Source organism: Akebia trifoliata, chromosome 5, assembly GCF_017979445.1.
Source record: "Akebia trifoliata isolate Shusen 1 chromosome 5, ASM1797944v1, whole genome shotgun sequence".
Lineage (NCBI taxonomy): Eukaryota > Viridiplantae > Streptophyta > Magnoliopsida > Ranunculales > Lardizabalaceae > Akebia > Akebia trifoliata.
In genome coordinates this window covers 24,449,775-24,521,863 of record NC_141379.1, presented here as the reverse complement: position 1 = coordinate 24,521,863, position 72,089 = coordinate 24,449,775, and the positions used below count along the sequence as shown (strand labels likewise).

Here is a 72,089-nt window from a genome sequence, read left to right as displayed (position 1 = left end):
CGGGGTTGGTGCCTAACACCTTCCAACCCCGTAACATGATCCCCGAATTCAGATTTTTTGTGGTAGATTAGTTCTTTTTATCCATGTTAGAGTCAGTTTGGTTCCTAGACCACAATAACTAGGTGGCGACTCCCAAACCTCAAGAGTCAAAAGCGGATCCGCGCACCCCACGGATCGAGGGCGCTTTCAACTTGTACCATAAGTTCTGGATCAAAGGTGAAGACACCGACAAACTCAAAGATATCATTCAATTCAGATCAGACTCTAGTGAGTCATACACCTGCGGGACATGGTCCAATAGAAAAACTTAAGGACCGTTTTTCTTCACCTTAAATAAAAAGAAGAGGCGGTGCTTTGAAAGTTCATGACACAATTTTAAAATCCAAACCCATGAGTTAGTCAAGTTCGTAAGTTATAACTTTTTTGCCGTTTCAACAACAAAGTATTTTGAGATTTACCTTAACTAGACATGAAACATTGATTTGAGGCCTCAAGTCTCAACAGTGTCATAGGGTGTATGTTATCATTGACAGATCAAACAACTTGAAACTAAAGGCTATCCATGACATTTAATATGAAGGCTGGATCGTTTGTTAAAGCTATCATGGATTAGACTCTGCACCTTCTATTGAGTATCAGTGGTCAGTATAGACCTAGGAATAATTTGTGATGAGGTTAATCTTTTAGAGGTCCTTTGTTCAAATAGGATATAATTTGTGATGCATGAGAGTGTCGTAATCTATTGCTTTCTTGTTCTTGAAATCTTGGTGGATGGCCTCCCTTTTTCTCTCTTTTAATAAAATATTTATCTATATATCAAATGAGAAAAACAAAAGGCCCTTTTTAATCATACTAGAAAGGAAAATTTTTTCCATATACCATAAGTTCATTCAACAACTTAATGAGCAGATTCACACCAGCCTCTTTCAAAAATCATTTTTCATACAAAACAATATAATAAGGGTTACGCTGCTGTAGGTTACAAGATGTGTGCTTGGACGCGTTGATTACCACCTAATGACATATGTGTACTAAACCATAGGTATTACTTTAATGTATAACTGGAAAAAAAAGGTAAAAAAAATCCAAGAAAACTGATCATGGTTGAAAGCTATCAAGCAATGGACAAAAAAACTAAAACCAAAACAAAAACAGACAAACAAAAAGTTCAAATAAAATCTTACTCGCAAGAGAAACAAAACCCAAATGGACAGATAATATGGTAAGAGAATGAAAGACAACGCTTCTAGAATACCTCATTATCTATGAAGAAACACTCACTATGCTGTTTGAAGATCTGGGCCACAGGAGTTCCACCCACTGCCTACTCCTCCAGTTTGTCACTGGGGCATTCACAAGCATAATACACAATCATTAGCTAACATTTGAGCAATCATAAGTCTCACTTATTAGGAACATTGACTTGAGGCCTCAAGTCTCAACAGTGTCACAGGGTGTATGTTATCATTGACAGATCAAACAACTTGAAACTAAGGGCCATCCATGACATTTAATATGAAGAATCTGAACCCATAAACCTTTCTCAGAATGGATTCTCCAACAAAGTTTGATCATCCCAGCATTGTGGACTTTCTCCACCTTTTTAATACCCAAACCTTATTCCTTTTTCAATTTACAAACCTTCTCCCAATAGACTAAGTGGTGCTTATGAACTCCATTATCCCTCTTCTCCCACCCACCCCCAAAAAAGAAAAAAAGGAAAATAACCCCACCCAAAATAAAAGTTGGAGAAACAAGACTCCAAAAAAGTAGAAACCGACTTCAGAATAGGTAAGATGGATATGACATAAATGCGAATAGAAACACACATGAGAGAGGAGTGGTAATCTACCACCTTTTGATAAAAGTCTAGCCTTCCAACCCTCCAATTTTTGAGAGATCTTAGAGACCAAATTGGCACACATATCTTTTGTAACTTTATCCATGGAAAAGTGGTACACCCAGATAGTTCGAAGGAAGATATCCTTTAGAGAAACCAAGAATTTATCTAATAACATTGATTTTCCTCAAGTCTACTCCTCTAGGTAGGAAAAATCTACTACTTTCCACATTAACTTGTTGTCCTAATGCCCTTTCATAATCTTTAAGAAAAGTTTTGAAATTTGAGAGAGATTTTTTAGTAGCTTTGGTGAAGACAATCAAGTCATCCGCGAAAATAAGATGAGATGGGATAAGCTAATTCAAGGTAAACAAATAAATACAAAACTAACAATAAAGTAAAACATTAGCATTTCAGCAAATATAGCAGTTAACCGATGTCAAAACTGAATCTTTAGACTTTGAAAGTTCCAATCTTTGCACAACCCTGCAAATGAAAAATAAATAGGTAAACATAATTCAATCACAACATATAAACAATTACATAGATATTATAAAATAAACCATAGCAATATATTATATAATAATGTCAAGCTAACTAAAAAGCTAAAATTTTGACATACGGGAGTTTTGCATGTGACAAATAAACTCACAGTAATGAATCAATGGTATACCTTCTCCCTCCTCCTTTATCTGGGCTTGGGACCGGTAATGTAAAACGTTAATTTTACATTGACGGAGTTAAAAAGATTTTACTTAATACATGTAAAGTTAAAAAAAGTTTTACCTAATACATGCAAAGAGTGAGAAAGGTTTTACCTAATACATGCAAAGAGTTAAAAAAGTTTTACCTAATGAGTGTTAGATATCAATCCATATATATAAGAAACGATACACATATTCAAGACCAAGTTTTTTGTCTAATTTTTATCTTTATATGGAACTGAACAATTGTAACATCTTCAACTATCACAATGAAAGTTACAATACAAAAAGTTGATCATTCCTACCTGATAAACAAAAGTGTGTGGATCCAACTATTGTTATTAACAAAACTTGGAAAACAAAAAATTGATCATTGATATATACTTAACAAAAAGTTGTGGATCGCTGTCATTGGAAGTCTACAAACAATATTATTTTAACTATTAGTACAAGAAAATACAATTAAATTTTTTTTGTTTAAGAAGGCAGAATAACAAGTTATTACCTGTGTACCTCGAAGTATTTCAGTTATATGTACGATACGGCCAAATTGTTGACTCATAAATGACATCAGTGCTTCTAATTGCATCGACATGTTTGTCTGAAAGTCAATCATCTCTTGGCGTGTTGCAGCGGCTTCTCGGCATGCCTCATCAGCACGACGATTTGCCTCAACGGCCTGTGAGATACACTCTTGATGGGTCGGTTGGGGTCTGAAAAACGCTGAAGGTCTCACTCTCATTCCCATCTACTTGACACGACCATGACCATCTTTTCCCATGACTTAGGAAAAGATGTCGTTCCTACCTGTGTTACTTTGGGAACCACCTGACAATTGGGACTCATTCTCTTTTTGTCTCATCTCATCCTAAAATAAATTAAATACAATCAATACATATATGATTTAGAAGAAAAAAAAATGTCAAAAAATTATTGTAACTTACAAAATTTTTTATAAAATAAATAATTTGGATACATAAGTTTTTCTAATAGAATAGGTTGAAAATATATACTTACAATAACTTTTGCTGTCTTTGCATCTATAAAAGTCTGATCATTTCTTGTGTGGGTTACTATGAACATTTGCATCCAGGATAGTTTCACCCCATTATTCTTTTCTGTCTATTAACATGTGGCGTCCCGCCGAACGCTAACACAAATCCCCATGTCAGATCTCGAGGTACTAAGTGGCACCTCGAAATTTCGGCATGGTCTCCTCTGTTTATGTTAGCATTCCAAGGCGTTCAACCTGCACCTGATAAACGACATACAATCCTGCATACATATACAAAATATAATACTAGCGGAAGCTTATACACGTCTAATAACGTACGAATTATCAGAGTGCGGAAGAAGAAAATTTACGGGATTATACAAAATTTTCTCACTCTAACAAGAGTCCTAACGCTCAATACAAATCTATAATACTCCTAGACAAATGGAGTATAACTCCAATACTTACCAGGTGACGGACTCTGGCTGTCTATCTGACCCACCAGATGATTCTCACTCATGTTCTACTCCTGCCTCGCTAAGCTTCGGATCTGAAACTAAAAAAATGGAGGATGAAAGGGTGAGTAACAATGGTTACCCAGTAAGGAAGCAACAATTTCTGCCAATAACCTCTCCTAACATTAACGAATAAACATACTGAATCATTTTAAAATAAACAAAATTTTACAGAAGAAAACTACGATTAACTGGTACATATAACCAGGGATGAGCAACTAAACATTTTAAAACTCACATTACATCGATCAGCAGTACTCACTATAACATTCTCTTTTCATACAAATCTAATTGATCAAATGGAAACAATAAACATGCATTTCATTTTATATATCAAAATAAGCAACAGATACATAATACACGATGGTGGAGTATTGGAATTAGAGAGTTGGGATTCACGACTGGATCGCTCCCAGTCGGGACATGATGTTACAATTTCTTTCTGGCTTTTAGTTCCTGATTTTGTGGCCGGTCGCTGCCCTTACCACGTTTGGTTGACCATTTATCCGGCTCAAGCTGGCCGTTTGACGTGACCGTAAGCAATGGGTCTCTTTTCGATGTGTCAGAACGTTCGACTACTATAGATTGTTAGTGATCACTGACCAATCATCTTCGTCTATGCCTATCAGGCGTACATGTGATTCCCAAATATACAAACCATTCGTATACGACCACCTTTACATTACAAGTTCACTGGTAAAGATAGAGAGGAATAAACCCGGATTCCAGTTGTGACTCCACTCTCATACGCGTCCCATACCACGTATGAGTTTGGTGGTCCCTACCGTACATCCCAGGATAGTACACCACTCCGGATGATATGACGCACTATCCCTTCAGGCATTCACAAACTCTTTAACAGGTCACAAAATAGCTACATATATATATTATTTTCATTTGAAAACAAAAGAGAAATTTACAATACAAGGTTGAGAATAGATATCCAGTTTCCTACCATGCAAGTGTGGCCACCCGGCCTAAAATAAATAACATAACAGAGCGCCTCGCGCTAACAGAAAGTAAATAAACATGCAACCAGTAACATTATCCCTGGATATCCATTCACCAACCTGCATACAACACAACAACGTAAAATGCAGATATCACCCCTCGGGTGTGACTCTGACATTTTACCGTTTCATACCCTTTTTCCCTTTTTTCGACTTTTACAGTTTTCAATCTCTTCATAAAATATCTATTTTCTGATATTCATCAACTCAATATGAGTTCATTGAATATTAAATCACATTTTTCAACTATAGAATTTATTTCTATCAATAATATTGAAAAAAAGATACAAATTTCATATCAAAACGGGGTCCGAGCAGTGCACAAGACCCAATTTATGGCAATAACCCGTTAAAATACTCTACCCACGTATAATTTGTTAAAAATACAATTAAACATATCAAACATGCAATTTCTGGCGTGAATTTTGAAATAACAAAGAATTCTATATTTCGGAAATACATCCAAATTTTTCCAAATAAAATCCTAAATGCAATTTTCACAATCTATGATTACTAATAGAAATTGAGAGTTCCTTACAATCACTAGGCGACGGAATTGAAGCACGTGCGCGGAAATCGAGGCGATTGGCGTGGTAATCGAGATGGATCGAACTTCGAAGCGGCTGATTTTCGAAACTGGCTTGGTGATTTCGAAGATCTCGATGTGCTCGTCTCTTCTCCCTTCTACGGCGAAAGACGGTTTGACCCCGAAATCGATGAAAACCGAGGTCGAAGTTACGAAAATCTCCGTATAAAAATACGACTGATTTTTGACTATACGGGGTGAAAAAGACGAGAAAACGAAAGGAACTTGGTTGGGTTATGTAGAGAATGAGGCTGCGGACGTTTCTCCCTTCTGCGTCGGAAAGCGATTTGACCCCGAAACGGACGAAATCCGAGGTCAAAGTTTCAAAATTTCCGTATCCAAATACGGCTGATTTTTGACGATATCGGGTGAAATAGAAAGTGAAATGAAGATAGGTTGGGTGGGTTTTGTAGAGAACGAAGCTGCGGACCTTTTTCTCTTCTGCGGCGATCGTCGAAAGTGGACCGTTTGCGAGAGATCTGAAGTGGAAAAATCAGAGGAAAAACAAATTTCTTTTTTTTTTTTTGTTTTTTTTTTCGCACTGTTTGGACGAGTGGGGAAGATGAGATTAAAAAAAAATTTAATACTATTTATATAATATTTGGGACGAATTCGGTATTTCACCTATTATTTTGATCGACGATAACTTGGTCATTCGGTCTCCAAAACTGACAAACGAATACTCTATTTCGCCTAATTTTTCATTCCGGATCTAATGGTATAGTCAATTTCTACAAATTATGTCTCCATCAAAAATTTACATTTTTGGCCTGACATGACCCATAAACTTGATGTCGTTTTCGTTTTTGGCGATAATTCAACTTCCTGATCTCCAAAAATGACAAATAAATAGTCTATGTTGAATAATTTTTCGTTATGGACCCAACGGTATGATCAAATGTTAAAAATTATTGATCCAACAAAAAGTCACTGTTTTAGCCTGATCCGACCTGGTAATCGAGGATTTTGTAACTTTTATATTCGGACTCGCATTTGAGCGTGCTTACAGGCTAAACTATGTTTTTTGATCATTTTGAATCTAACGGTGAGGTCAGATTCCATTAAAAATGATCAAAACAAGGTCCTACAATTTTACCCTAAGTCCCACTTTCAAGATTTTCTTAAAATTCCACTATTTATTTTCCTCGAGATACGAATTAAAAATTCGGGGTGTTACAAACAAGTAAAGCATAATAAGACAATACATATTATTACAATCATGTACTAAATAAGCTCAATGGATAATTGATTTTACCTCCTTATCGAATTTTCTTGCAAAGCACTTTGTGCCAGATGTGTGGTGCATTTTTTGGTTCTTACGATTGGCTTTGTTTGTCATTTCATCCGTTTACAAAGTAAACTATAAAAAATTAGATAATATTCAAATCTTACCAATAGTTAATTAAATGAATTTATATGTAACTATGGTTGTTACTTATACCTTAGCAACTTTGCTTTCCCAAAATTGAACAAGTCAATCCCACTCCACTTGATCCATAAAAGGTGGGAGGTTCTTTTTTGCCTCATCTGGAGCACCCACAAAGTCTAAATAGTATTTTGTTTTCAAGAGGGATTTGCGGTCTTTCAATTTTTTATTGAAGGATTCAAGAACCTAACTTTTCAAGTCGGTATCGATATCAAAAATCCCCTACATCACATTTAAAAAAGCTTTAGGAGTAAAATTTCTAGATTAATATAAACAATCGGGTAGTTTAATTGATTTATTTTTCAGATTACCTGAATTGTTTGCCAAATATTCTCTTTAGCTTCAATCGGCACTCACCTCCAATCTGAATACATAAAAGATATGAACCATGGCTTCCGTACCACGGTGCCTAAGAACTACCCAAGTAATTTAACCCCATTGCCAATAGGTTGCTTGTAGTTATTTTTCTGAACACATGTTTTTAAATCCCGTGGGCCAATGTTCCAAAGTGATTCAAGATGTGTATTGCCCTGCACACGTTTTCTATGCGTCTTGCTAGCCCCTGTAGAAAATCATGTACAAAAAATTGATTATCATTCAATTATCTTACATATACATATATGAATGCAAAATCTTAAAAGCAATTACTCCATCTTACTAGATGTTGAATCAGATGCCTGATTAGAATGGGCAGTCATGTCAATCTACGTGGGCCCCAAATGTACCGTCTCATCCCCATGTTAGGGAAGTGGTGAATTATGACGATGCATCCTATAATAAAAATCAAGAAAATGATTAGTTATTTTCAAAACTTCTAAGAAATGTTATTAAGTTAATGATAATGGAGGTTAATTCAAAGATTTACCAATGAGTTTTATTAAATTATTAATTACCAAATCTATGTCAAATGATATATTGAGCTTGTAATTGCATAATTGTACATGAATAATTTCAAACAGCATCACTGGACTCAACTCTTCCCCATCAATACTATTGAAATCTGACTCGTCAATGTCATCCTCCCTAATTTCATCTGTGGCAGTTAAAGGTGTCGTGATAATTAGAGGTGCATTGATCGTTATTCCTGACATATTTGACCTATCCCATGTTATGTTATCATCAGAGACGACCAAAATATCCATCATATTTTGATCATTACAAGGCAAACTTTGCAACTAATCATCGGTATCCTCTATTGTACCATTTCCTCCTATTTCAAACAAGTCTCTTGGTTTTGATTGTATAGTAATATACCCGTTTGAATCTATGGAGTCCTTGACGTAGAATACTTGTGTGGCTTGAGATGCTAGTACAAATGGTTCATCATAAACATTTGCTCAAGTATTGGATAAGTATGTGAAATTCACGAGCGTAAATCCCAAGTTATCTTTTTTTATTCCTCTTCTAACATCAACTCACTCATACTTATACAATACAACACGCTTCCATCCATAATAATTGAGCTCTATGATATCAGTCAATACACCATAATAGGTAATGTCTCATTGAATTGGGTTTCTATCTCTAATACTTGTGAAACTTGATGTATTTGCAATCACGATAACTCCGTTGTTTTGAGTTTTTCTCTTACTTTCACTACCTTTTGTGCGAAACCTGAACCCATTAATGATGTATGTGTTGAATCTTTTTGCAACACGATCAAGACCCTTTGTTAATTTCCTAACTTCATCTGAAAATGCAAAATTCTCTGAATGGGAGGACATTTTGAAAAGCCAATCATCAAATTCTTTAGCATGAAGCCTATCAATTTCAAAACGACTGACCCGACGATGCTGCTGTTTAAGTTCATTCTTGTGTTTTCTGTATATGTTTGAGTTCAAGAAATATGATTATCTATGGATATATTACATTCAACATGCATGGAAAAATTTAAAATAAATATGCATTCTTACTCAAAATATGGGACAAGCGTCTCAGAGTTGAAAAGCATGTATCTATTTGATTGTCTTCATGATATTTCATCTAGAGTAAACACGTGTTCTTTCCCCAACGATCGACCTGAGATAGTGTTACCAAAGTTATCATTTCTTATTAGCCGATTAAACCTTGTCTCCACAATATCAAAGTACCTTGAGCAAAATGTTAAGCATTCTTCTGTGATGGAACCTTTTGGTCGACTTCGATTACGCACATACGATTTAAGTGTGACAAGGTACCTATGACCATGCATTGAGATAATTTGACTATGAGATTGAATAGTGTGGTGCATGTGAAACTAAAAGAAAAAGAAGATAAAAATTAATGCATACCTTTCAATAGGGTACATTTATCGATAATGTATTAGTTCAACAATTCGTGCCTCGGCAGTCAAATGAATAGGTAAATGCACCATAACATCAAAGAATACTAGGGGAAAAATCCTCTCTAAGTAGCATAATGTTAACACAATCCGAGACTGCAACCTTTCAAAGTCATCTACCCGTGGAACCTTAGAACACAACTCCCTAAAGAATGTGCACAACTCAATTAGGTTTACGCTCACATGCTTAACCAATGTACCTCGCAAGACTATGGGGAGTAGTTGTTGTATCAACACATGACAATCATGAATCTTGATCCTGAAATCTTATGTTTTTTAGGGTGTACACATCGTGAAATATTCGCTGCATAACCATCTAGAACCTTAACATTCTTCAACACATTACAAAATTTCTCTTTTTCAATATTGCTCATTGTAAAACAAGCGGGGAGATAATATGTCTTATTTCCCATACTAATTGGATGAAGTTTATTTCGTATTTTCATTTCTTACAAGTCTAGACGAATCTTCAAATTATCCTTTGTCTTTCCTTCGATGTTCAATAAAGTCTCAGTGACATTATCACACACATTTTTTTCAATGTGCATGACATCCAAACTATGCTGCAACAAATTATATTTCCAATAAGGTAAGTCAAAGAAAATGCTTTTCTTCTTCCAATTGTAAAAATCTCTCGCATCATCTTCTCGCCCTTTCTTACGACATTTTGTAACTTTAAAAATCTTTTCGAATGCGATGTTCATGCCCTCTACTTGTTCCAATACCTCATAACCAGATGGCAGGATTGGCATAATTAGATGTTTTTTTTCTGCATCGAAACATCTCTTGTCAAATATAAACCTATGGTCAGTCGATAGAAATCGACGGTGACCTAGGTAACAAAATTTTCTACCATGCTTCAAACGTCGAGAGTAAGTTTCCTTATTGCAACAAGGACAAGCAAGACGCCCTTTGATGCTCCATCCAAATAACATAGCGTATCCTGGAAAGTCGCTAATCATCCATAATAATACAACTTTCATTTGAAATGTTTAATTGCTATGTGCATCATATGTGTCTACGCCAAACTCCCACGATTGTCTCAAATCATCTATCAATGGTTGCAAATACACGTCGATATCATTGCCAGATCCACAATGACCTAGAATCAATAATGATAACATGAGATAAGGCTGCTTCATGCACATCCATTGTGGCAAGTTGTATACTGCTAGAATGACAAGCCATGTACCATGAGAAATACTCATCGTCCTAAATGAATTAAAGTCATCGGTTACCAACCCAAGTCTAACATTGCGATTGTCTAAAGAGAATGATCGATGTTTAATGTCAAAATCTTTCCAGGCAAAAGAGTCGACTGGATGCCTCAAAGACCCATCTTTGGTCCGACTCTCATCATGCCATCGCATGAATGATGTGGTCTTCGTTGAAATGAATAACCTTTGAAGCCTTGGAACCAATGTAAAATAACGCAATATTTTAGTAGGAATCTTTTTTTCTTTCGTCCTTGGAGAAATATTCTAATAAGTCTCTTTATGTTCAACTTGCTGCCATCTCGAAGTATCGCGTACCTTGCATAATTGATCATTGGTTGTGTCCTTCCAATATAACATACAGTCATTGGGGCACGCATCAATTTTATTGTAATTAAGTCCCAAGTCCCTAATAATCTTCTTCGCATCATAAAAAGACTTTGGCAACAACTCTCCCTCGGGGAATGCCTCCTTCAAAAGGGTAAGCAACATGTCGAAGGATTTGTTGCTCCATCCAGACAAATACTGTATATGATATAGTCGAACAATGAAAGAGAGCTTTGTGAATTTGGTACATCCAGGATACAACTCTCTATCTGCATCGTGAAGCAATTTGAAGAAGTTTTCTGCTTCGGCATTGCGTCCTTGTAACACTTACTCCATCAGGTACATCATTGTCCACACCCGACATACCAAAAGCATCGTGTAACATTTCATTCATATCAACACCACCTAGAGCATCATCACATGGAATAGTGGGTGCGGATGTGGAAGAAGTTTTCCCGTGATATTTCCATGGTGTGTAATGCTCCATAATTCCATAAATGATGAGATGCTCCTGAACAACATCTCGTTTCAAGAGCTTAAAGTTGACACATTTCTTACATGCACATGGGATGAGGTCGGTTGATGTATTGGCAAATGTGAAGTCGAGGAATTTATTAACACCATTTATATATTCGCTACTCACCCTACATTAGAAAATAATGTAGGAGAATTTTTAAAAACAAATCCCATTGAGTTATAAACATTGACAATGAATCATAACTAGATGAGTTTACCTCGACTTTTTCATCAAACTTTTATCCATCACTTCCTTCAACACCTAAATTCAAAAATTACTATAAAAAATAATATTATAAAGACTGTAACAAATGTGAGGTTTTCAATACAATCCATTTAGATTGGGAGAAGATAAGAGAAGATAAGAGAAAATATGCAATTTTATCTTCCTTTCTCCTATTTGGATTGTTAAGTGGGAGAGAGAAGAGAAGAAAAGTAGAGGGGAAGAAAAGGGAAAAAATGTCAAATTTGGTTATCTCCAAAAGTGGAGATACGAGAAGGGAAGATAAGAGAATGATGTTTTTCATTCAAAGTTTGTCCCAATTATTTTAAAATTTTCTAAAAATAGGTAATATTGGTAGGCCAGCTATTACTACTTACACCCCAAGTAAACAAACATCCTGCAAGCCATCCGACAGGCTATCCAACAAGCCATTGGGCAGGTCATCCAACAAGCCATTGGACAAGTCATCCGATAAGCCATTGGATAGGCTACCCAACAGGCCATCTGACAGGCCATCCAACAAGCCATTGGGTAGACCATCCAACAGGCCATTTGACAAGCCATTGGGTTAATTTTGATGGCATAACCTATCCAACCCATAAATCTTTTCATGGTTAATTTTACTTCGCTAATCCAAAGCATATACAATAGAAACCTAAGTAATAGCTCATAATAATCACAAAATATGTATATTTGACACAATTCAATCTTTTTTTATTATAAGATATACATATGTCACTATTGCAATATGCAGAGCTTTGAGAGTCCCATTGACCGAGCAACAGGAGTGGGTGAAGTGGGTAGCACCCTTTCCCAAGGGTACGGGGGTAGAGCCATTGGTCCAAATATTATAAGGGGTAAGGAAAATAATTTTCAAATTTATTTTCTAAACAACCATATAAGATTAATAATCATTTAAATCAAATCCAAGGTAAATTTTGTCCTAATGAAAATAAATGCATGAGGAAGGAAACAAAAATAATAAGCGAATGTTATACCTAGTTTGCGGTGAATCGATCTTCAATGGAATGCCACTGGGACTCCAACCCGTTTTCTAAATTTTTTTTCTATTTTTTAATGATTTTCAACCCCTTTTCTTACTGCAACTACTGATCTTTCTTTGAGTGTTCAAAATTCTTGCTTTAGATGAATCTCCTCAGCTCACCATAGTTCCTAAGATTCAAAAGAGACAACAAAAACTCCTTCATCTATTCTACTTCAAATGAAACTATTTGTAAAGAAATTAAAATAAAAAATAGAGATTTGAAAAACCCCATTTCTACAGAAAAATAAGGATTTTTTATATATTTTTTGCTTTGAACCTATTTATGAAGGGGAAAAAAAAAATCAAAATCAATAAAATAGGGTTCTTCTTCAAATCTCTGTGATGCATATATTGATTAAAAAAAACATATGGCATCTCTTCAAGTAATCAAAGATTAAAACACGAGACACGACCTTCTCCTTTTAGCCTTAAATGATGATAGAGTCATTAATGGATTAAAGTTTCATTTGGAAAACACATCATATAAATCCCATTATATAGACCTTGCAAGATCTTTGAAATAATTCTTAAGTTGTATATAAGTATCCTTCATATTCTTGTCAACTTCTTATATTTTCTTAAGAAATTTGTAAAAACTTTGGGCCAATGATTAATAGGAACATCTAATCATGACATTGTTAATTGATTCAAATCGTTACTATTCCTCTAAACAGAAGTTAAGAAATGAGCGCTTGTTTTCTTTTAACATCTAAGCCCCTCGAAATAATCAATAACATGTGTTACCTTACCTCTCCCTACTAAAAGTTGAATATAATAGAACAATTTTCCTCAGTTTTTCCCCTCCCATGATTTTGTTTAGATGAAATCAAACAATGAGTTTTGATTTTCCAACCATACCCATTTTTCCATGGAAAGTCACTTTCCACGCAATCAAGCAAACCTTGAATTTTTATTTTCTTTTTCTTTTTTCAAAATACTTTAATAATGTAACATACAGTGACTATGTTACTGCAATAGCTTAAAATTGATTATTGGGTGGCTAAAAAGCAACCACTGCAGTAGGTTTTTCTGTGGTTGTGGTTCTTTTAATCTTCAATTCTCAACTCCATTTGCTTGTTTTTAAATGTTGTTATTTAAAGCATGCAGTTTAGAGTATTTTATAGACTAATTTATGTCTTTTTATGTGTATCCTCTTTCAGAAAAGCAAAATATGGTTGATGATATAAGAAACCGAAGACTCCTACATCTACAAGCGTGATGGCAAAAAAGAGATATTGCGGAACATTGAAATATTATTGTAGACTTTACCAAGAACTTGACAAAAAAAGTAAATGGTTGAGAATAACTTTTGCAATAGTACCTTTAGACAACAAAATTCTGTTTTGGTAATGCAATGATAAAAGTACTTAATGAATTAACAGTGTTTTAATTTAACCAATTACCTTAAATTAAAAGCATGCAAGATGTTAAAATTTCATTTGGATTCTACGCTAAGGATAATTTCACAAATCATAAACCAATTTTATATTGGATAATGCTGAAGTGACCTCAGGATCGAACCTCATATCGCATTTATTGATGTGAGTATATGAGAACCATAGATGCTTTCAATGAGATACAAGTGAAAAAACATCTTTGGTTCCTATCCACTTTCAAGTCGAGAAGTGTGATATGAGAAACCAGATTTAGGTCACTCCAGTACGACTCTTTTATATTTATGATGACTAAATTCTATGAACTTTAAAAAAAAAATCAAAACAAATTTATTTTTGACCATTGAATTCTAATTTTAAATTTGGAAGTTTGAAAGCCATCTATTCTCAAAAATTTGGATCGAGCCTTTTATTTATTTATTATTTTTCTTTGGGATCTGAGTTTTTTCACGAAACCTAGAGAATTGTGGTGTTGGATTGCCAATGTGATAATCTGATTGAGCTCAAAGACCATTAGCAAGATTTTAACTCAAACTAAGTTAGTAAGAAAAGTATTTTACTTATTACCCGTGTTCTCTTTTTCTTATACAGTTATACCGAGAAAATTTTACTTCCCGCTAAGTAAAAAGTAGAAGTCATCTTAATTTGACTTCTACTTTTAGTGTTTATTTTTGTTTTCATGTAGTAGGTACTGGACCAAGTTTAGAGCCTTCCTAGTAAATGGGTTCAAGGTAGAAACTCGGAAGAGAAAGTATTGATGCATGCAACACTCATGAGAAAATCAGAAACCAAGAAGAAAAATTAGATATTGCGTCATCTGGTTGTGATGAAAAGACAAAAGGCATTGACTTAATCTTTACTCTGTCTACATGTACACACAAGCAAATTAGGGAACTATATAAATTTGGGTTGGGCAGGGGACACATACCTTCAAAATCTAACATTCTCTGAACCCAATGCATCTCTCAACGCTGCATCACCATTTGCGAGACGAAATGCAGCAACACCAGGTTAATTATACCGATCAGACCTAAAACTCATCACAAACAAGCAAACAATTCAAAACATGACTAGCCCAGATGTCAAAAAGTGGTTTCCAACTGTGTTGGCAGAAATTTCTGGAGAGATAAGAAACAATTACTTACAGGATATAGCAGCCAGTGCCTTAGTTCAGACAATCGCATCAGGGTCTGAAGTGAAATTAGACAGGAGAGATTCTAGGCCATTTGCTTCCATTACAAGTTGGACTCCTGGGGTTGCTCTGAACAATGGTTGTTAGAATCGCTGCCGTCTTTGTTCCAATGCCAAAGTGCAAGTTTTTGAGGTAACCAAGAAGAGGTACCAAACCACCAATTGAGTGAAGGTCTACAGAAGGATTAAAACCTCTTTAATATCATCAACAGTTGGGCAAATCATAAACAATTACAGTACCTTGTTTCCTAATTGAGCAGAATCCCAACTCAAAATTAAATTTCATAATAGTTCAAATTAAATGGTTAGGCATATTTTTAATTTTGTAACGTTAAAGTGGATGAAATTGTTGTTTGAAGGCAATCCAAGGGAAGTAGTAGCAAGATTTGAAGGGTTTTGAAATAAAGCCCAGTTGTAAAAAAAAGGATCAGTCTATGACTTGATAATTTGTATCCCTATTGCAATCTAATGCATGTGATATAATATATAAATGAAAAAGATGTAATAAAAATAAAATAAAAAAAAACTACGTTCTGCCTTACGGATTTTGTACAACAATCACGCTCTACACCAAAATTATTCTTTTCTAGGATCATTTGTTTTCCTTTGTCAACATCCCCCTCTTTGCAAAATCAATTAGAAGGTGTGCCATAAACTATTATACTTTCCATAATTGCTTTTCTAACCATTGAACAAAATAAATCTCGAGATTTATCTAAAGGTCCCTTTTATAGAATACCCATTCACTAGTATTAACTATGATAGAATCAAAACCAATATCTTTCTTCTACATTTCAATCAATGTCACCTCGATCTTCTTCAAATCATTTCTAACAATAGAAATTTATAATCACATTGTACATGGAAGTGTTTCTCTCCTTTCCATCACACACACACACACACAAACACAATTGTGAGGCTATCTCCATAAATTTCAATTTCACAACCACATTGAGAATATCATTAAAAAATAAAAATATAAAATAATAATAAAAAGTTGTATTGCTTGTCAACCAACTATAAATTAGATTAAACATTGAAAAAAATAAAAGTTCCCACTACTGTACAACAAGAGTTCACTAACTTCTCCTCTCTAAGTTATCAATAATCAGTTCATTATTTAGAAAAATTGCGACTTTCCATTACAAATCTAGGTTTCTGCCTAATAGCTTCTAGAACATTCACATGTTGTGTGCTTGCTTGTTTTAAAAGACAATTTATAGACTGATCTTTAATGGGTATGTTCTCCGCACTATAAAAAGGGTTGCACCCCTCCTAATTTCACATACGTTTGAACTCTCAATTTCATTTCATTTTCTTTCACCTACTCTTACCCATTCCTTCGTTCTCTTGCCATTTTTGGAAGCCGCATCATCTCTCAACGAACCTCAAAAACTTGTCCACTTTCCCCGACCTTCCTAATTTCAAACCTCGAGCCACCAATAACCTACATAGTTGAACCCCCGCAAAAATTACCCAAGTTATTTCCTAGTTTTCCTTGATACCATCGAACCCTTGTCCAATTTACCCCTAACACTACCCCCTATTTATCCCAATGTAATAGAAGCTTTGCTTGCGCTACAACTCAGATATTGAGAGGACTACCGAAGTATTGCCCAATCTTCCATTGAGCTAACAAGCATAAAAATGTAAAAAAATAAAATATTTACATAGTATCTTTATATTGTTGGTAGAGTTATCAGTTTTAATTCTTACTCTTGCGGAGTAATTTGGAACACCTATTTGTACATTATGCACTTGGAAAGATCAGACGAAACAACCAAAGGTTGCCCCTTTCAAATCCACAACCAGAAATCTTCCATGAAACCTCGAACACTCATCAAACCCCTCAATTATACCCTCTTCAAACTCACTTCCACTACAAACCACACTCAATTATCTTTTGAATATCACACTATTACGCAATCAAAGATCAGATATTCTTCAAAGCAATGGTCTAGAATAGTTTTTTTAGAGGGACAAGGAGATTAGGATGCCTAACACCTTCCCCATTCTCAACCAAATCACTTACCTTGAACCGTTTATCACACACATTAAATTGGAGTCATCTCAATCAAACCTAAACATTGATTATTCCATAAAATCACGTAGTACCTCCACTAAAGTTCTCCCCCCAAAAGGGAAGAGATAAGTGAGGGTAGGCACTAAAATAGTAACACAAACTTGAACATGATATAAACATAAAACAATATGTAAATAAAATTGCAACTCCCCAAATAGATTTCACCCAACTCCTAACCCATCTAATTCTGAGAGCTTTGCTGGAGGGGCTAGGGTGTACTTGCCACAGACTTCCATCCAATACCCACAATAAAAATACTAAGTAGAAATGCTTTTTTTTTCTTATAATAATATTTAATCACAAAAAAGTAAGGAATAAATTTATTTTACCTGTTTTCCTAGCTAATTGCATCTAAACCTCTCCAAGGTTATACTTCTTGATTAATTTTCCTCTAAAACTCTAAGTTTTATTTTTAATAGTGGTAATTAAAGAAAACAAGGTGAAAAAGAAGTATATGTCGTAATTGAAAGATGAAAATGAAAAATGAGAGAGATCAAGATAAGTTCCACCCCCCCTTTTTTGTTTTTTTTTTTTTTCTATTCCCTAAGGTTTAAATGAGAAAAATTATTTATGAACACCCGTTTTGGTACCAACCAATTATTCTATACCCAAAAGAGTAGCTGAGATTTGAACTAGAAGTTAATTGTAAATTTTTGCATCGAAAAGCTAGGGTTTTTGCCCAAAACATGTAGAACAATCGTAGTTAAACATCAAAAGAGTACTTGAGATGCGAATCGAAATTAAAGATTGAGGAAAGTTTGTGGCAGCTGAGGTTGAGGGTTCAAGTCCCTCCTTCCGCTCCTAGCGATACAGGCCAGATATGGTGGCGAAACAATTCGGCATCAACCCTCACGACAGCGACCATGAAGCTGGTGCTACACGAAGCTGGTGCTACACGAAGTTGGCGCTACAAAAAATGATGAAATCAAGGGCCGAACCAAGCTTCTAAACAGAAGAATGGTCGACTGAAACTCTAATCAAGACTCAAACGGAAGAACAAAGGGATAAAACTCAAAGCAAAGAAATGGAGAGAATGAGAAGAGAAAATGGTAGAACAAAAATGATAGAGTTTTGAACCTTCATCCTCTAAAATTATCGCGAAAACTTTTGTGCCAAATTGGTCGGGCGTTTGGAGTATATAGTATAGCTGCAGACAAAACAATCCGCTCTTATAGGCAATTAAAAAAAATTCCCCAGCATAAACCCACTAAATGTATAAAAAACAACTATTTTTTTAGTGGTGGATCTACTCATCCATTGATATATTAATTTTTTTAAAAAAATTAATAAAGACGAATTCAATAACCGAATTTTTTACATTAAAAAAAATTAATTTTTTAGTAGCGGATATACTCATCCGCTACAATATTCAATTTTAAAAAAGACAAAATGAAATTAATTTTTTAACGACGGATAAATTCATCCGTTGCCATATTCAACTCATTAAAATAAAATATTTTATATTTAAAAAAATTCATTCTGTAACGGCGGAAATAATAATCCGCTATTATATTCAATTTAAAATAAATTGATAAAAAACAGCTCATCAACATAACCTTTTATACTAAAAAAAATAACAAAATAAAAATTGATTTTTTAGTGACAACTAAATTAATCCGCTGTTATATTCAATTTTCACTAAATATTTAAAAAATTCATTTTATAGTGGCGGATATACTAATCCGCCGCTATATTCAATTTAAAATAAATTGATAAAGAGCAACACATTAACATAACTTTTTATATTAAAAAATTGATTTTTTTACCGACGGATTTTCAAATCCGCTGCTATATTCAATTAAAAAAAAATTATAAGCAGAACTCACTAAATCGAACTTCTAATATAAAAGAAATTTTAGTTTTGTAGCGACGGATATATTGTTCCGCTGCTATAGGAATTGAATATACAGGGTTGGCGTTTGTTGGGGTATCTATCGCGGCATATATAATTATCCACTGCAACATGTATATATATAGAGACAAATAAAATGATCCACTGTGATAAAACGTCGTTGTAGTTCAAAAATGTTAGAGTGATTGAACATCTTATATAGAGGTGCACATGCACATTAAAGTAAAATAGTTTGTTGTCCTACTAGTTTCTTTATACATAAGTGATATGATACTTCTTCAAGATCTTCGATGAGATTATTAATGTTCCTCAAAACGTAATTGACAAACAATGGAGGGGATGAAGGCTTCTTAAGATATTAGATTGCATTCGTCGAGTCTAATGCAATTATATGTTGGTACAATCCTTTCTTATAACTAATTCTAAACTTACCTTAATTGCTAGAGGCTTCTGCATTATGATTGATTATCCTCTTGAACAATTGGCATGAATTGTTATAGGAGTCCCCAACCTATTTCTAATGATGGCTCATTGATTATCAATATCCCTTTTTAAAACATCCATTTGGATTTAAATAGTCTACTGAAATTTTTAAATACAAAATAGTTTAATTATTTTGAGTAATATTAAATATAAAGCGGTGCACTCTTAGCTTTTAACTATTTTGGTGTTATCAAATATAAAAATAATTTTTTTAAAACTATTTTGAGTAATTTCAAAACACAAGTGAAGAGTGTTTGATTTATTCTTTAAAATTTTAGTTTTAAAGTGACTACGAGAAAAACTGTCTATCTTTATAAATTATCTGTTTTCTTTGCGTAGTAAGGTTAGAAAGAATTGGTGGAGGCCCACCGCATACGAGGCCAACCAAAATTATATTAAACTATACGAGACGGTTCAGAAATAAGTTAATTAAGTGTGACACACAAAAACTTCGTGCACAGGGGGGTGCAAATCCTCGTTTTCTAACCTTGTATGTGTGCGCGAGATTAAATATGTTTTTGTTAGTTAAATAATTATTTTGAACTGTTGTATTTGATTAAATCTGATTTATTACCTACTTGTTTTAATTAATATAATCGTTGTGATTATAACGTCTTAATTGAAACATTGTCATAACATGTCTAATATAATTAATTAAATTAAAATGTTTAATTAAACAATCATAATTTTGGAGTCTATATAAACGGGTTTTTTCTAAATACAAAAACGCATAAATTATTTTTGTTCTTCCTTCTTATTGTTCTCATTTTTTTCAATAATATTTTTCTTCTTATTTTTCAATAAGGATTGATCTGTGCTATTTGATTCTTCTCAACCATTGAGAATTTACGTTTTATTTGGAATTATATATATATATATATATATATATATATATATGTGGATTAGGATCCGTATACACATAAAGCTACAACGTTTTTTGTCTTATTGGGTAAAAATGTTCAGAATGGGCTGATTTTTTGTGAGGATGATCTCTATGGTGAGGAGATCATCCTTGCCAAAAATCAGCTCATTCTGAAACTTCTAGTCCCATGTTTACAAGTTGAAGAATTTTGGACCGTCCATTTTTTGTAAACCATTTTTGATGGGGTTAGAAGTTTCAGAATGGGCTGATTTTTTGTAAGAGTGATCCCCTCACCATAGAGATCATCCACACAAAAAATTAGCCCATTCCAAATCTTTTTGCCCATATAAGACAAAAACGTTGTAGCTTTATGAGTAGCTTTATGTGTCTACGGATCCTTACCCTATATATATAAACACGTAAGAGAGAATGCTAAGAATAATATGGCCATAGATTTTATTATTTATTTCTCATTATTTGAAAACTTTTTCATAATTTTTCATACCTTCCTTTGGTTTATATTATGTTAAAATGTGGGGAAGGTTTACCATGTCTAGTGAGGAGGAAATCATTTCTTGCAAACGTTTGAAGAAGGTGCACTGAATTTCTCAAACTTTGAGACATCTGAAAAAAACTTTGCAGTAGTCATTACAACATCTATGTTAATAGCATCCATGTTATACTTTTAAGATTATTGTTAAATTTGTAGACTCGACTAATAAATCAGAAAATTAAATTAAATATCAATTGAGACGAGATGAATCACTGCCCTTAAGAATATATCGCGCCTACAAAGACAATATCTCAATATAATTAGTTACAATAAGATTTAACTATTCTATAAAATTATGTGACCAATCCTTTCTTTACGGATTTAAGATGAAGACAAAAAATAATTAACATTTTCCATCATGGATAAACCAATCACGAGGTTGCTTTTAGCTTCCAAATCTTGAAATTCAAACATGATTACATTGTCGATAACAATATTAATAATAAAAATAAGAACAAACAAGTTCCTAAGATAATGCAATTTTGATAACACCTCAAGAATAGTTCGTTTCCTAAAGTAAGACATGTCTTTCTAAAAGAGTTATGTATAAAATAATTATAAATTTTACGCATTCAATATTTTCATATAAAATTAAAGATAGATACATGGGATATAATTATACCTGATTTAAATTAAATTTCAATCCGTGACTTGCATATCAATATATTTCAAAATAAAAATTTCACAGTCCCATGAATTAGTTTGACAGGGAATGTTCTCATGATTATAACAAGACCAATCTTACATGTCAGTAATATTGAGAAGAATTAAATATACGCATTGACAAAATATAATGTGATAAGTACTCAGGAAATTTCATAGTACTGTATCACACTAATTATTAAATATAATGTGATAAGGAATCAAGTAATGTTTTATATTTGATGTCAAGTATTGTAACGACTCAATAAGTATTTGCATTAATAGGAAAAAAATCTAACGATTGATAACAATGTGAAAATGTGAGGTGATTTAACAACAAAATAAATATACCGAAGTACAATGACCAAAAAAAATATCAAATCTTATCACAAGAAGTTATATGATATTTAATATAATTAAGTTTGGTAAACTTTATGAGATTTTTTGTTGGTTTGAATTTTTCAACCGTACACTCACAAAATTATTCAACAAGTCCTTATCCACTAATTAGGCATAATAAGTTTGGTGGGTTTACTTAAGTAATAATTGGATCGATTAATATAAAATACATTATAAAGATTTATAAATCTAACTTAAGATATGTGAATGACATGTTTATGTCAACGAGACGTTCAATATACAATGGACTAAAGAAATGACATTAGAGAAAATGATCTAGATGTTGCAACTTTTTCCTTTTAAGAAATTTGCAATATGCATCGATTATCTATGTATTGCAACAAAATTAGAAATGCATTTGTTCATTCTATAATTGTCACAAAAAATTGAAATTCAACTTGATCGTCCAACCACTTCACCCCACAAGTGAATCAATAGATGTACTCAAAATATTATAATCATCATCCTAATTATACCAGTATGATGTGTATTTATCAACGTTATTTCTTTATTTATCAAGGGACGCTTGAGATCATGAAAATAATTACCAACATAGCTTTATAAATTAGTATATAATATTATTACATTTCATGCATAATAATGTTAAAACATACATAATTGAAATGAAATCTAAATCGTGAATACATCTCTCTTCAAATGTTTGCATATGTTTTTTTTTTTTATATCTAAGGGTGCATATGAGAATTTCACATTGAAAAAGAAGAGATGATATGAAAGAATGAGTTTTCTGATTGTAATAATTGTTTTTTGTTTATTTTATTTATTAGAACAAATATACATATTGGGAGTGGTTCGGAGGCCCTAAACGAAACCAAGTTTCATTTTAAGTTTTCAACGCCGTCAGATCTGGATACATCCGACGAAACGCACAGTTTCTTCCACTTTATAGTAAAAACCTAATCTTATTACATAATGCCCCCGATAAAACTTTTGTAATCTTTTATGAATCCCTCACAAAACTAAATCAAGTTACAGAAACTCTCTTCTTTTGTGAAACCTATTCGATCGAAACTCTCTCCCCTCTTTCTCTCTCTCTAAACCAAGTTATAGAAACCATCTCTCGAATGACCCGACGCCATCATCGCTTCACACACTCTCGCTGTTGCTGCCACTTTCGCCATCACTGTCTCTCTCTCAAGTTTTAGGCCCTTAGTTCGAACAAATCGGAGTCATCATTGTTTCTCTCTTTCTCTCAACCTTCGTCTTCTTCACGTACTCTCAGGTTCATTTTTTTGTCCTTTTTCAATTTACTTCAATTCCTATAAAGTTACAAAAGTTTGAAAATAAAATCCGAATTTTTATGGGAACTATACAAAATATGTTTTTGGGTTTCTTCCCAACAACCAATTAGCTTCAACCTTCCTAAAATCCTATCGTGTTCTAGAGTTTTGAAGGTTGGAGAAGATAGAATCTTCATGTTGAGAGTGGTGGTGGTATTAATTGGTCCCTCATTCTAATAAATTTTTCAAAATTAAAAAAATTAATTAATTTTTTTGTGATAGTGGTTCAAACTGTCCTTGACAATCTTTGAGGGTTCAATTTGGTGAAAGAAAGTGTGAGCTACTTGATGACTTGAAATAAACATTCCATGATTAACTTTAACTTTTTCTTAGAGTTCAAACATTGGGGTATTGACCACGTCTGCATCTTCGGAGATAATTTCATTTTGATCATCATTGATGAATCCGAGCGAGAAACAAAGTTTATTTTTTTTCTTCCCTTTTCAGTTTGAAGAAAATAACTAATGGAAGAAAATGATTGGGTTTTTTTGTATTTTTTTTATCGTAGTTGTTGAAATTGAACTTTTTCAATGTTGATGGTAACAAATGAAAATTGTCTAAACGAGAAAAATATATTGGTTTTTTTTAATGATTCATTTTTTTTTGAGTGAATAGATGTATGTTACTCGACAAAGATTGTCTCTACTGCAAATCTCAATGCTATTATTCTTGTTAAAGATAATTTTAATGCCATGTTTTCAATTCATTTTCTTTTCCCACGTTTTAATTATCGTAAAACTATTTGCAAGTATAAAAATAAACTATTTTCAGAATTTGATTCAAGAAATTGTCATCAAACCACACTATTGCTGAAAAATACCACAATTTGATGCATTATCTTCATTTCTTTATATGGAAATCTCTACAGCCAAGGGTATGGGACAAACACAGCTGTTCTCAGTACTGCAATGTTTGATAATGGGTTGTCTTGTAGGTCTTGTTATGAAATTAGGTGTGTAAATGGCTCAAAGTGGTGCTTGCTTGTCTCCATTGGGTCACAACTACTAATTTTTGCCCACCAAACAATGCTCATGGTTGGACTTCCTCTTGCCTTTTAAAATTCCTTGATTTGACCCATAATACTATTTATTGGTACTGTTATTGGTCCTCATTGCACACATCACAAATAGACTTTTTATTATTTTATTTACTAAACTAAGTTCACAAGTGGGCTTGCTCACCCTTTTCTCTAATTAACAATGAAATTATCGACTCAAGATTGGTCATTTACATGATTTTTTCTTCTATTTGTACATCTGTAGGTACGGTCTAAACACAAAAGTGATTAGGTTGAAGGTAGCACAAGAGGCATATAAATAACTTCAAAAGGTGAGGCATGAAGCTTTGAAGAGGAAGAAACCAGAGAAGAAGAAAGTGGTGGAGGTTGAGGGTTGTACACCAATGTTGGAAAAACCAACCTTTGTTGATTCTTTAATGTACCTCTAAGATATGATGTTTCTCTATTTTGGGTCTTGTTGGGTACACTGCAGGAAGAGAGGTGGAATCAGATTCACCATCAATAGTCACTCTTACTTCTACCTAGTCCTAGTATACAATGTTGGAGGTGCTGCACTCATCAAAGTTTAACTTTTACTTTTATTCTTGTTTTAGATTATACATATAAACTAGATAACTACTATTTCATCAATTATTTTTGTAGTGGTGAACAACCACTTTAATGTATCCATGATAATAGTTTCTTTTGATTGAATAATCTGATCTTGACCCCCATTTTGTTGAACATGCAACTTGAGGCCCCAAAACACCCTCAAAAGCAATGGTTTCACATAGAGTTATTTATATTAACCAGTGGCCATCATTCTTTTCTTAATAAAAGAAAAGGGGAATTAAAGATATTGGGATCAAAAGCACTGATGTACAAACTTGCATTAGTGCAAGTTAAGGTTGAGTAAATTTATTACTTAGCACACAAAAAAACTTGAAGAACATTAAAAAAATTGCTTCATTTATGGAGGTTTCTGTCAAATGTAATGCCAATAATTGGTTTTAATGGTGCAAGTGGAAGATTTTGATTAAATTCAGTAAGTGGCCCAGAGTTCTCAATGTCCTCAACATAGCATTCCCTTAAGCACTTTTAGTTTATTTCAATATCTCTGCTTTTTAGTTCAACTTTTTTTGTTATTTCAATTTGTAGGTTTTAATACTGATTCTTGTGCAAGTTTGAAAATAATGACTTTTCTAAATGACTGGTCATAGTTCTACATTACCCATAATTAGGGAGTTGAGTGGTGGATCCTTTTCTGCACCATCATCAATGTTTAGGTCAACTATCTCCCTTTTGAGCTGTTCAATATTCTGTTGACTCGTAGTTTTATCGATCATTTGTGTTCTTATGCGTGAAAAGTAATGTCTATTGATCATCTGTTTCATGCGTCAATGTTGGCATCATCTGTGACTAATCTCTTATTCCAAAATAAAACAAAACAAAAAAAGACAATTAGAGATAACTAAGACCATCATCTGATGGTTCGTTTTATCTGATAAGCCGGATGCACTAATGGTGGGTAATGTTTATTGTTGATTTGAATTGAATGAAAACTCCAATACATTTTAATTTGGGGACTCTATGATTAAAGAAGGGAAGGGAAAGGGATAAAAGGATTTTCAACAAGGAGATACATTATATAATAAAAATTACTGAAGAAAAAAATGAAAAAGAAAATAGAAAGACACTCAAGATTAAAACTTTTTTTTTCTTGGTCTTCTATCACCTCAGCTACAAGTTTAGGGACTGTTGTTTTGATGAATTCATTTCCAAATGGAATTGCCTAGTTAGGGTGTAGGTTTTCATTCTCATGGTAGCTCTAATATGCTTTTTTATTTTATTTTTTATTATGTATCAGGAGTTCATTTATAAACGCTCTGTTTCTATTACGTGTTGATCACTTTTTGTGTGTATGTATATAACCAATAACAAATTTGGTTATGCCACTCTACTTTGTCTTGCTGATAGTCTCCTCTTTGTGCAGCTCAACAGAAAGATGGGAGAGGTCTCTATGGGAATATGATAAATAGTAACCATGTTTATTGTTTTATTGTGCTTTCTTGACTTGTAACATTGCAAAGGTATCCATGGGGATCTAATGAACAGCAGCCATGTTTATTGTTGTATTGTGCTTTTTTGGCTTGTAATAGTTACTTCTAGACAACAATTTGAAAAGACAGCAATTAGAGGACAAACGCAGATTGATTCGAGTAGAGTTGGAAAATGTCTCTTCCTAACTTTTGTTGATTTTAAGAGATACATCAATTAGCCTGTAGGGAACTCCTAAAGTTATAATAGTCATCTATCTTGTAATTGGATTTTAATAATAAATACAAACATGTTTTTTTAGCAGTTTGCAGATGATGCAGTCCATAACTCCAGATGTTTGCTATCTGATTTCAGCTTATCTTGAGATAGATATACAACAAAGCATATAAGAGCCTCCAAGCATTCACCATGTTCCAGATTTCCCACCAAAAGTTCACGTACAACTTCTAATTGCATCAACATAAAGAGGATAAGGAAAAATACCTAAGAGAGGGGGGAAAAAAGGAGTTGGGAAGGGAGGTAATACTTGTGACAATTTTATTCTTGATTTCTAAAATAGAAACCATGTTTCAGACTTTCAGGATTAACTAAGAAAATATATGTTTTTGATGAGAACCATGAGTGAAAAATAAAAATAAAAACTAAATACTATCTAAATTCTTTCATTGAAAAGGAAATATGTGTAACAAAAAAAAATGCTTAATTTATTATCTCAATGATGAAGAAAACAAAAATACTATACATAATCCAGATTTTTTGATAGAAACATGCTAAAATTGTTGTTTAGAAAAAAATAAATGAAGTTCATCCAACAAAAATTCTCATTTAAACTACACTATATAATTCAATAAAGAATTAGAACTTGACTTGTCCATACTCCACACAGTGCTTATTCCCAAGGTTTAATATCTTGGCTTGAGGAATGAAAGCGTCCTCGATCCGCGGGGTGTGCGGATTCACTTTTAACTTTTGAGGTTTGGGAGTCACCACCTAGTTATTATGGTCTAGGAACCGAACATTGACTCTAAAAGATAAAAATAACACTAATCTATGAAAGAAAATACGAGTCCGGAGATCACGTTACGGGGTTGGAAGGTCTTAGGCACCAACCCCACCCGACAAACGCTGATCTCTACTTTTCCCCAAAGAATATTACATTGTTAAAAGACCTAAAATAAAAAAATAAAAAAATAAAAAGTTTACCTTGATGATCGCAACAATGGTCCTCTCAAAACTGGTGGAGAGATTCCTTATTTTGTTTCCATTACTGAATCCGCTTCGGATCTCCAAGATGAAGTATCTTTTCCTTATATCTAAGTGCTTCCTAATTTTTGATGGATTTCTAGGTATTTTTGAAGGGTTTCTAAGTGTTTTTGAGTAAAAGTTGGGGTTGGATGATATGTAAGGAATTAAGACTTCAAAATTAGGGTTTGAGAAAGACTAGGGAGACTTTTTGACCTACTTTTTCTAGGATTTTCTCTTGGATACGAAAATAGATTGTAGAGACTCTTATTTAGAGATTTTTTTAGGTACTTTTTAGATAGAGTTAGTGTTTAATTATGTTTCTTTTAGATAGTTTTAGAGTTTAATTAGAATTCTATTAGAGTTAGGGACTGATTTTGATCTTATTAGATTGATTAGGGTTTTGACTTAAGTCTTATTTGATTGACTTGACTTTAGGGTTTTGACTTAAGTCTTATTTGATTGACTTGATTTTAGGATTTTGACTTTAGTCTTACCTGATTGACTTGATTTTAGGATTTTGACTTTAGTCTTACTTGATTGACTTTAATTTTAATTAGGATTTCACTTTACATTAATTAATGTTTTAATTATTAATTTCAGAAATTTTAATTATTAAAATTGTAAAATTATCGTTTTGCCCTTGGAGAGGACTTTTAGCATTTTAAGTCATTTTTCAATGTTCCAAGATGTTTTGGAATCAATTTTTCATAAGGAATTCAATGGGAATATTGGTTTGTGTCATTTATAAAAAAAATTTGTGTGAAATGATCGTAAACTTTATGAGGAGTATCTTTATAATTTTGTCAAATTTTGTGAAAATTGGCGAAATAGTTTATTTGGTTTCGATTTATTTTTTTATGTGTTTAAAAGAGTTTCCCTAAGCGTAAGGGGGACTCTAAGGATATTTTGATATAAGGGTATTTTGGTAATTTGATTATTTCTTAGTGATGTTTATCGTAAAGTTTGTTTTTGTTTGTGAAATGATGATTTCTATGTTTTTGGGGTTATATTTTCTTAGTGTAGTGTGGTTTCTATAGTTTTGTTAGTTTGAGATACCTCATCTGAATTTCTAAAACATATCTGGTAACAAATAAAGCGTTGGAATAAACATCCATCATTGAGAACCGTTGCAATCGGGTTGACGAGTTGATTAATCAGGCGAATGCAAGAATGGGATGTTTACAAGGAATTATTTCAGTAAGGAAAATCAAGACAGTCACGCCTATATATTCTGAGACAATCCCAAAACATTTAACGTTTCAAGATCAATGTTCATTCCGTATCTAGAAACTTGATGTCTCAATTGAGACGGTATGAAGCTTAGACCTGACAATAGCACCATGTATTAACTTTTACATTGTGAATTGCAGCTATTACATTTTATTATTTCATAAATGGGGGAAAAGGGGAAGAACACTTTTCCCTCTTTATTTCATTGCTCCAGTGTTTAGAACATTACCAATATACAAAAATTCCCTTGTATGTGACCTTTATTTTCTCTTCTTTTACAAATATATAAACAACCTATTTTTCCAATAAGAAGGATTTTGTCAAAAGAAAACATTAGAAACATTTGGACTCATGAATTAAGCAAATAGGCGAACTTAAACACTTTAAAAAATACAAAAGAAACATGCATCTTTCTTTCACATGGTCAGCCTGCTATTTGGCTAAACTTACCACATGGGAGACGTTAAAGTTCATCAACATGGTCGTGGTGACCCTTTAGGCCTGCCATCTAAATTACCACATATGAAGTAATTTTCATCACTTTAGCAAAATATTCTGGAGATTAATGAAGAACAATCACAAAGGAACCTCGCCCCCACATTAAAATGTTACAATTGCATTACAAATAAATTGAAGGTGCTAGATCTACTCGGAATCGTTTGAACAGAGAGAGAGACAACTTAAGAGAGTGTGACAACGACGACGAGAATTTGTGAAGACAACAATGGCGAAAATCATTCAGTCATTTGAACGATGGCGAGAGAAAGTGAAGAAGACGGTGATATTGTTCGATCGTACGAAATGTAACTTGAGAGAGAAAGGGACAGATGGGAGGGAGAGGTTTTCAGTTGGGTTCCGTAACTTAATTTACAGAGAGAGAAGAAGAGAGTTAAGATGAAAGCGCCCTCGATCCGCGGGGTGCACGAATCCACTTTTGACCCTTGAGGTTTGGGAGTCGCCACCTAGTTATTACGGTCTAGGAACCGATCTGACTCTAAAATGGATAAAAAACTAATCTACTACAGAAAAACTGAATCCGGGGATCACATTACGGGGTTGGAAGGTGTTAGGTACCAATCCCGCCCGGCCAATGCAGGTCTCTACTAATTTCCAAATAAGTTACATTGCTAAAAAAACCTAGATAATAAAAAAAAGTAAGAAATTATACCTTTCCGATAGTAAAGACCTTGTTCCCTCAGATCCGACAAAAACTGATCTTTGTACCGTACTCCTTACTTCGTTCTGTCTCCAGATTTGATTTCTGATCTCCGAGGTAAGGTATCTCTTTTTTGATCTGGATTCTTCGAGTTTGTTATGGATTTTGGGGTGTTTTTGAAGGGTTTTTAGGTGTTTTTTAGGCTAAAATCAAAGAAATGATGTTAGGTATGGAGTTGGGACTCCAAAACTAGGGTTTATGGGAAGTTATGAGGGCTTTTAAACCTACTTCTCTTAGGATTTATGATTTGATACGAAAATAGGGTGTGAGGACCTCTATTTATAGATTTTTTAGGGGTTGATTTAGATAGAATTAGTGTTTGATTGTAATTCTTTTAGTTAGAGTTGTGTTTTAATTAGAATTGTTTTAGGTAAATTGTATTTTAATTAGAATTATTTTAGGTAGAATTATTTTTTAGTTAGAACTCTATTAGATAGAGTTATTTTTTAATTAGAACTCTATTAGGATTTTGACTTTTAGTCTTATTTGATTGACTTTTAATATTTTGACTTTAGTCTTAATTGATTGACTTTTAATATCTTGACTTTAGTCTTGTTTAATTGACTTTAATTTTGACTTTAGTCTCACTTGATTGACTTTAATACATTGACCTTAGTCTTGCTTGATTGACTTTAATTTTTTGGAGAACCCTCCTCTATTTTATCTTTAATTCTTTGGACCCCTAAATGGAGGGGTCCTTAAAGAAATATCTCACGAACCCTCAACAATTTTACTTGAAAGCCCGATTCATCAATTTTTTAATGCAAAATTTTAAATTAATTTCATTAATTTTTCACTTTAATTATTTAATATTTTATTTATTAATTTCAAAAATTTTAATTATGAAAATTGTGAAATTATCGTTTTGCCCTCGGAGAGGGTTTTTCACGTTTTAAATCGATTTTTAATGTTCTAGGATGTTTTAGAATCGATTTTTCATAAGGAATTCAATGGAAATATTAGTTTGTGTCATTTATGAAATTTTTTGTGTGAAATGGTTGTGAACTTTATGAGGGGTATTTTCGTAATTTTGTCAAATTCTGTGAAAATTAGTGAAATGATTTATTTGGTTTCGATTTATTATTTTATGTGTTCGAAAGAGTTTTCCTAAGCGTAATGTAGGCTCTACGATTGTTTTGATGTTAGGGATATTTTGGTAATTTGATCATTTTTAGTGATTTTTATCTTGAAGCTTCTTTTTAGGTCTGCAAGATGATGATTTCTATGTTTCTAGAGTCGTATTTTCCTAACGTAACGTGATTTCTAAGGCTTTGTCAGTTCGAGATACATCATCCGGATTTCTAAAATATTTCTTGTAACAAAATAAAGCAATGGAAATAACATCCATCATTGGGAATCATTGCAATCGGGTTGACGAGTTGATTAATCAAGCGAGTGCAAAAATAAGGTGACTACATAAGAAAAGGGATTTTTTATAAAATAAATTTTTTTTACAGGGGGGGTTATGTAATAAGATTACAGTTTTTTACTTTAAAGTGGAAGAAACCATGCGCTCCATCGGATGTATCTAGATTTGACGGCCTCGAAAACTTGAAACGAAACTTGGTTTCATTTAGGGCCTCCGAACCGTTCCCATATATATATATATATATATATACACATTCACAGTTGTCGGATATTCGACAATCCAATGGTGGATCTCTTTTAAAAAATAAATTATATCACGTGTGTCTTAAATTTTTATTTATTTACAATTACCTCCTCAAATAAAGGCAAACCTGAAACAGCCAAATAAACACCTCTCTTCCCTCATATCTAATGCCTCATGATCGTTCTCCATATCTTGATCTAATTCTTGTATATCATTATTACCTGAGGAAAAAAAAACACTATATGTTATAATTTATCGTAGTCTTATAACTTAAAGTAAGACATTATCTTAGAATGAGAATTAATATTAGCTTGGATAATAAAATCATTCTTCTTTCGATTTGGATTTATAGGACATATTTGTTTGTTGTGTTTGAGTTTGTGACATAAAACACACTTTATTTTCTTCATCTAATGTTTCAATTTAATACTATTTTTTAACATACCGGCAATATGAACCTTTTCTTTTCTCTTCTTATCCTTCTTCATACTTTTTGTTTGCGAGATATTCGGGGTTCAAAAGTAACAACTGAGGTAGGTTACTGTATTTTTTATATGTATTTTTGATTGTAGGAACGACATGATTTGGCATTTCTTCACGTCGAATTTCATAAATTTGTTTGGATAGTTCATTTATGGTATTCGTGAACAATGTGTATGCTTTCATTGAAGGTAATGCAAAACTGGCTAAGGTTTATAGGGCACCGACCCTCCTACAAAGAAATGACAACATTACATAAATTATAGTTTAGGGTACTTTACACATTTAATCCTATAAAGTAAACAATTATGTATGAATATAACGAATTGTATTTAAACTGATCATGACATAACATAATATTTCATATAATACATTTCTCATAATTTATAAATCATACTTGTTAAAGATACTAATCAATACAAGGATAAAAGGTAAGATTTCATTGTAATAATTTTGACAACATGCAATAAGAGAGTTTATACACATTTCAAATAAAATAAGTCGATTGGAATTCTTACAACATTAAATAAATATATCGGATAGATTGGATTGGTACTATAAGAAAAAAAATCACACACCTCATTGTCACAAGCTAATGATTTGCCCTTGACTAGATTGACAGTATATTCAGCCTCTGAATTGATAGGAGGAGAAGGATCGAGTGATTTTTTAATGTGATATTTTATGGAATTTGAGTGTTTAATCTATAAAAATATTACTTAGAGGAATATTATTGAAAAAAATAGTAAAGAGTAAAATAATAAAATAAGACCAATACAAAACGGTGTAAAGACAATTGTTGTCATACAAAATATCAAACATAGGACTCACCATTATATTTTATTATATAGATAATAATTTTTGTACCAACAAAATGTAAGTCTAAAAATAAACAACACATGAATGTGAGTGATATTTTATGTATTAAAATTTTAAATAAAAAGTATATATATCTTATTAGTGTCGAATTTGTATTTCATTTTTTAGTCATAATTGAGATAATTATGTTTAAAAATATGAGATGAACTACGTCTTTTATCAACCTTAGTAGACAACTAAATAATAAGAAATATGATCTGATCATACAAACTTACCTAAAATATATTTTTAATATTTTGAAGATTGTTAATGAAAGATACTTTATACTTCGTAGAGGAGAACAATGATACTTTAGGTGTCTGTTGCACTTGAATTGTTTCATATGTATTTTTAGCATCGATTTCAATATCTTTTTCGTTAGATGGATACTCATTTCTGAAGCCATTTGTGAAAGAAGATGTTTTGTGCGTACCAGAAAAAATAATGAAGGCCATTGTCAGAGAAAATAACTTTAATATACTTAAAAGATCGATTGAGCTCATAGTAGGAAAACATGCTTTTATTTTCGAAGGTACAAAATCTGAGGTTTTGTCAAATTTAACATTGTACTACTAGATATTAAAATAATCATTCATAATGATTTCTAAGTGGATCTAATTTATTATGTTGATTCATCACATATAGTGCAGGAACAATACTTTAGGGTCAGATTCATTAAATGACTTCAAATGTTTGATATCTAATTTTAATTTTTGAACAACTTTAGATTGTTCTTTCACCGCTCATTCTATCACCATCATTTTCTTCTTCAATTTATTGACTTATGATGTTTTTATGTCAAATATTGTGTTCATCTTTTCTCTTATAATCCTTACCAAATAAAATAATAACGGGCTTACAAAGTTCTAAATCAATCAATTTCAACTTATTTATAATCTGTTCAAAATAATACATATGTATATATATATATATATATATATATATATATATATATATATGGGAAATGTTCAGCACCCTAAGTTTTACCACACACTTTAACAAACGTTTTTTGTCCTACATGGGTTAGAAGTTTTGGAATGGGCTGATTTTTGGTAAGGATGATCTCTATGATTAGAAGATCATCCTCTCCAAAATTAGCCCATTCCGAAATGTTTAGCCCCATGTTTACACGTTGAAAAATCGTGGACCGTCCATTTTTTATAAACCATTTTTGATGGGGTTAGAAATTTTGGAATGAGCTGATTTTTGGTGAGGATGATCTCCTAACCATAGAGATCATCCTCACCAAAAATCAACCCATTCCAAAACTTCTAACCCATGTAAGACAAAACACGTTTGTTAAGTGTGTGGTAAAACTTAGGGTGCTGAACGGGACCCTATATATATATATAAAGAGTATTAGATGGAAGTACACACACAATATATATAATTTAATAATTCATACTGGACAATTGACAAACTTTTTTATATTAAATTCTCATTTTTTATTCACACAATACTTAAGGTACCTTGGGAAATGTATTGGAGCTATTACTTGGATATGTTCGAATGCCTATACTTACAAGTACATGAGAATGCATGATGAATGTTTAAATAAACATTAATATTTATAATACTAGTATCTCGAATTACAATAAATTAATAAATTGGGATTTTTTTTAAGTACTTGCAGTGCTAATACATAACTTACGAAATATACATATTTTTCAATTTCCCTAAACTTCGTCGCACAAATTCGTAAAGACTTTAAAATATAGTTGTGTACTAGTCTGTCCCATGAGATCCTATTGAAGACCTCATCGTATCATACCATACTTGTAAAATACCGAGTTTTCGATTCGTATCTCGAGAAAAAATTAATAATAGAATTTTAAGAAAAGTTGTAAAATCCTCGATTATTGAGTCGGACCAGGCTAAAATAGTAATTTTTTGTTAAAGTAAGAATTATTAAGATTTGATTACACCATTGGATTCGTAACAAAAAATTATTCAACATGGACTATTTATTTGTCATTTTTGGAGATCAAGAAGCTGGATTATCATCAAAAACGAAAATGACGTCAATTTTAGGGGTCACCTCAGGCCAAAAGTGTAAATTTTTGTTAGAGATAAAATTTATAGAAATTGATCATACTATTAGACCTGGATTGAAAAATTAGGCGAAATAGAGTATTCATTTGTCAGTTTTGGAGTCCGGATGGTCAAGTTATTGTCGATCAAAACAATAAGTAAAACATCGATTTCGTCCCAAATTTTATATAAATAAAATTTTAATTTTTTTTTATTACTTCGTCTTCTCCAACCCATCAAAATACAGCCAACGAAAAAATTAAACAAAAATTATATTTTTTCTTCAAAATTTCAACATTAAATTCGTCGTAAACGGTCCTCCTTCGACGATCGTCGTAGAAGGGAAAAAGATCTGTAGCTTCGACATCTACAAAACCCACCCAAGATCCCTTCATTTCATCTTTTCTTTCATATTGTTAAAAAATCATCCGTATACATATACGGGGGCTTAGAAACTTCGACCTCGAATTTCACCTGTTTTGGGGTCAAACCGTCCTCAACCGTAGAAGGGAGAAAAGACGACGACATCAAGATCTTCGAAACCATCGAGTTAGAATAAAAAATCAACTACCTCAAAATTCAACTCGTCTCGATTTCCGTATCGATTGCTTCGATTTCTTCGCATGTGTTTTAATTCCTTCGCACAGAGATTGTAAGGAACTCTCAATTTCTATTAGTAATCGTAGATTGTGAAAATTGTATTTAGGATTTTATCAAAATTTTTTTTTATGTATTTTCAAAATATAGAATTCTTTTGTTATTTCAAAATTCACGTCAGAAATTGTATGTTTGATATGTTTAATTGTATTTTTAACAAATTATACGTGGGTATGGTATTTTAACGGGTTATTTCTATCAGTTGGGTCTTATGCACTGCTCGGACCTCGTTTTGATATAAAATTTGTATTATTTTTCAATATTATTGATAAAAATAAATTCCATAGTTGAAAAATATGATTTAATATTTAATGAACTCATATTGAGTTGATGAATATCAGAAAATGGATATTTTATTGAAGAGATTAAAAATTGTAAAAATCGAAAAAAGAGAAAAATGGATTAAAATAGTTAAATGTCATAATCACACCCGAGGGGTGATATCGACATTTTACATTATTGTGTGGTGTGTAGGTTGGTGAATGGATATCCAAGGATAACGTTACTGGTTGCATGTTTATTTAAATTTCTGTTAGCGCGATACGCTGTTTACTTTTCCATTCTGTTATTTATTTTAGGCCGTTTGGCCACAGTTGCATGGTAGGAAACTGAATATCAATTCTCAACCTTGTATTGTTAATTTCTCTTTTATTTTCAAATGAAAATAATATATATATGTAGCTATTTTGTGAGCTGTTAAAGGGTTTGTGAATGCCTGAAGGGATAGTGCGTAATATCATCCAGAGTGGTGTACTATCCTGGGATGTACGGTAGGGACCACCAAACTCATACGTGGTATGGGACGCGTATGAGAGTGGAGTCACAACTGAAATCGGAGTTATTCCTCTCTATCTTTACCAGTGAACTTGTACTGTAAAGGTGGTCGTATATAAATAGTTTGTATATTTGAGAATCACATGTACGCCTGATAGGCATAGACGAAGATGATTAGTCAGTGATCACTAACAATCTATAGTAGTCGAACGTTCTGACACATAGAAAAGAGACTCATTGCTTACGGTCACGTCAAACGGTCAGCTTAAGCCGGATAAATGGTCAACCAAGCGTGGTAAATAGCGACCAGCCCCAAAATCAATAACTAAAAGTCAGAGAAGAATTGTAACATCATGTCCCGACTGGGAGCGATCCAATCGTGAATCCCAACTCTCTAGTTCCAATACTCCACCATAGTGTATTATGTATCTGTTGCTTTACTTTGATATATAAAATGAAAATGCATGTTTAATGTTTCTATTTGGTCAATTAGATTTGTATATAAAGAAAATGCTAATATCAGTTTTATAATGTTTAGTTGCTAATCCCTGGCTATATATACCAGTTAATCGTAGTTTATTCTGTGAAAACTTTGCATATATTAAAATGATTTAGTATGCTTATTCGTTCATATTAGAAGATGTTATTGGCAGAAATTGTGTTCTTCCTTACTGAGTAACCATTGTTACTTACCCTTTCCTTCTCCATTTTTTTAAGTTTCAGATTCAGAGCTTGGCATGACAGGTATAAAGCATGAGTGAAAATCATCTGATGGGTTAGATAAATAACCATAGTTCGTCACTTGGTGAGTATTGGGATTATACTCGATTTGTCCAAAAGTATTATAGATTTGTTCTGAGTGTTAGGACTTTTTGTTAGAGTGATGAATATTTGTATAATCCTCTATTCTGATTATTCTTCCACACTCTGATCTTTCATACGTTATTAGATGTATATAGGCTTCCATTAATATTCTATTTTGTATATATATATATATACAGGATTATATGTTGTTTATCAGGTGCATGTTGAACGCCTTGGAATGTTAACATAAATAGAGGAGACCATGCCAAAATTTCGAGGTGCCACCTAGTACCTCGAGATCTGACATGGGGATTTGTGTTAATGTTTGGCGGGGCACTGTAGACACCCCATTTTTGCACTCGCCTGATTAATCAACTCGTCAACCCGATCGCAATGATTCCCAATGATGGATGTGTATTCCATTGCTTTATTTTGTTACCAGATGTGTTTCAGAAATCCGGATGAGGTATCTCAAACTAACAAAACCTTAGAAACCATGCTACGCTAGGTAAATACGACCCTAGAAACATAGAAATCATCATCTTGCAAACCAAAAAGAAGCTTCACGATAAAAATCACTAAAAACTATCAAATTACCAAAATACCCCTAACCTCAAAACAACCCTAGAGCCTACGTTACGCTTAGAAAAACTCATTTAAACACATAAAACAACAAATCGAAACCAAATAAATTATTTCGTCAATTTTTACAGAATTCGACAAAATTACGAAAATGCCCCTCATAAAGTTCACGACCATTTCACATAAAAATTTTCATAAATGACACAAACCAACTTTCTCATTGAATTCCTTACGAAAAACCGATTCTAAAACATCCTAGAACATTAAAAATCGACTTGAAACGTGAAAAGTCATCTCCGGGGGCAAAACGGTAATTTCATAATTTTCATAATTAAAAAATTCGAAATTAATAAATAAAATATTAAATAATTAAAGTGAAACATTGATGAAATTAATTTAAAATTTTGAACCTAAAAAATCGATCAATCGGACTTTCAAGCAAAATTGTTGAGGGTTCGTGAGATATTTCTTTAAGGACCCCTCCATTTGGGGGTCCAAAGAATTAAAGAAATAATGGAAGGGGTTCTCCAAAAATTAAAAGTAAATCAAGCAAGACTAAAGTCAAGGTATTAAAGTCAATCAAGTGAGATTAAAGTCAAAATTAAAGTCAATTAAGCAAGACTGAAGTCAAAATATTAAAAGTCAATCAATTAAGACTAAAGTCAAAACATTAAAAGTCAATCAAATAAGACCAAAAGTCATAATAGAATTATAATTAAATAATAATTCTATCTAATAGAGTTCTAACTTAAAAACAATTCTACCTAAAATAATTCTAATTAAAACACAATTCTACCTAAGACAATTTTAATTAAAACACAACTCTAATTGAAAAATCTCAAATTAAACACTAACTCTATCCAAATCAACCCTAAAAAACATCTATAAATAGAGGTGCTCACACCCTATTTTCGTATCAAATCATAAACCCTAAGAGAAGTAGGTCTAGAAGCTCCCCTAGCCCCCTATAAACCCTAGTTTTGGAGTCCCAACTCCTTACCTAACATCCCCCCTTTAATTTTAGTCTAGAAAACACCTAAAATCCCTCTAAAAACACCCTTAAATCTGCAACAAACTTGAAGAGTTCAGATTCAGAAACAAAGAGATACCTTGATTAAGGAGATTTGAAGTCAAATCCGGAGACAGAACGAAGCAAGGGAGTACAGTACAAGGAACTCTTTTTGTCAGATCTGAGGGAGCAAAATTCTTGCTATCGGAAAGGTATGAAATTTTTATTTTTGTTTTAATCTAGGTTTTTAGCAATGTGATATCTTTGGGAATTTAGTAGAGACCGGCTTTGGCCGGGCGGGGTTGGTGCCTAACACCTTCCAATCCCGTAACATGATCCCCGAATTCAGTTTTTTTGGTTTTAGATTAGTTTTTATCCATTTAGAGTCATTGATCGGTTCCTAGACCGTAATAACTAGGTGGCGACTCCCAAACCTCAAGGGTCAAAAGCGGATTCGCGCACCCCGCGGATCGAGGGCGCTTTCAGGCACCACAATACTTAAAAAGTTATTTACTAATATTTAATGTCCTTAGGAAGTAAAAATATCACAACTATATACAATAAAATAATTATTTTAAAATCAATCAAAATTTTATTTTCTAAGACTCTATTAAGTACAATCTTAAAAGAATCTAATATTATCTCAGTTAGTCTATCGAAATATTTATTCTAAAATATTTCTACATAAATTTTGTCTTCTTTAAAAGAGAATCAATCTCATTGTTACTATCCAAACCTCTCAGACTTAATATCAATGCTACATCGACTTTTGAAATAGAAATATTTTAATTTTAAATGAAAAGTAACTATTTTTTTATTGAATTTTTCTATGAGGAGGAAAATCAAATTACTATACATTGGGACTTGTGGCACAAATAGTAGTGAAGCAAAGCTCGTACAATTTAAATATATTTTCTGTTCATATGTTAAAATCAAGAAGACTTGACCCATTCTTTCCATATTACACACAACACGTGTCTGAAACAAATATTAAATATGTCATCTTATATTTTTAAATGTAAAAAAATAAAACAAAATATGGAACTTAATATCATAAAATATGATAACATACCATGCTAACGTACATTTGAAAAATTTGCAACACGATTGACCTAGCATAGACAAATGAAAAATAAATAAATAATTTATTAGTGTCATATTTATCTATACATGCACGTTTTAGAAAAAGAAAATTAATGACATGTTTCATAAATATATAACAATGGTAACTTTTATTCATTGTTGATATTTCATACAAAGATGGTAAATTTCAATCATTAAGTTGATGTTTCATGCAATAAAAATTCATGATTTGTTTTGAGATTATATATGATTCATAATTATACAATAATACAATCATTATATTCATATCTCATAAAATAGAAATTTATGATATGTTTTGAGGGTATTTATATGTTTCTACGAATGTTAATCGATATGATTAGAACCAAAATTTAATAGGATAACTTCACGTTAAATTGATGTTTTTGATCCATTTTTATCATAGTCACAAAATTCTCATATATTTTTTTTTAAATTGTCCAAATAAGGGTTTTGTCAATAAAATGAGTGAATCGACAAATTATTTGACAATTCCTCAAATTTGGCATCCATTTCACAATTTCATTTCTTTCGACATTCAAACAACAAGACGAAGATATGGTTTCTAGAGTGATTAATAATGGGTTTAAAAAAAAAAACGTATAATGAAATTTTGTATAATCTCCAAAAGATTTTCATATTTATTTAGAAAGCTATTTGAATTACCTAAGTTGATTATTTTGGTTAAAATTCATAAAAACATAAGGGAGGATATGAGAATCTTCTTTTTAAAAATACGAAAAAAATTAAAAAATCATAAAACAACAAGAAAGAATTTAATTGAGATATTAATAAATAAAAAGTAGATAAAATTTGTTTAAAAAAAATCCTAAAACAATAAAAAATTAGTTGAGCAATCTTGATAAATAAAAATGTAGCTTCAAACATAAGAGAGGAGATGATCATCTTCTTGGTTAAAATATGAAAAAAAAACCCATAAAACAACAAGAAGAAATTTAATAAAGTTATTAATCAATAAAAAGTAATACAAATTTGTTAAAAAAATAAAACCTAAATTTTGATCAATAAAAATGTAGCTTGAAATATATAATAAAAATAAAAATCCTAAAATAAAAAATGAATTTCGTTGAGGAATAAAAATGTAGCGTGAAATATGTAAATCAAACTAAAGAATAAATTGATCAAGAGAGTGAATTGACCAAGATTGTTGTCATTCACCTTTGGTGGCGCTAAAAATCTGTTAGAGCAAGAGAGGCGATGATGGGATGAGGATGAAGAGAGGATATGATGGGAGCAAGATTGGTCGATCAACTTATCATTGCCATTCACTTTTGTTGGAGTTGAAAATTCGATAGACCAAGAGAGAAGATGATGGATTTTAGTTTTGGTAAAAAATTAAGAAAGGAAAGGGTTGGTAAAACCAATTTTATAAATGTTAAAATGGTAAAACATAAAAGGGTATTTTCGTTAAAAAAATATATTAAATGTTTTTATCTTTTTGGTAAAATAAATTATTTTCTAAAATAGTAGATTATAATTTAATAAATAAGTTCAAAAAGTCTATCGTTTTGATAAATTCCTCTATTTCCTACTTTGTATTGGATAGGAAAGCTTTTGGTTTGGATTCTAGAATTCTATTCCCTCTAATAATTGAATTCTAAAATCCAATGCATCATTCGGTTAAGATTATTTAGTTGATTTTGTCATAATCAGAAATCAACAATATCAATTCTCAAGTTATTTCCCTTAATTCTCACATACAATCCTTTTGTGAGGATTTTGCACCCAAGATCTTACCGGAACATGCAAATCATTTGCAAGTTCAAAATAAATAAATAAAAACAAAAACCTTGAAATACACTTACTACAACAACAACAACAACAACAACAATAATAATACATTTTTTAGATAAAATTTTAAATGCACATATTTCTTCTTTCACTCGTGTAGATATTAATTTCATGTGTACTTGAAAAACAAATTCAAATAATAGTAATTATTGATATACAAACACAAAGTCATCAAATTCTTTAAGAAATGGTAGACATGCCTCATAACCATATATTATCAAAAACTACTAGAAAAATTACTTGAATGCTTTTCTTACCAATATTTTTTCAAATACTCTTGATTTTTATCTCAAAAACTCATCTTCTTCCATCCCTCTCAGATGAATATTTTTTTTTTCTCATTCACAATCTAAAGATATGTAATGAGGTAATTTTTTTTCATAAAAAACCTTAAGAGATAATGTTAGTCAAAGGAGGTATTGAATTTTAAAAATCAATTTCTATAATCTAAGTTTAGCAATCTATAATCAAAATCTAGAATCAGGATCTACAACCCAAATCAAGCACCCTAAGTTCAACAAACCAATGAAATAATGACACATAGAAAGAAAGATATAGGAAACCTAGGCATTAGGTTCTTTTGTTTTATTATGCTGTTTTTCATTCACAAAAGGGAAACTACTTCACATGTCACTCAAATTGATTTGTTGGGTTCCAGAATTAAGGATTTGGTGGTTAAGTTTAAGCAGGGAACATTCTCATATTACAATTACTATTATATCCTTGAAAAATGAAATATTGACTATCTTTCTCTTATAAGAGAGTAGCTATTGCCACGTCAAATTTTACTAACGCCGCACCAACTCTCTACTACCATATAGGAATTGGTGTGGCATTAGTAAAAGTTAGCGTAGCGATCATATTAATATCTCTCTTAAATAAACTTAAGTTTTCCCTTTGAGAAGTGCAAATTCGTGTTTTTATTGATCACTCTGTCTCATGTACGGAAACTGTGCTTCATTGTTAACTTCGACCCTCTCTCTCTCTCTGCGTGGTCTTCTTCAGTGGCGATGGTGCCATCGATGGATGATGTTAGAGCTAAGGCTAAGCAAGCAGTGTTCCTCTGGTTCAATGGTTTCAGAGAAGCTTGTTGTCTCCACAGAGTCGTCTTCTTCTGTCTCAGGTTCTCATCTTCTTCTTCAGATTTTTTTTTTGTTTTTTTTGAATTAATCGGTTCTAACCTTTTTCTAATGGATTTTGTTCTATTTATCAGATCTAAGAAACTTTCGATCCGAACTGGCCAATGTTTCCTCCTGAATGGCTTGATTTTCTTAGGAAGGTAATAGTTCAATTCCCCCTCCCCTTTTCGAAAATTTCAAATATTTGCAATTTGTTACTTTTTTGTCTGCTTAATGTGGGTTTATCGGATTAATTCTATGTTTAATAGAATCATATACATTTTATACCAATTGTATTTGAAATTTCATGGAAATTTTATTAATCTTTCCCCAAACTCCTTCCTTTCTTTGGTGAGAATGGTTTCTTAGACAAATATATGTTTCCTCCTAAAATTGCTGCCTTTTATTTTTGTTTAATGTGGGTTTATTGGATTAATTCTATGTTTGATAGAATTATATAAAATTTATACCAAATTTGATTGTGTTTTGGACGTTGTTCTGTTTGAAATTTCATGGAAATTTTGTTATTTTTTCCCCAAAACGTCTTCCTTTCTTTGGTGAGAATGGTTTCTTAAACAAATATTTCCTAAAATTGCTACCCTTTTGAGGATAACTCTGATTCTAGGGTGTGCTTACACCTAATCATCTATTACCCATTTACCCCTCCACACTAATCTTATATCCTGGGTTTGGTCCGTCCTGGACAGAGCTACTCCCTTACCTAAAAGATCTGCCACCTTGGTTTAAAATCTCGTATTGAAGTATTTTGGATAGGAGAAAGTCCGATACTATCTTGACCGAACATTCCGAGACAAACTGAATCATTCCCAAAACATGCAATGTTTCAGGGGTTCATGTTTTAAAATCTCGTTTCTAAGCAATGTTTTGGTTGGGAAAAATCTGATACAATCTTCATCAAAACATTATAAAACAAACCAAAATATTTCCCAAACATCCAATATGACCGGCATACATTCCGATAAGATATGGTATGATACTTTGAACCTGGTTGCAACTTATTTTGTTTCATTTCAATTGTTGGGGACATTATTCAGTGATTTGTTCGACTTTTATTGTCACTTTGATTTTTATTTTTAATTAAATTGTATTTAGATTCCAATTATTTTAAATTTCTTAATCTTTCTTCCTTTGCAGTATTTTTACTCTAAATTCAGTCGTCATCCCAATCCTACAGTGGATATTGCCTGATCAATGCCACCTATTAGGTTCACAAGATCCATGCTCCTTTGGAGGGATTGAGAAATTTTATTCCTTCTTACGTCATGGACTTATCCAACTTTTCTATGTATGTATGTGTGCATGCATTTGATTTTCCAATGTATAGTTTGATGATTCTTCTCTCTTATTTGGTATTGTTGCATATAGTAGATTTTATGGCTGAGATTGGTGAGTGATGACTATCTAGTTATAGGCATATGTGTGTGTGGTTGGATATTTGTGCATATTTACTGTTGGTTATATCCTACTTTATTTATCTATTTTTTCCTTTGATTAGTGGTTTCAAGAAGACATACATTTTTTTTATATAAAAAAGTCAAAAATGAAAAAACCTTAAAATTTTCATTCTTTGTCTTGGGGACCAAGAACTAAGAAAGACATTGATAATTACCATGTAACTAGTATCCATAGATGGACAATATTGCGATTGGAAAATGATGCATCTTCATTGAGTTTTAGACAGGTAAAAGGGCCACTTTGGTAAAACGAACTGCTAGATTGGCAATCAGTGATTCTAGAGTAGAGGTTTAATTGATGACACTTAATTAAGCAACAATCTGGGTCCATCTTCTAAACCTCTAATCATAGAACCTATGGGGAGTTGGGACCTTACCTAAACCCAACCTATCTTTACCCATAGCTTAAATGGCTAATAGGGTTGTTAATGGTTCAGATAAAAACCGATTGGGGTTTATCTAGAACCAATCCAATGAGAGTCAGATTAGATCAAGAATTGGTTTGGTAGTTATTGTTTTGGACTCTTGGAGCAACTCCAACAAACTCATGCTCGGGCTCTGCACCCCTTGTCAATTGCCGTTTTGGAAAGCCAGAGGGCTCTGAAGGGACTCCAACGCACTTTGCATTTCATTTTCTATTTTGAAATATTTTGGAGATAAGATTTTTCGCTAGGCAAAAGAAGAGAATGAGATTCTCTCTCTACCTTTGGGCGGCAAATGAAGATGATGTTGGCTGTAGGTGTAGGCTAGGTTGAGGACCATTGGAGAGACCTTCTTACTTGTAAATCTTCTTCAATCCTATGGTGAGCCATTTTGGATAGCACGATTGGAGTGCATACCCCTTGAATATCTAAAATGGCTCTTTATAATGAAATGCCTAGTGATTATGGAGAGTCCCATTGGAGTTGCTCTTATAGGATCAAATCCTATATTGGATTTGGACTTAGACCCATAGCTCAATTGGGTTGACACATTGCAAAGCATCTTTGAGGTTGTGGGTTCAAGTCCAGCTTACCAATCGAAAAAACTCCTTAATGGACCTCAATATTTGGATCGAAATTCTATCCCAAATAATCAAATTAGTTTCAAATCAGATCAAATCCAGGTTGATAAACAATATATTTGAATTAGAGAGATGCGTTATACATTTAAAGAAAATATATAATGTAATTTATGTAATATTTTTTGATAAGTATAAAATTTATTGAGAAAACAACGAAGATACAAAGGCAAGGGCGGTCGAGGTGACCAACCCGAACTAGCTACTATACATCGAGTCCCATCTAAAAATGAAGTCATCAAAGAAAACCCCTTTAAAGTTGAGGCTTAATTTGCTCCAAAAAAATAGCAACCCAAGAATGTTGATCACAAGCTCTTGAAAATGCGCTTCTTTACCTTTAAAGACTCTCTTATTCCTTTCCAACCATAGCCCCCAAGTCATTGCAAAAGGTAATGACAGAAGAATTTGAGAATAATTGTGTCAAGTCTCTGTTTGAGAGCTTGGCAGGAATTTATATTAATTAAGAAGATCAAATTACAGAAAAGTCCTTACAAATAATAATTAAATAAAAGATTAAAATAGCAACTAACTAAATTATTTTCAATACTCCCCTCAAGCTGGGGAGAATATATCAACTAAACCCAACTTGATAAGGTGAGAATTGATGATAGACAGACCAACAGACTTTGTAAGCAAATCGGCAAGCTGATCTGAAGAAAGAACGAAGATTGTTTGAAGGTCACCAGGTCGAACTTTCTCCCTGAGAAAGTGAATATTAACTTCAATATGCTTATTTTTTTCATGAAGAATAGAGTTAGAAGCAAGCATAATAACAGATTTGTTAACAGAGTAAAAGAACCAGAAATAGAAAAATCCAACTCTATTAGTAAAGATTGAAGCCCAATTAGTTCACATGTACCAAAGGCGATAACACGATACTTAGCTTCAGTAGAAGAACAAGATACCACATTCTGTTTCTTACTTTTCCACGAGATAAGATTAGTACCATGAAATGTACAAAAATCAGAGGTAGATCTCTTATTTGTAAGAGAGCCAACATAATTAACATCTGTAAAATAAGATAAATGTGGCTGAGTAGTGGAGGAGTAGAAAAGCTCAAGTCCAGGACGTGACTTCAAGTAGCGAAGATTGCGACAAACTGCATCTAGATGAGATGTACGCGGAGTATGCATGAACTAGCTAACCATACTGATCGCAAATGACAAGGCCAGTCTAGTGTTACTTAGATAAATCAGACAGCTTACAAGTCTCTGATAAGAAGAGGGGTCTGATAAAAGATCGTTAGAATTAGCTTGAAGACGATAATTCTGATTTATAGGAGAGGAAGCATGACGACATCCAAACATCCTAGTGTCTTGAAGAAGATCTAATGTGTATTTACGCTAAGATAGTGATATACCACGACGAAAGCAGGCCACTTTTATCCCCAAAAAGTACTTGAGTGTACCTAAGTTCTTAACCTCAAAAACACGACCCAATAACGTCTTAACCTTGTCAATCCATTGTGTATCATGTCCAGTCACAATGATGTCATCTACATAGACCAAAACAATGGTACAATGACCATCCACTCCTCGACAAACAAAACAAATATGATTTGAGTGACATCCAGAAAATTCTATATAAAGAATAACCTCAGAAAATCACTGAAATTAGACTTGCGGGGACTGTTTCAAACTATACAAAGATTTAAGAAGACGGCATACCTTCCCAAAATGTTTTCCCTAAAGACGAAACGCTAGAGGAGGGTCCATATAAATAACTTCAGTCAAATCACTATTCAGAAAGACATTCTTCACATTAAGTTGGTGAAGTAGCCATGAGTTACACGCAACTAGGGAGATAAGAAGGCGAACAGTGGAGAGTTTGGCGACAGGAGCGAACATGGCACCAAAATCTTTTCCCAGGGTTGTGTAAATTCCTTAGCAATTAGTTGTGCCTTATAACAATCAACAGTACCATTTGCGAGATATTTCACAGTGAAGATTCATTTACAACCAATGGTCCGCTCTCCAGACGGAAGAAAAAGAAGTTCCTAAGTATTATTGATTTGCAAAACATCCATTTCAGTAGTCATAACTTTTGTCCATTGAGGGTTACTCAAAGCCTTTGATACAGACTTAGGAACTCGAATAGAATCAGTGACGGTAAGGTAAGCCTGATAAAAGAAAAAAAAGACCCTGATAAGAAACAAACTAGGCAATAGGATGATCAGTAACACACCCTCACTTATCTTTGCGGAGGGCAATAGGTAAGTGAGAGTCAGAAATAGAAGGGATAAGAACAAGTATATGTGTGAAGGTAGAAGAGGGTATACCTGAATCCAAGGAAGAGGTTGGCAAGAGTGTAGAGGTGTGAGTGCGACGAGTGTAGACCTAAAACGACGGCAAAGATGGAGGAAAAACTAGAGAAGGTAGCACGATAGGAGATGAGTCCTGCAAAGTAGATGTAGCATGAAAGTATGGAACATTTTCAAAGAAAGTAACATCAAGAGTGTGGATGACACGATGAGAAACTGGATCATAACACCGATACCCTTTGGATAAGAGGAGTAACTTAAGAAAATGCATCGAATGACTTTGTCATCTAATTTCGTACGATTGGGTGTCTTGTCCTGAACAAAGCACATGCACTAAAAGACTCAAGGTATAATAGGGAATAAAATGCTATCAGGTTAAAGGACATGAAGAGGCACCTGTCCCTCTAAGGTGCGACTAAGAATACGGTTAAGAAGAAAAGCTCTAGTAAGGATTGCCATATTCCAAAAATGCCTTTGGAACATGTATTCCGCGAAGAAGACAACGGACAATGTTCACGAGGTAGCGGTTTTTGTGTTCCGCCACCCCATTCTGTTAAGGACTATAAGGACAAGTCAACTGGTGCAGCATACCATTCTCATTAAGATGTGAGTGAATACCATCAGATATATATACTCTCCCATTATCAGACCTAAGGGATTTAACAGTGATATTGTACTGAGTTTGAATCATTTTAAGGAAATTTTACAAAATTGGGAGCACCTCAGAACGAGAAAGCATTAGATAAACCCAAGGGCAACGAGAGTAGTCATCTATAAATGTAACATAATATCGATGACCGTTAAAGACAGTAACAGGAGAAGGCCCCACACATCAGAATCAACTAAATCAAACATTGCATTAAATCGATGCATACGAGGAATATAAGAAGTACGTGTGTGTTTAGAAAGTTCACACATAAATCATTGAAATTTATGTCTGCTACAACCAAATTTTAAAGAAGGAAATAAAGAACATAAGTGTTGAAAATTGACATGTCCTAAGCGAGCATGCGATAAATCTAGAGTCTGTGATGAAAAAATGTGGCTACCAGGTGATGGAAGCACAGAAGTTGGAACAACAGTAGGCTGAGATTCAAACACATACAACCCATCCTTCTCATACCCCATGTCAAAAATCCTCTTCGAAGTCAGGTCTTGAAAAATACAATTAGTAGGGAAAAAGGTAACTAAGCAATTATGAGATTTAGTAATACTACTAACGGATAAAAGATTAAAAGATAGGTAAGGGACATGAAGCACATAATTTAATGAAATTCTAGAGGATAAATGAATGCTACCCTTACTGTGGATAGGTGTAAGAGATCCGTTAGCAAGGCTAACCTCCTTATAGATGGTGGAAAAAACAGAAGAAGTAAAGTGGCTAGATTCACCGGTCATGTGATCAGAGGCACCAAAATCAATAACTCATGTTAGAGGAGTAGAGCTAGACTGAGTGGTTTTTACTGCAGAGGATATACTTGGAGGCGTAATACCTGAGGTCGCAGTCGAAGAGGTTTTAGTGTGAGCTTGAATTTGATTCCGAACAATATTGGTAATCTGAGTTTGTAGCTGGTGCAAATCAATCGTGCCAAGTGAAGGAGGATCAGTGAGAGAAATAGATGAGGTTTCTATTGTAGCAGCACAATGAGCAGTCTGTCCCAAAGATGAAGTGGGGGAAGATCGTGGTATCAGATGAGGATAAAGCTGAAAGCAGCGAGCCTTCTCATGATCAGCCTTCCCATAATGACTACAAGTAAGGCCACTCCCTTTACTACAGCTACGACTACCACAACTACGATTCCTTAATCTAGGGGTACGAGAGTCAGAGAAACTTGAGTTGACAGCTAAGACCATCTGATTTGTAGCTGGAGCAGAAAGAATGTTAAGGACCTGAGTTTGAGGAGGAAGAATACGGCGACGATGATCATCACTGTCAATGGTCGCAAATATCTCAAATAAAGAAGGTAAAGGAGTGGTGTTGAGAATCTGTGTTTGAAGTGCCTCAAATTCTGGATGTAAACCCATAAAAAATGGATAGGTTTGATGTTGAGCAATCTGCTTAACAACATAATCGGCCGACTCTGAAGACAATTCAACCATAGACTTATAGTGAGAAAGTTCTTCTCACTGTGACTGAAGGTATCCAAAGTAATCGGCTACACTCTGAGTTCCTTGGGAAGCCTGGGCAATATTTCGATAAAGTTCATAAATCCTAGAGTTATTCCTGGAATGGGCGTATGTCCGAGTAAGCGCTGACTATAAAGATGGAACTGTCTCATGGCCACATGAATATGATATAAATACGCTGCTCCATAGAGTTAAACAACCACCCAAGGACAGTGCAGTTGTCGATCTCCCATGATTCAAATTTAGTATCAGTTAGAGGGGGTTTAGTAACAGTCCCAGAGAGCCATCCAGATTTTCCTCTACTCTTTAGAAAGAGACGCACAGATCGTGACCAAGGGTGAAAGTTCTGACCATTGAGAAGAGTAGTGGTAATACATTGAGCTGGGGAGTTAGACCCAAGGACCGTAGTGGAAGTTGTAATTCCTTGTTCCGAAGACATTGATTTGGTTTAAAGGGAGATCTATTGCTATAGTCGCAAGACTCAAAAAAGGGTCCTAAGTTTGCTACTGCAATCGCAAGGTCCAACAGACCTGTCGTAGATCCAAAATGAGATTGCCACTGCTGTTGACTGATTGTAGTGATGTTGTAGGGACCTACTAGTGTCACACTCCTCCACAAGGTTAAAAAAGAAGCAGCAACTGCTTTCGCAGTGTAAAACAGATGCTCTAAGGTTGTCGTAGGTCCAAAATAAAACAACTACAATCGCAATGCCCAATAAACTTGTCGCAGGTCCAAAACGACACAGCAATTGCAATCACAAGGTCCAACAGACCTGTCGCAGGTCCAAAACAACACAAAAACTGTTGTCGCAGGATAAATTAAATGCTTTAGGGTTGTCGCAGGACCACAACGAAACAACAACTGCTGTCGCAAGGTAACTCAGATACTCTAGGGCTGTCGCAGATCCAAAACAAACTAGTAATTGCTGTCGTAGGGTTAATCAAAGGCTCTAGGTTGTCGCAGGGTCCAATAACAGGGACTGTAGCACCAAGAACAGCCACTATTGTGATTCAGTTGCTATCGCACACCAAAAAAAGAGGGCAACTGCTATTACGTAGAGAAAAACCCTAGCATAGGGTAGAAGCACAGCGCATTATTGCAGCATGTGATAAAATGAAAGGAAATAAAAAAACGAAAGATCCCCTGAAGGGGAGAAGATCGAAGGAGACTGACTCTAGGATAGGGTTTAGTGAGTAAAGAGAAGAAAGAGAGGAAGGAGAAAATTCCTTGGCTCTGATACTAAAAAGAATTTGAGAATAATTGTTTCAAGTCTCTGTTTGAGAGTTTGGTAGGAATTTATATTAATTAAAAAGATCAAATTACAGAAAAGCCCTTACAAATAATAATTAAATAAAAGACTAAAATAACAACTAACTAAATTATTTTCAATAATAACGTCCACAAGGATTGCATCTTCCCTGAAAATAGGTTAGCATCCCAACCTTGTAACAAAGCTGAAATCGAGTTTGGAAGAACCCAACACACTTGAAAGAGACCGAAAAAATGGTTCCAAATGGCGGAAAGATTGCAATATAATAAAATGTGATCCATTGAGTCACCGGATGATTTACATAGAAAGCAAAAGTTTGGAGATACAAAACCCCTTAAAATCAAAAGGTCAAGTATTGGAAGTTTATTAAGCGCAGCTAGCCAAGTAAAAAAGCGCATCTTGGAAGGGGTGTTTGAGCCCCAAATGAAATCAGTCCGAAAGTCAACAAATGGACTAATTCAGTTAACCATAATTGAGGCGAGAGATTTGACAAAAAAGATCTTCCTTTTAGTGAGAGTCCACTCCCTCTTGTCATCACTCGTGCTCCCATTGGGCCTTGATTAAGCTTAGTCGTAAGGTCAATTAGGTCTTGAAACTCCCAATAATTAAACACCCTTCTAAAACCCAAATCCTACACATGCTCATTTCCCTCAAGCTTCAAGAAAGTAACATAGATGACCATTTTTTTGAAGAGAGGTTGTAAAGACGAGGGAATTGTTGACAAAGACCACCAATCCTCCCAAAATCTGATCCTATCGTCCTTTCCCACTTTATACCTCACCAATTTCCTAAACTAGGGCCCAATGTTCATGATACATCCATAAGAAGTCTTGACTTCCTTGCTTTCCCACCCACTTTTATTGTCTCCATACTTAACTTTGATGACCCACTTCCATAGACTAGAATTCTCAACTCTGTACCTCCACAACCCTTTACCTAAAAAAGCCTTATTCACAACCCAATAACCCTTAATACCGAGGCCCCCATTCTTCTTAGGCTCATAGATCATCTTCCAATTCGCCTAGTGAATCTTTTTTTCCCCGTTTTTTATCATTCCATAGGAAGTCCCTCATGAGTTTGTTCAATTTTTCCTCTACACTTCTCGAAATCGAAAATAAAGATAGATGGTAAACTGGGATACTAGATAATGTGCTCTTAATCAGGGTAACCTTACCACCTTTAGATAAATACTTATCTTTCCGAGAGCTCAACCGTTTCTCCATAAGTTCGATCACTGAATCCCAAATTGTCTTGTTCCTGTACTCTGCTCCTATGGGTAAGCCTAAGAAAGTCGGCGGAGGGGCCTCTCGTTGGCAACCAAAAAGGCCAGCCCACCTCGACCCCCCCTCAACTCCCCCTACCCCGAACATCTTGCTCTTCTTAAAGTTGATTCCTAAGTTATTTGTTTGGATTGTATTGAATTTCGATCCTTATCTAATCCTTTCACAAACCTTGAGGACACATTTGATTTTTTTTTTTTCTTCAAAATAACACATAATATTATGTATACATAATTAGGAGCACCTTGACAAAAACCCCATTTCCTCAAACTATGGTAATCGAGGGGGGGGGGGGGGACTCAATTCTCTTAGAGAACCATGGTTTGGAGTATTGTTCCATCTTGGAAGTTATCTTGTTGTGGGAATCTAATGGTATGTTACATATGGATATGAATTGTTCTCTTACCCAAAAAGGCTTTACTGTCAAATATTGAGAAAAGTACATTATTTTTCAGTTTATCATTTCTGCTACCTAAAGAGTCTGATCATGTGTAAAGATTTGGAAGAAGTCCAGTTGTGCATCTCACAGGTTTGAAGAGTGTAGGAGTGTTGTAGGTGTGCTTATGTGATCAATATCTTTTGTGATGATATGGCAGTTTTACCATACCTTAACATATTTTGTTTGAACTATTGCTTCCATGTATAGAAGATTGAAGGTCAAATAGAACCCTGCATTAGGAGATGATGTCTGCATTGCTTATAGAGGGTAATTGAGTAATTTTTGAGCTTGATGAATTGTTCCATGCTAATATCATTGAGGAGACTTGTTTGGTGACATAAACCACCACTAAACAAGCATTAGGGAATATGCATATTATGATTCTGCACTCAAAGATAGTGCCTATATTGTTTATCAAGGGAAAATGAGTAAGTTGTGAAAAAACAAAACAGTCTTGACCAAAACATTCAATGTTTCAGGCTGTTTAGGCTGAAACTGGAATGTTCCGTCAAAACATTTCAAAACGGCCCAAAATTTTGAACCATGCTTGCTAGAATTATTTAGGACGACTCGTGGCGTGTTTGTGGAGATCTTAGGCCTTCTCTTCTTTTGTGCAAGAGGAATAAAGACTGCAATGGGGTGTTTTATCGAGGATTTTATTTTCAGATGGGATGCTTTGTGTACTTAGTTGGTGCCATTTTGAGTGGGGTGTCTCTCATTGCTTTTTTGTTGTTTTCCTTTTCTCTTTGGTTTGGTAGTTTTTATTCTTGGAGGATTCCTCAGCCTCCTTTCTTCTTCCTTTAGGAGATATGTTTAGCAATAAACATGGCAGAAAATATAAACCTCCATTGAATAAGGTAAAATATAAACCTCCCCTAAATAAGCATAAGGGAAGAAGTATATTAGATAATAAAGAAGATGGGGCTTTGGAATGAGGGTATGAGATTTGTTTAGCCGACCTGCAATCTTTGGGATAAGGCTCTGATGAATGATGTAATCCCTTCATAAGTTACACACACTGGGCTTTCTCTGCCCCTGTTTATTAATGATAACACTTGAATAAACAATTTGCGACTATTTGGATGTTGTCAACAAAAGAAGTCATTGACTTCTATAAATGGTTCTTGATCTTTAAGTAGACATACTACTCCTTTACTTCAAATAAAATAAACTTGATATGTCATTGCACTATTTGAAGGCAACATTTTTGCAATTCTCCTATGTTTTTTTGGTTTACTCAAGTACGAAAAGGATTATTAAATAACTATTAATTTATTAGATTGGCCCTGATTACTTTGATTTGATGTCTTCTTCACAGATATTTTGGTTTTACCCACTGTATGTCTTCAGCTTTGTACTGAGCAATATCTGGTATTGATTAATTCCTTCAGCTCCATATTTTTCATCCATTCCTTGCAGATAGGAATTGTGCATGATCTTTCTAATGTCAAATTTCAAATGGGCATTGCATTGGTTATTTTGAGTCGAAATCAGATGCTAATTTGCTTTTTGAGGAAAAATGTTGGCGTGGGGGGGGGGGGGGTATTTGGATGAACCATATGCTTGCATTTCTCTTTTTGTTGTTCTCATAACTAATCCTTGATTTGTGGTTATTATTTTGTATTAGTTATCGCAATATTCCAACCATCCCCCCCCCCCCCCCCCCCCCCCCCCCCCCACCACCACCCAAAAAAAAAAAAAAAAACAAGAAGAAGAAAAGAAGAAAAGAACAGACTAAAAAGGTGGAAATTTATTGAAAGAGAAAAGAAGCAAAAATCATGGAGCCTTCCTGAGGGAAAGACTTGCAGTTCAGGACAATAATCCCACATAGAGAAAATTACAACTAATACCAAAGTTCGCCTATCAGCTCCATTGTATTGTATCTCTCTTAATAGCTGTATGAAATAAGGACATTTAGAAATGACTGGAAGAAAGTGCCTTGAAATAGGGAAAATAATTTCCAAGGAGAGAATTACGTTTGCAACCAGCTAAAAACAGCAGTATCCCCTTTACTCTTGAGTCTTGTCTGTACAGGATCAGGATGAAGTAGCAAAAGAAACACATTCAACTCAACTTCTGCCTCAAGAACATAGGAAAATGTACAGGAACCAGCAGAAGCACAGATGTCAAACCCAAAACTACTACGAGGGCCATGTTAGAGATTAGACCACCAAACCTGGCAAATCTTGCAGCACTATTAGATTCTTGGACTTCTTTATTGATCCTATATCAATGTTTAGCTTGAGACACAAGGAGGGGCCTGAATCTTGAGGTCTAGAGGGTAGTTCCTGCAGTTTTTTTTTTTCTTCGCTAGGCAAGCAAGGGTTGAGTGGTCAGGGTGGAGATGAGTTCAACAAGGTTTGAACCTAGGTCATGAGATCAACTCTCCACGCACTTTTCCAACTTAGCTATGTTCCTGCAGTTGTCATACCAGTCATCCATCAGATCCATTTAGATGTTTGTAAGATATTGAAAGATTACAGCCTGTTAGGACCTTTCATGAATAATTCAAAATATAACTTGTTTCATATCCTTTTTAGTGCTACTAAATTTTGTTGATTGCTTATTGCTCTCTTGCCAAGCTCAAAGGCAACAAGAGAAAGTATTTTCCAAATACTCTTCGAGGATAGAATATTGAATCATTTAATATGGAATACTTCAAGCGACACTTCACTGTTAAATTCGATGAGAATATTGAAGATGCAATAAAAGCATACCCAAATGATTAGTGTCTGGGAACATTTAAAAAAGATATGACAATAGCCTTTTTTTTCTTCTCATATGAAATTCTAGTTAGTATTTGATGTAATGCGCAATCTAAGTTATGCAATTCTGAACATTTGTATTCAGGTACAATGACATTGCTAAGTACGCTTATGTTGCCATGGGAAGAGAACGACCTTTGACAGAACCATCAAGCCAAAAGGAGTTATCACAAAATTCAGCTCGTGTGGATAAGTCTGCTGGCCTTGGGGGGTACATTCCTAGCCTTGTCAGCATTTAATATTTTCAGAATTAGAGTAGTTATTGCTACATTTATTGGAAGCATTTCCATGAAGGAAATCATTATATTTTCGCAATATATTCTCAAGTGATCCATTATCTTCTTTCTTTTATTATTCTATATAGGGTCATGATTGGAATTGGAGAACAGGTCTATTCAGTCCTTTTGTTGAGCTTCTTCTTCATAGAGGTTTGCAATTGCTTTTGATTGGATTTGACCATTGTTTTTGTATGCTGTACATGGTACCTTATTTATTTATGTTATGAGCCATTTGTGTCACAATGCATATTTCATATGCGCATTTAACTCGTTGTCACTTGGGCAACATATTGACGTGTGTTGGTAACAGGTTTGACATTCTTCGGACTGTAATGCAGGTTTTCGCTGCAGGGTTTATACCATACATTGGGAAGGCACTTAATTTCTTACTTCTTTCGTGGATGTATGCCTATTATTGTTTCGAGTATGTGCACAGTTTACAATTTCTATTTCAGTAAGTTGAACTAACATTACCTGGATGAAGCCTAATTGTATTTGATTACTTCTAAGATACAAATGGAATCTTACTGAACTGGGTTTGGACAAGAGGCTGGACTTCTTTGAATCAAACTGGGCCTTCTTCACAGGGTTTGGTAATGTTCTTTCCCACTGGAGTTGTGCCTTATATAGTCCCATCCATTTGTGAAGTGCTTTAGTTCTTTGTATATGATTCATTTATTCACATCTAGTGGAATTTTTTCTGTACTACTAATTAATTGTTGTAGTATATATACATTTGATGTGAATGTCATCCGCACAATGTACCCAACAGCCTGCTCCAACACCAGACTTTCTAGACAAACCAGGAGAGTTGAATGATCCTAAACATCCAATATTTTTTATGTAAGATCATCTGATCTAGTTAGATTGGTGTCTAGATGAGAATATGACAGTTAAATATTATTTTACTATTAATGTATGGGTTTGTTCGTGCATTGAGTTTTTGAGGTCTTTGTGTCCAACAACTCGTACCGATATCTGGTACCAACACTTGTCCGTGTCCTTGTTCTGTAGATTGAAGAAAATACATGCATATATGTGCTAGTGGGGAGTAAGTTCAGGAGGTTTCTAAGAAGCTATGGTTGGAGAATTTCTTTTCACTATCGTCTAAGTGTGACAGGCTTCTCCCTATGTTCAATAAAACAGGGATTGGAGCCTACACTTTGGTCGGTTTCAGCTGAAATATGTACCATGAAACCAAATCTTTTCAAAATTCATCATCTATTTCAGTCAAAAGTTTGAAATTTCATCACCAGTCACCACAACAAATAGAACTTCATTCGGTCTTAGTTAAAACCTATGCCTATCAAATATCAACCATTCCCTGTATACTTTGCTTATGTCCCCTGAGGGTTTGACTGTTTTAACAAAATTTTGTAAGAACCTGTCCTCATTCATGTTCTCATCTCAACCAACTCACCAACCATCTTCCAACAAATGTTTTTCATTATTAAACTCATCACTCACTTCCTGATAAGTTCCATTTCAGAATTCACAAGGCTTTGATCCTTTTATGACCTATGTATAGAAAACTAGATAGTGCTAATGATAGAATTTATCCATAGTGAAGTTTGGAAAGTAAGAAGTTGCTACCTATACAGGAAACCATTTCTTGTGGAGAAAGTCATCAATCTTTCATTAGAAGCCTATTCCATATTTATTTGAAGGGGCTAGAACATGTGGTTTGAATTAACTATCGAAAAAGTGGGGGAAGATCACTCTCATTAAGGAGATTAGGGAGCTGGTTCTTGAAAGGATGAAAAAGAAATTAAGCTCTCGGAAAGCAAAGCTTTTATCCAAAGGGGGGAAGATCACTCTCATTAAAAGTGCTTTGGCTAGTATCCCTATTTACACTTTCTCGCTATTCTCACTACTTAGGAATGTGGAAGTGCAATTGGACAGAATCTGTCGGGACTTCTTGTGGCACGGTAAAGAGGGCTCAAGAAAACATCATTGGGTGAGTTGGAGAAAGTTATGCTTGCCTAAGAAGAATGGGGGTTTGGGTTTTTTCAATTTTAGTTACATGAATTTGGCACTGCTGGGGAAGTGGCTTTGGAGGTTTGGGGAGGTGGGAGAGAGTCTTTGGAGGAAAGTAATTGTGGATAAATATGGGGTGAATGTAAATGGGTGGGAGAGTGGTCCGGCTATAAGTGCGTTGGGGTGTGAGGTGTGGAAATGTATTCTTTGAAGACTTCCGTATCTTAGGAAAGGAGTGAAATGTAAGGTGGGGAGGGGGAGTAAGGTGAGATTTTGGGAGATAGTATGAGAATGATTAAGAATTTTTTCCTAAATCTTTTTGCTTTGTCGCTAAAAAAGAATCAAGTTATCTCGTGCTTCAGAAGTCTTGAAAATGGGGTGATCAATTGGGATTTTGGGTTTAGAAGATCTTTTAATGATTAGGAGGTGGATAATCTTGGGAGATTAATTTCTTTGGTGGAGAATAGTTGCATGGAGAGCTCTTCGGAAGACCAAAGAGTATGGGGAGGTATTAGGGATGGAAAATTTACAGTCAAGTCTTTGTATGATGATATTGCTCTTAGTACAGCTTCATCTTTTCCTCACTCTTTCATCTGGGGTGGTAAGATTCTCCAAAAATCTCGACTTTTATTTGGATGGCGGCCTTAGAGAGACTCGCAACTATGGATCAGTTTACTAAGAGGGATTTTCTTTTGTCAAATTAGTGTTGTATGTGCAAATTTCATGCAGAATCGGTGGATCATTTACTTATTCATTGTCAGGTGGCTCACCATATGTGGTCGCATGTTTTATCTTTGATTGGTATCGTGGGCTGTTTTCCCAGCTCAGTCAAGTCGGCTTTGGAGTCTTGGTTGACGTGGGGTGGTTCTTTCTTGTCTTCTAAACGGATACTGTGGTTCTTGGTTCCTTTCGCAATTTGTTAGGGTATTTGGACTCATCGTAACCGTTGCATTTTCGAAGGAAAAGATTCAACGCTAGAGGGTTTAGTTCTTTCTATTTTGGAGCTATTGTTTTCTTGGAGCAAACTTTATAAGGTCTTTACGGGAGGTCTTCTTTGAAGATTTTGTTGTGAGATGGGATAGGGTTTGTTCGTTGTCGTGAGAGTTTTGTTGTTTTGCCTTGTTTTCTTTTCTTTGTTTTGGGTTGGTCCTCTCGATCCCCCTTCTTTTTCTTTCTCTTAATAAAATTATCTTTATTGATAATAAAAAAAAACTCGAAAAAGGAATTTTTGGACTGATATTTTAGTCCTTTTTCAGAAATAAAGTTGTACTTTGATTCAAAAAAAGGTTGTAAATTATATGGAAAGGCATGCTAACTGACTATATGAAGATTGCTTCTACTTTGCTTCCAAAAATACAGAAATTGTTGTTGCTTTCCTTTCTTTTTGTCTAATTGAACACGTGGTATGGAGATTTTTTGAGGCTTTGCCTTTTCTCCTTTCTTTGGAATATTAAGGTATAACTGTAGAAAAGTTATGTTTACTTCTCACTTGTTTCAGGAAGCCCATGTGTTCTGGCAATTTTCTTCTTTCCCCCTCTGGAGAGCTATGGAGTTATGGCTATACTCTTCCCCCTGGTATATCTCATCTCTTTCCATCCTTGCATTGGTGTTATGATTGTGGCTTTTCTTAGTACTGTCTATTTTTGCATTTATGTATACAATACCCATTTACTGTTTAGGCAGTATCTATGAAGCTGACATATTATTTGTCAAGTGAAAAACATGAAAACCTATTTAAATTTCTGGACTATTGGTAGTTAAAGGTTTGACATGCAGTGTGGAAATTTGGTTCACATAATTTTGTACTAATATTGAATTATGTTTTAAATGAGTACATCTGGTAGGAAGGCACAATGATTCCTGTAGGATACCAATGCAGCCATTATGTTTTGTTGTAACAGCAACCCTTTTTTTCTATACCCAAATAACACAGTAATTAGTATACTATAGTAACCCAACCTTTACTTTTACTTTTTGTTCTTTGTGGGTAATGCATTTCATTGTTCAAATCATTCATTGATATGCTTTATCCATACCGTTTCAGCAACCATGGAATTCAATGCCCTATGTGCCTCATTAGTATGAAACCTCTTCCTTTCCTTTGCCTTCCTATAGCTTTAGAAAATGATATTATTGCAGGCGCAAGTCATTTAACCAGTGAGTAAAATGAAATTCATAGCGTCAAGTTTCTTTTCTCCCTTCTTTCGTTTCTTTAAGTGGCCAATTCTGTCAAACTTACAGGACTGTTGATAGATGAGTACCCTCTAAATGAGGAAACATGTTAAACACTTAATTCCCCATCTGGGGAAAACATAGTGAGTAAGCAATGCATCAATTAAATCATTCCATCACTATGCAATATCTTGGATGGAGCATAGGTGATGCAAGACTATGATGCCTAAACTATATGATGAGTTTGTGGTCAAGATCAATTATTAAAACAACCTTTAAGCTGACTGAAACAGATTTTTTCATATATTTTAGATTAGTCAAACTTGTCATGATGAAACCTCTGTGTTCGAAATCGGTAGTGGGGCATTGACCCTAAAACATTGATCGAGCAATGAAGACAGTGGTTTTTGATCTAAAGGTGCTTTGGCAGAAGAATAGGAAAGTGGTAGAGGTGATTGACAGAGGAAGAAAGGGAGTTTCTTAGGTAGTTTTGAGGAAAGAGGAGGTTCTTTGACTGGTGAAATCTTTGAAAGATGCACAGTGCTCGACCCTCAATAAACCTTTGTGTTCGAAATCAATAGTGGATGGTAGGATCCTCTTGGCATTAGGAGAGGAAAATGCTGCAGGTAGATTTGTAAAGATCAAGGTGTTCAAAGAGAAAGGATGGGTAAAACCTCTAATCATTCCTGAGGGTCAAACAGAAAAGGGTGGCTGGATTTGGTGCTTTCCTTACAGCACTTGGGGGAATCTCAAGAGGATGCCTTGACGTACTCTCATAGACTTTCAGGGGAAGTGAAAGAAGATGTTAAAGGCAAAGGGAAGAAGATGTTTGGGCAACCAGGGGAGAACAACAAAAAGGAGTTGCTGCAGAATAGTGTTTGGTGGCACAATAGAGGAGTTTCAGACACTGATAAAGCTCGAGATCTGCGTCTTGCTTTGGGTATTGGTGTTGGGCAGTCATCTGTGAATCGGATGCTCCCACAAGTTCTTGGGGTAATTGGTGGGAGCCTTTCCTTAAGTTTCCTTTGCGTGCTCTTAACTGGGATATCAGTAGTGGGGACCTCAAAAATGTATTTTGCTGACAGATAATTTCAACCAAGCTACTGAAATCTGCAAGATAAAAGAAATCTCTGTTAATGGTCAAAAAATTATGTTTAGAAGATGGTTTGCAGATGTGAATCGTCTCCTGGACTTTTGGTTTAAGAATGGGATTTGGGTGGAAGTGGTGGGGCTGCCTTTTCATCTTTGGTCTGCCCAAGTTTTTTACATCATTAGGGGACAATTAGGGGACCGCTTGGGGGGTTTAATGGAAGTTGAGTCCTCTACCCTGAATTTATCGGATCTGAGTAGATGTGTTCTTATCATAGTTCATTGCACGCCCAAGAGAGTTCTGAGAAGTCTTAATGGTTGTGGTAGAAGGTTCTGAAGTTGTAGTGGGTCTGAAGGTTAGCGAGAAAGCGACCAGTGAGGGCCTTGATGATTGCTGGTTCATGGATGAACCATTTGTTTCGGTTGAGTCTTCCCATCAGGAAGTTTTGTGGGCTCCGGTAGGTATATTTGAAGTGAGACAAACTTTGACAATGGGGGCTGAGGTTTCCGGGCCGAAAAGTTGTTTCTGGACGAGCTTCTCGTTGGAGAAGACGATCCTAGAGATATCAATTCTGATCTGGTGGTAGTAAACCCTGCTGTTTTTCGAAATTCAAACTCTTCAGCAGTGTGGATTACATGTGGAGGAGATCTAGAGGGCTTTCAAGAGGCAGGCACAGGAATGGATCCTTGCACGGCTGAGCTGGGGCCCACGTTAAGTTGTGTCAGACGGCAATGGAGGATGTTGACATTTCACATGTCTCGAATTCTCTCTCAGTGGTGGATTTGGATTTGGATCCGGGTTCAGATTCGGATTGTGAATCTTTAAAGTGGTTCGGTTTCAATGTACAAGAAGAATGGGATTCGAAGGATCTCATCTTGGGACATTTGGAGCCCACTAACCAACTGGACAGTCTTTAGGCCCATGCTTTTGTGGACTTGTCTGATGCTCAGGCGCTTAAGACTGTAGGCAAGTTTGGCCCAAAACATATGGGCTGTTCAAAGGAGTTTTTCTTGGGCCATTGGTAGACCAATAACCAACTGGGAAGTCTTCTGTCCCATGTGTGTGTGGACTCGTCTGATGTTCCTGCCTTTAAGCCTATAGGACTTGTTGCAGCCCAACGACCCTTGAAGTTTTATTTTGAAGATGTGAGGTCTTATTGACTGTCGTTAGAAGCAGACTTTTCTCCTTTTCTTTTGTGTTCAGGTTTGTTTCTGTGGAAGACGCGGTGTGAAACCTCCATGTGGTCACTCTCGTTACAGGGAGGAGGTTTTGGGTTTTCTTTAGCCAAAGTGAAAGTGGGCTTAGGATCATTATTTGTTCGACGGCTAGTTATGGATGTTGAACCTTGAGGGTTATTAGAGAACTTTTGATCCTTGGTAGGGTCTTCGAAGGTTCCAGTGGTCTCGAAGGAAACATGCCTTGTCAGTTGCTGCAGCTTTGGTAGTTGAACCTTTGGCCAGTGTTTTGGGGTCTTCAGAAGTTTCACGATTCTCCCATATGAAGTTCCTTGATCTTGTCCCAACCTCGGTTAGATGATCTAATTATTCGTTTTCTCAAGAACTTGTTGGAGGTTGGTTTAACTTTTGAGAACCAAGGTGAGGAGTCAGTGGTGATGCTTCATGTTGTTATGAATGAAAGTCAACAAGGAGGTCAATTGTTGTATGAGTAAGGTCATCGGTTATTGGTGGAAGAGGAACCAAAAGTTGATCTCTAATAGCGTAGGGTTGAAGAACGGGGGTTCTGACGATTATATAGATAGTACGCCTGCTACATCCACCCACACTGATGAATCGAGCCGATGAAGACAACAAGATGGAATAGAGAAGTTCAAGACTTACAGAGAGACATGGAAGATTTCCCACTGAAATCTACTTATTCTAGAAGGTCAGACTTCAGTTGAATAATGAGTGTTAAAATCTTATCGTGGAATGTCAGGGGCTGAATGACATTTTAAAAAGGCTTTTGTTAAAGCTCTTTTGCGCTTAGAGTGGTTCTTCATGTCAAAGTTGGTAGTGGTAGATGATAGCGTTATTAGGACTTGTGGGCTATTCAGAACAAAGGTTGGACTTATCTTCCCTCTCTAGGTTCTTTTGGAGGGGTTATTGTGATGTGGAACAAGACGTTTGTGGAAGTTGAGGAATTAATTGGGACTTTCTCTATGTCTGTGTTATGCAAACTCATGGGAGACGATTTTCAATGGGTCTTCACGGGGGTGTATGGGCCATCCAGATCAGGAATGGCCTCATTTTTGGGAAGAGTTGGATGATGCTAGTGTTCGGTGGGGTTTTCCTTGGTGCTTGGGAGGAGATTTTAACATCATCCGTTTTGCTTTCGAGAAAAAAAGGGGTTCGAGAATTACTTCGAAAATGAGATAGTTTGACGAGTCTGTGAACTGCCATGATAGAGGGCAATTTACGCGGTCAAATAGACAAGACGATCCTATTCTTAACAAATTGGACCGTTATCTGATATCTTCTGAGTGGGATGAAAGGTTTTGTAGCATTTCTCAAGAATTGGTTCCCAATCTAGTTTTGGATCATTGCCTTATTTGTTTGAAGGCGGGTAAATTGAGAAGTCATCCAATCCCTTTTCGTTTTGAAAATATGTGGTTCTTGTACCTGAACTTCATCGATTTGGTGAAAGCTTGGTAGGATGAGATGTTTTTTGTGGGGAGACCAGTAGTGGTTTTTCGAAAGTAAGTTGAAAGCGTTAAAGGAAATTCTGAAAAAGTAGAATAAAGTAACTTTTGGGGTTGTGGATAAAATTTTTTAAAGGGGTTATTTGGCGAAATTGAGAATTTGGATAGAAAAGAGGAAGTTGGGGAGTTGGATAGGGAAGGGAGAGTCCATAGAGAAGAGTTAAGGGGTCAATTCCAAAAAGTGGCAACCTTGAATGAAATCTCATGTAAACAAAAATCTAGAGTTAAATGGCTTAAGGAAGGAGATGGAAATACAAAGTTCTTCCTTAGGATAATGAACTTTCATAATCAGATGAACTATATTTCAAGACTCAAGGTCAAAAGAGAGTGGAAGGTGGGGGACGAGGAGGTGGCTTCAGGTATGGTTGAGTTCTACAAAGAGTTGTATGAGGATAATTTTATGGTGCGTCCAGACTCTCAACATCCTTCACTTTGATAGCATTACTGAAGAGCAACGGACATGGCTTGAGAGAAACCTTGACGAGGACAAAATTTGCTGGGTGGTGGGTGGGATGGCGGGCGATAAGGCCCCTAGGCCAGATGGTTTTTCCATAACCTTGTTCAAGGTCTATTGGGAGGTTATCAAATCTAACCTTTGGCGTTGGCGGATGAACTTTTCTATGACGGGTTTTGGATCATGGGCTTAATTGTACCTTTGTTTCCCCGATTCAAAAGAAAAAAGGGGTGGATGATATTTTCGATTTATGCCCTATTAGCCTTGTTGGGTTAGTTTACAAGACTCTCTCTAAAGTTCTAGTGGCAAGAACGAAGATAATGTTGCATATCGTGATCGGTTCTTTTCAAGGGGATTTTGTTGTCGGTTGACAAATTCTTGACGGTGTTTTAGTTGCTAATGATTGTATAGATTCAAGAAGAAAATCTAAGGCACCGAGGTTAGTGTGCAAAATCGATTTGGAGAAGACATATGACCATGTAAGTTGGTCCCTACTCGAGTACTTGTAGGAGAGGATGGAGTTTGGCGTGAAATGGATTAAATGGGTTATGAAATGTGTGTCCTCTTCATCTTTTTCCATTTTTTTAATGGGTCCGGAAGGATACTTTAAGAGCTCAAGATGATTAAGACAAGGGGATCCGTTATCGCCATACTTATTCCTTGTAGTTATGGAAGCGCTGAGTAGAATGTTGTCAAAAGCAGTGTCTCTTAGGAATTTATCGGGCTTTCGTGCAAGTATCCATGGTCATTTGATCTCGCATTTGCACTTTGTAGATGATACACTTATCCTTTTGGATTACTCGGCTATTGAAGTGCGACACCTTAGTGGGATTCTTGGTTGTTTTGAAGCAGTCTCGGGTGTTCCAGTCAACTTGAATAAGAGCAAGCTTTTCAGAGTTAATGTGGGTGGCTCAAGGGGTGGAATTGATGGCGGCCTCGATTGGTTTTCAGGTGGGATCTCTGCCTTCTTCTTACTTAGGTCTCCCTTTAGATGCAGTTTACCACAATAAAGAGATCTGGGATCTGGTGCAGTTTATTGCAATAAAGAGATTTGAGATCCGATGTTAGAAAGGATAGGTCGGAGACTGAGCCGATGGAAGGCTAAGTACCTATTGAAAGGGGGGAAGATTACTCTCATCAAGAGTACCTTAGCTAGTATCACGATTTATTACTTATCCATGTTATCCTTACCTCGGAATGTAGAGATAAAGACGGACAGGATTTGTAGGAACTTTTTTTGGCATGACAAAGATGACAGAAGAAAATGCCATATGGTAAGTTGGAAGAATTTGTGCCTTCCAAAGAGCTGTGGTGGGCTGGGTTTTAAAAATTTTGGGGAGATGAATTCGACTTTGTTGTTTAAATGCCTTTGGTGGTTTAGTGAGGAGGAAGGTAGTCTTTGGAGGGATGTGATAATTGAAAGGTATGGGGTGAAAGAGTTTGGGTGGGAGAGTGGGATTGCAAAATAGGCTTTTGGTTGCGGAGTTTGGAAGCTAAAATTCAAAGTGGGTAGGGGCAAATGGAGTTCGTTTCTTGGAGGAGAGTTGGTGTGGGGAAGTGCCTTTCTGGATCTCTTCCCAGACCTCTACGATTTGTCAACCAAATAAAGGAAACCAATTGAATTTTCCTTGACCAGCATAGATGGGGACAAGTTGTGGGATTTTGGATTTAGACGTCATTTTAACAATTGGGAAGTGAGTAGAGTGGGCAGTCTTTTGGAGATGCTGGATATGGTGGTGCTTGGTGCAAACTCAGAGGACTGTAGATTCTAGAGAGGTACTAAAGAAGGAATTTTCATGGTGATATCTATGTATGTTTCTGGGCTACCGCTCTTACCTTCGGCATCCATCTTCCAGACCTCGATCATTTGGGGCATGAAGGTCCCATTTAAGGTTTCTATGTTTGTGTGGTTAGTGGCGTTGGGTAGAGTTACTATGTTGAATCTATTGATTAGACTAGGACTCCAAACTCCCAATTGTTGCTTACTGTGCCTCAATGACGCTGAGACGACAAATCATTTGTTAATGCATTGCGCATGTACTTGCCAAGTGGGCGCATTTTCTTGGTCTCTTTGGGTTGGTCGGTTGTTTTCCCTCTTCTTTCAAGGATCTCCTTGCTTCTTGGTTATTTTGGGACACCCATTTTAGAATGGCAAAGAGAATCCTTTGGAGTCTATTTCCGTTTGCTATTTCTTGGGGGGTTTGGAAGGACCGGAATCGACGCACTTTTGAGAATAAAGAGTGCAATCTGCAATATCTTATTCTAGACATCCTTGGACTGTTATTCTTTTGGGGAAAATCTTTCAAAGAATTTAAGGGGACCTTCTTTTAGGATTTTCTAATCCGTTGGGATTCTATTTGTAATTTACATGCTTTTTAGTCGTTTTTCTTTTCTTTATTTGTTGTCTTTTGTATTGTTGGGGCCTTCTCATCCCCTTCTCTAATAAAATTTTAACTTACAGAAAAAAAAAAAAAAATTTACTAAAACAATTTTAAAACATAAACTAACACTCATTCCTTTAGTTGTGTGTGTTTCACACATCAGTTTTCCCGAGCTTTGATAAGCTTGATCCTTGTGCCATTAGTGTATTTGGATCATTCTTGTACCCAAAAAGGTTATCGTTTTTATGATCCCCTTTCTTGTAAGTCTTACGTGAGTGCTGATGTCACCTTTTTTAATCTGTTTCCTACTTCAACAACCCTTTGAATTACATTAATGTTTTGTTACCAATTATAGCTCCCGTTGTCGTTCATGCTTCATTTCCTATGGATAAAAGTGAGATAAACAATGTCCAGAGTATTGTAAAAACATATATTCGTATGAAGAAAAAGGATACCTCTACTCACCTTCTTTCACCTAATACAAGCTCTTCGTCATTGTCTTTGCTGTCTGTAGGTCATGTACCTTCTTCGTTTGATGTTATATTCCTATTGCATACAACAAAGGAATTCATACTTGTACACAACATTCTATATCTAATTTTCTGTCTTTTTCCCATCTTTCCTCATCGTTTCATGCTTTTGCTTCCATTATTTCCTGTGTGTCTGTTCCTCACACCATACAGGAGGCATTGTCTCATTCTAGTTGGAGGCAGGTAATGGTGACTAAAATGGAGGCACTTCATATAAATGGTACTTGAGAATTAGTTTCATTGCCACAAGTAAGCGAGCTGTCGATTTTTGTTGGGTTTATGTTGCGAAATACTTGCCTGATGGGTCTGTTGAGAGGTTAAAGGCTCACCATGTTGTCCAAGGCTATTCTCAGACTTATGGTGTTGATTTATTTAGATACTTCTTCTCTTATGGCTAAAATTACATTTGTTTGTGTTATTATTTCTCTAACTGCCTAATCCAATTATTTATTATACCAATTGGATGTCGAAAATGTATTCTTGCTTGGTTATTTGGAGGAAGATGTTGATATGGAGCAACCACCTGGGTTTGTTGTTAAGGGGGAGTCGTTTGACATGGTATGCAAGCTTAATAAAAAGGCTATTTAAGGTCTAAAATAGTCTCCACGAACATTGTTTGATGGGTTCAGTGAAGTGGTGAAGCAGTATGGGTTGAAGCAATGTTAAACAAACCACTCAGTATTTTTGCGTATGTGCTCTATGGGCACCATCATCTTGGTGGTCTATGTGGATGATATAGTGGTGATAGGAGATGATAGTCATGGCATGGTATGCAAGCTTAAAAAGACTATTTATGATCTAAAACAGTCCCTACAAGCATAGATTGATAGGTTCAGTGAAGTGGTGAAGTAATATGGGTTGAATCAATGTTAAATTGATCACTCAGTATTTGTGCGCATGTGCTCTATGGGCACCATCATCTTGGTGGTCTATATGGATGATATAGTGGTGACAGGAGATGATAGTCATGGTATTGATGATTTGAAAATATTCCTACAACACCGATTACATACTAAAGCTCTTGGTAAGTTGCATTATTCCTTGGGGATTTAAGTTGTCAGATCTAGTAGAGTTATTAGTTGGGATGTAAACCAATAGATACTCCTATAATCATAATTCCAAACTGGTGATACAAAAGGTTGGTTGGTAAACTTAAATTCTTGACCACACTCGTCTTGATATCTCATTTGCAGTTACTGTGGTAAGGCGGTTTATGGAGGCACCTAAAGTTGCATACTGGGAAGCCGTAATTCAAGTGTTGTACTACCTAAAAAGATTACTAGGTCGTGAATTATTGTATAGGTCCAGAGGTAATTTGAACTTGGAAGATTACAATGATGTTGATTGGAGATCTACATCTGGGTACTACACGTTTTGGGTGACAACTTGGTATTCTGGAAAAGTAAGAAACAAAATGTGATTGCAAGGTCAAGTGCAGAAGTAGAATACATGGCAATGACGCTTATTGCGTGCGCATTGACTTTATTAAAGAATTCTCATGGTGAACTGGGCTTAAAGGTGACCACCATTCCTATGAAGCTACATTGCGATAACTAGGTTGCAATGCATATTGCTTCTAACCCAGTGTTCCATTAAAGAATTAAACATATTGAGATAGATTGTCATTTATCAAAGACAAAAAGTTAAATGGTGAAATTTATACACCTTATGTAAAGTTTGAAAACCAATTGGCAGAAGTGTTTAGGAATCACTTAATTTTGGTTGGATGACTTTTATTTGTTCCAAGCTATAGCTTATTGATATTTATTCTCCAGTTCGAGGGGGAGTGTTATGATGTATCTAATGTGGGGATATTATGGTCATTGACCCACCCCCTCCTATAAATTAAAATCGAGGGCGTAGAAAAGGGTGAGATAATTTTCTGCACCCTAAGCTTCTCTCTCAATCTCTCTTGTTTTTTTACGTCATTGCATGCATTTTCAAGGATTTGGACTTCATTTGCTTGTTAGACTTTCTTTATGATGTATGGTTGCACAATCTTAGATGTATGTTTGAAAATGTTCATCTGTTTTAATCCTGGTCCCAGACTTGTCATTTTAGGTTAGGCAGCATTGTCATGCATCATTTAATGTATTTGGTAATATAAAAACAAGCGTAGCATTATCACATTATTGTATCAGATCAGATTACTCAGTTGGCCTCTATCCATAAGCATCTGAACAATTAAGATCTAGGCAGCTTTCTTGTTTCCTCTAGTTTTGTTTTCTACCTTCCATACTTCTACAACTTTTTCATCATAGAGAAAGTGAGCATGTACTTTTTTTTTTTTGTGGGTAAAGTTTATGGTATTACTGTTGACCAATGTAGTTTTACAGTTTGTTGTGGCAGCAACAGGTTCAGAGGCAGAGCAAGTTATAAATTCCCAAAGAAGAAAATGGAGAGGTGCAGGACTGGGAAGGCTTCCAATATTTTATGTGGCTGATACTTTGTCGTAAGTTGTTATGCATTTCAAACACTATAGTAGCTGTTAAGATTTTGTTTGAGCGTACTTCTTGGTTTGCAATTTAATTCTTTTGCAAGTGATCCTTAACCAATAGCAATTAGAGCTATTTTCTTTGCACCTAAAACATTTTTCCTTCGTTGGCTTCCTAACTGATGAACACATTATAGTTGGAATCTGAGTTGTTGATGGTGTGACCTATTTGGTTTGTCATACCTTACAAGGTTCTCTTTAACTATAAACAAGAAATTCATGAAAACTACATATTGGACATCGAGGCTTTGAAATCCTTCACACATATAGCTATATCATCCCAAAGTTCTATTGCATGATTAGAAAGTTCTCTTATCAGATTCCCTTACCATCATGGAGATTGCTTGATTGAATGATGCTTGTAGAAAAGCTGCAACAAGAACGCTTCATGAGTTGTACTTAAAAAATCCATTAAATGTTTGTAACTCTAGTGACAATTATGTTAGCTGAAAATCCTTGGTATCCAGTAACCCATGAACCTTGCAGGGTTGAAGTAATACATTGGCTTTGCAATAGATTCTAGTAAAGTCAGCAGAAGCCTTCAACTTATCGATCAAACCAGTTTATTAACACGTGTCCCAACTAGTGGTTTTTCATATATGTTGCACACTTCTCATGAGTTGGTCACCTACACTGATATGGAGTATCGGAGACATGGACCACCACAAAACCAATATATCTAGACATTCAAACAATTGATATGGTTTAGTTCATGTCCAACAGCCCAAGTACACAATATAATAAAAATTATATATAGATAAGCAGATGTGTAAAATCATTTGAATGGTGTATAAATAACACATGAAAACAATAGAATGATCAAATTAAGATTCGTTTAGAATATGTTTCAGCATGTTATTGACATATGGGTAGGACACTATGTATGGTACTGCAAATTCCTTTTCATGGGTTTTCCTGTCACTTGTTTTACTTACTATTAGACCAGAAGATAAATAAGCATGAAAGTTTCTAGATTGGATCTTGTGGTTTTGCTCCAGGTTGAGGGCAATAACAAAGTGGTGGGGTTCTTTTTTCCCATTTTCTTAAAAGTTTTTTCCATTGAAAACAATGTCCTCAAACTGTTAGCCCTTGATATCTCTCAAAATGGGAACACCATCACTTTGAGACAATGAATCACGATTTACGTCGAAGTATGTCAAAGAAGTGTTCCATTGTCTGCTAAAAGCTCGACTCTGGTCGAATGTGTCATTGAGTCATGAGATAGAATAGGAAAATGAATCTACAGTGAGATGTTGTTGAACTGATATTTGATTTGTCAGGACTGCCCAACAATCTCTTGTCAATGTAAGTTTTAGAGTGTTTTCTTTTTCCCTATCTAAATCTAAGTGCCAGCTTTAGAATTTGCAAGATTGGGAAACTTTTCTTCTAATAAGGCTTGTCCAAGGTAAAATATCAGATGGTTCTTACTCCAGGTCTTGACTTGATGTCTTGGTTTTGTTTGCATTAGGATGCGAGTGTTGTCACTTTTCGCCGAGGCACCACAAGGACGGAGGCAAGACTTGAAGGATCTCTGAGAAGCTCTGCAAATTGTTTACATCATTTTATAAGTGCCCATGGTCATATTTTTGCAGCCAATCTTCAGAGTAGAATACTGTCAGGGCTGTGCAAAACCACACCACTCAACAGCACCAATCGGTAAGTTATGTATTTACTGTTCATATGTACATCAGTCCGTCAAGGAATCTGCAAATTCTTCTTCCACCAGTTTGTGGTGTCACATTTTGATTTATCAGTGGAAGAGTAATGACAGAAAACTGAAGCCTAATCTTAATTTTATTGTGAATAATAAGCAGAAAGTGAGAATTTATTCTTTGTAAAGAGTACATTTGTTTGGGGTTGCCTTGTTTTCAACGTAAGTGCTTTTATGGAATAACTTATCTTTGAATCACTTCAAATGAACTCCCAGAAACTTGGTAAAAAGTCGTTAATGTATCCTAGATTGTGTTTGTCGACTTTAATACCCCTCAGAGAGATTTGCGGAGAGTGAAATGATTGGGGCATTTTGTAAATAATTATAATCAATTTGAACATTTTTATCCTTTTTTTTCTTGTTCCCATTACATTTGGATTCTCGCAAAAGCCATGAACCAAAAGCTGGTCAGAACTCAGAACTGCTTCAACTCCTGGCTTTTGCAGGAGCCTGAAAGTTGAGTGTGTAGTACCTAAATAAGATTTTGACATCCAAAAGCACTTGACAGAGGAGAAGCCGAAGCCTATCAACACAAGCTATGCCAAATACAATTTACAGGCTTTG

At 34.7% G+C, this 72,089-nt stretch overlaps 1 protein-coding gene and 1 long non-coding RNA gene across 2 annotated transcripts; one reads left to right on the top strand and one right to left on the bottom strand.

Annotated features, from left to right (window-relative positions):
* Positions 1-3,820: 3,820 nt before the first annotated feature.
* LOC147401725 (uncharacterized) lies at positions 3,821-6,189 on the bottom strand. Its single transcript, XR_015178227.1, has 2 exons — positions 5,602-6,189; positions 3,821-4,094 (listed from the first exon to the last, which is right to left on the bottom strand). It is a non-coding gene; the product is annotated as an uncharacterized LOC147401725 (long non-coding RNA).
* Positions 6,190-42,839: 36,650 nt separating this feature from the next.
* Positions 42,840-71,708, top strand: LOC147401724 (etoposide-induced protein). The gene is made up of 11 exons (XM_086443089.1): positions 42,840-43,069; positions 43,160-43,225; positions 44,220-44,370; positions 54,294-54,346; positions 55,826-55,951; positions 56,105-56,168; positions 56,357-56,442; positions 56,529-56,611; positions 59,494-59,570; positions 69,657-69,772; positions 71,283-71,708. Exons 1-11 carry the CDS (start codon positions 42,957-42,959, stop codon positions 71,347-71,349), a joined length of 1,002 nt encoding a protein of 333 aa, XP_086299215.1. The 5' UTR covers positions 42,840-42,956; the 3' UTR covers positions 71,350-71,708.
* Positions 71,709-72,089: the final 381 nt, after the last annotated feature.

Excerpts from the sequence above, each read along its gene's own strand:
- LOC147401724 (XM_086443089.1), top strand. The coding sequence starts at position 42,957 with ATGGTGCCATCGATGGATGATGTTAGAGCTAAGGCTAAGCAAGCAGTG. Across the intron at positions 43,070-43,159 it reads GTCGTCTTCTTCTGTCTCAG|ATCTAAGAAACTTTCGATCC; the intron begins GTTCTCATCTTC and ends TCTATTTATCAG. Across the intron at positions 54,347-55,825 it reads TTTGTACTGAGCAATATCTG|GTACAATGACATTGCTAAGT; the intron begins GTATTGATTAAT and ends ATTTGTATTCAG.